This window comes from Talpa europaea (assembly GCF_964194135.1).
Source record: "Talpa europaea genome assembly, chromosome: 7".
NCBI classification, from domain to species: Eukaryota; Metazoa; Chordata; class Mammalia; order Eulipotyphla; family Talpidae; genus Talpa; species Talpa europaea.
Genome location: NC_140074.1, coordinates 20,066,020 through 20,138,108, shown reverse-complemented (window position 1 = coordinate 20,138,108; position 72,089 = coordinate 20,066,020). Strand labels below are relative to the sequence as shown.

At 42.2% G+C, this 72,089-nt stretch overlaps 2 protein-coding genes across 2 annotated transcripts; one reads left to right on the top strand and one right to left on the bottom strand.

The window, feature by feature from the left end:
• Window positions 1–27,137: 27,137 nt before the first annotated feature.
• Window positions 27,138–69,544, top strand: MTAP (methylthioadenosine phosphorylase; the record flags this gene model as incomplete). Its single annotated transcript, XM_084238464.1, has 8 exons — window positions 27,138–27,170; window positions 35,873–35,959; window positions 37,039–37,097; window positions 39,697–39,864; window positions 55,924–56,026; window positions 59,608–59,847; window positions 63,836–63,958; window positions 69,506–69,544. 8 exons carry the CDS (start codon window positions 27,138–27,140, stop codon window positions 69,542–69,544), a joined length of 852 nt encoding a protein of 283 aa, XP_084094590.1.
• On the bottom strand, window positions 68,503–69,153 carry LOC311172683 (FGFR1 oncogene partner 2 homolog; the record flags this gene model as incomplete). The annotated part of the gene is made up of 1 exon (XM_084236232.1): window positions 68,503–69,153. The coding sequence occupies one exon, from the start codon at window positions 69,151–69,153 to the stop codon at window positions 68,503–68,505; it is 651 nt and encodes a 216-aa protein (XP_084092358.1).
• Window positions 69,545–72,089: the final 2,545 nt, after the last annotated feature.

Below are 72,089 nucleotides of genomic sequence, written 5' to 3'. Positions count from 1 at the left end.
CCAGGGAGGCCCAACTTAGTCAGATCTTTAAAAGGAAATATTTAGTTTCCAACTTTTGCTTATTGTTATTAATATATCTCTTGATGATGCACATATAGCATTTTGGAAATGTATTCACAGGAAAAAAAAACTTCTAGAATAGGAATCTGGGTCAAAATGTAAAATATTTAAAATTTTGATATTGATAAAATGTCTTCCATAGAGATTGCACTACTTACTAGGGTAGTATGAAAATATTTATTTTTCGTTCCCTTTATGAAAGAAAACAACATAGCACAATCCAGAGTTTCTATACAGTGACTCTCATTATGTTCCATATGCCATTAAAAATTATTAATAGTGTCTAAAAAAAGAGGCAAATGCATGCCAAATTCAAGAGAAAATTCCAATAATAGAAATAGACCCACACTATTAGGCCATTAAAAAAAAGTTAAAATAATCATAATAAATATGTGAAATATGTTTTCCATAGGCTAAGGAGGAGAAATTCTAGGAGAGATTTGAAAATTAATTAGATGGCATTATCAGTAGGTCCAGACAACAGAAAAAAGGGGTAGTGAGCTTGAAGATTGCTTAATAAAAAACTGCTCAAATGTAAGCTCAAAACGAGAAAAAAGCTTCAGTGATCTAAAGGACAGTCAAGAAGTCTGGCATGTGTAATTTGAATTCCAGGAGGCAAAAGAGACAATTTGTCAAAAAAAAGAAATGTATGTCTATATGCATACAGGCTTATTAACTTTTCTAAATTTGATTAAAAAAATATAAGTCACAGATCCAAGAAGCTCAATGACTTCCAAACAGGATAAATATAAATGTTATATTTGAGAAAAGTGCAGGAAGCCCTCAAAGTTGGAGGCTCACCGCACAGAGCAGCTCTATATCTCTACAAAGAGTGTTCTTCTCTCCCTGAGGACAGCGGCCTTGGCTCCTGGTTACAGTAGTTGGGAAAGTTAAAAAAAGAACTTTATCTTCAGTTGCCATATGGGTATACATTTATCATTTTTCACGCTTCTGCCTTGTGCTAGGCCATTTGGGTGTTTTCATATGTCATGTCATTTAACCCACACCACCGACTGTGATTTTACAGATGAAGAATGTCAGGTTCGCAGAAGTTTGTAACTTGCTCCAGGTCATCATCCTTGTATCCTTTAGAAGCAGAATTTAAATATAATTTTGTCTGTAAATGAAACCTGTACTCTTCACCACTTTTTGCTCAGGCCTCCTTCAATATACACACATACAAGCATAGGCTTCAATAACTATTTGCTAATTGAATGGCTAAAGTTAAGCAATATATTATATGATTCTAGTGACATGTCGCTCACCACCATCCCCCAGGTTAGCTCAGCTATTTCCTGTAGCCAGTGAAGAAAGTCCTGCTCACACCCTGAACCAAACCAGACCAAAGCAGCTATTTATTTACAGCTTTAGACTCATCCAATGATTCAATCTAGAATTAGTCTTGTTTCTCTGAGTAGTTAGTGTACTAAGGTGATTCCAACAACCTTTTTTTCCCCCTCCATATCTAGCCTGTTAGATCTATGGTTGAGGACTGAACTTGTTCTTTAGTTTTCTATTCTGTATTCCATTTGCCCATTTTTGTCTGGGGCTACTCTTGACTGGAGCCTAGTCATGAATATACCTTTCAGTTTGAGTAGACCCTACCCTTTTTATCCACTGGCCAGGACCTTGCACCAAACAATATATGTGTAGCCGTACTAAAGACTTGAAAACATATTCTGTCTACCATGGTTATCAAACACAAACCCAGTTTACTTTTTGGTGTGAGGGGCACTGGAAAGTGTGCCTTTATTCACATCTATTATGATTGTTCTGTCATCGAAAGTCATGCCAGAAAATCATAACATTTCCGCAGAGCCTGATTCCACCCTTTGTACACTGGGCAGATATTGGAGCCCAAAAGCCTAATAATAGGGTCTGCTTAAGATTCAGGAATTTCCAAAATCCAATCCTCATAAGTATGTATATAAATATGAAGGCTGGTAGTAGTTGTGATTGGTTAGCATTCAATGTAAGGTAACACACTGTAAACTTTATTTTTACAAGATTACAGTATTAACTAACATTTATTGAGTAGTTGCTATGGGCCAGATTTACATACGTATTATTTCACTTAATCCTCACAACAACCACATAAAGAATGTGAATAATGGTCTCCAAAAGATATCCACATCTTAAACTCTGAAACCTGTGGATAGGTTATGTTACAATGCAAGAATGAAGTAAGATAGCCGATGCAATTCAGGCTGCTGACCTTAAAGTAGGAAGAATATAATGACTTATCGGAGTGGGTCCAAAGTAAACACAGGAGCTCTTCAATGTGGAAGAACAAGGCAGAAGGGTCAGTGTTAGAGTGATGTAATATGAGAAAAACTTAATGGCCAATGCTGCCTTTGAATGTGGAAGCAGATCATGGGCCAAAGAATGTGGTAAGCCCCTCGAGACTAGAAAAGGCAACAAATAGATTGTCTCCCTTAGGGTTTCCAGAAGGACGCAGCCCTGGGCCATATCCTGATTTTTTAGTCCAGTGAGACCCACATCAGACTTCAGACCTATAACCTGATAAAAGAGTGTTATTTCTAGCCTCTAATTTTGTGGTCATTTGTTACAGTAGCCACAGGAAAGTAATACAGGAGATACTATTATGCCTCTGAGTTCCAGATGAGAAATTTTATGTCGGTGACTAAGGAGCATTAGCTACCTCACTAAACAAACATTCTGTTATTTGACAGTCTCACAGTTTGGACTATGATGATGGTGAATTCTCTGTTTGTTCTGTCTAAGGACATTATTCATTCTGTCACCCCTTCTTTCAACATCAAGGTGAAGCACTGACTCCACTTATAGCCACATAGCATTTGACTTTAAAAGTTAGAAAACTCACCTACATAGAGTAAAGGTACTTTGGGGGGGAAAATTCTTCACCTTACAATCTTACAATTATGAAAATTTCACATAACTCAAGTGGCCAAGGATCCTCTCAGTTCTACTATGATTTTCCAGGTAAGACATTCAAGAACTAAAAAAAAAAAAAAAAAAAAAAAAAAAAAAAAATCAAAGAAGGAAGTTAGCCAAGCATAGAAATCTCTCAGAAAATGGTTTAAATCTATCACATAATGGCTTACAATTGGGACTGGCATGTGGATTTTTTAACTGAGCTAAAGTGCCATTTTCTACTATATAAATCAAATAGTTGTATCTCTTGAAGTAAACCACCTCATATTAGCGTCTTTGTCATCATCTAACAGCTTTAGTATTTGTGCCAAATTCTTTAGGGGTGTCAAACACATCACATGAGCCCATTTCATGGTAAGCTTCATATGTGTTTTTATTAATATTACAGTAAATCCTCACCTGCAAAACTCTGAATAATATATTTCTGTGGTAAATCCTTCACTGGGCAATGATCTACAGAGACTAAAATTGCCTCAGGCACCTTCATTTTTAGTACTTTGTTCCAGTGACTTTAATCTATAGCTCACTTCATGAGTAAAGTATACACCAATACTATCTAATGAGGCCTAAGCTCTTTTTGGCTTAAAATATCATTCTCTAGGGAAATGAAATGTGGTTACTATTATGAAGTCAGCTAGTAACATAAAAACTATGTTTAGCAATTTATTAATTTCACTTGTAAGGCTGCAGAGCAGAGAGCCAAGACAACAATGACTTTAATCCTTTGTTCCTTATCCTATTTCCACCCACTGACAGGCAGCATTTGGTTGGCTCCTAAGGCTAAGCTTAGGAGTCTGGCTGGAGAAGAACTCTCCTCCACCCCTCACCCTCAAGCTCTCCCTGGTCACGCAAATAAACTCTCAGGAACTGTTCTCACATGTGCTCAGGCCCTGTTCACATTTAAGTCTCAGCCGTGGCCCTTCATTTCTGGCTTTCTATCTTGGATGACTCAGAAAAACTAAAGATCAGGAAGAATATTTTTCTTCTTATGCATGTACAGTAATTTTATGTGAACATCATGATTTTATTAGTCACCTAGAGGCATAATATTGCTATGTAACAAATGATCCCTAAAACTCAGTAGCTTACATCACTCAAAATGTATTCTCACGCTTGTGGCTATACGTGATCTGGTTTGCTAATCCATGCTCTGGGTTGGCTAGCCTTGGTTGCTGGCTGCAAGTTCAGTTCAAGTCTGTTCCAGGTGTCTAAGTTTTGGGATGAGGCTGATAGGGAAGCAGCTACCCAGGCATGTGCTGTTCATGGAGCAGGAGAGCAGGACCAATCAGACATGTTTCTGATCTCTGCTTGCATTGCCCACATCCTGTTACCAAAGCAAGTTACATGGCCAAGTCAGAGTAGGAGGAAGTGCTTCACTCACATGAGAACAAGGCAAAGGAGAGAATGATTTAAATCTGTCATGGGAGAATGAAGAATTGAAATCCAAAATTCAATCTACCGCAATGGCCCATGTGCATATATACGTTGAGTTTCCTGGTAAACCAATTCCTGGCAGGAGCTGTGTAGAGGAGAGGTTTAAAAAAAAAAAAAGTAAGCTTACCATTCAAATAGCTATGAGTTCCTAGCAAAATATCAGATTAGGCAATTATAGGTTTTGTTTATTTTTTTATTTTTTTATTTTTTTTAGATTTATTTATTTATTTATACAAGCACTGGGTATAGTCAGAAGCACGGGAGGGTGAGAGAATTCACCAGAGCCAGAGGGGAGAGCAGAGCAGGCAGGCTGATGAAGTACACTGCTGAGGGGAGCAGTGGGCAGCAGGAGAGGTCTATCGCGCCATGTGGGACCCTCACCCGGTGGCCAGGGATCCAACCGGCGCTGCAGAGGCTGCGGGCAGCTTTGCAATCCAGCGCTCAACCACCGGGGAGGCCCTAGGCAATTATAGGTTTTGATAACACTAGATGGTTTTATTTGCTAACACCTTAATCCTTGCATTTTTAGCATAATAATAATATAGCCACACTTTATGCCACAATTCCTTTCCCATCTCCCCCACATACACACACATTCCATGCAGATATTCTGCTACCTGCACTGACGTATATAAAATAATACCAGCTCTGGAGTTTGAAAGACCTGAATTTGAATCACAGATCTTCTGAGTATTTGCAAATTGACCCTGAGTAAGTCCTCCCACACTTCTTCGTGTAAGTTTCCTCATGGGTAAATTGTGATAATTCCAAATTCCTGTAAGGATTACTCATGGGCTCTCTATCCTGTTGTTTGTACTTTACCCAACAACCCAGCACAGAAATTTGCACAGAAAGGTCCATGATCATTTGTACATTTTAGCCATTTGTTGGGGGACAAATAATAGGGCCGGGCATTGGGCGGTATCAGGAGCACATCGTCTGGAGCACTTTCTTTTTTTTTTTAATTTTATTTTTATATTCCCCATACAATTACAACCCCCTTATTTTGACCCCAAGCCCTCCTTTTCCCGCCCCTCAGCCCCCATAGAGTGTCTCTGGTTCATAGTTGTTTGTTGATTTTGATATTTTCTTTCTTATAGTTATTCTTTTTCCTGGTCCTTTATTTAAGTTTTCTAGATTCCTGCTATGAGTGAGACCATCCGGTATTTTTCTTTTTCTTTCTGGCTTATTTTGCTGAGCATGATCCCTTCCAGCGCCATCCATGTTGCTGCAAATTGCATGTGTTTATCTTTTTTGATTGCTGAGTAATATTCCATTGTAAATGCAGATCAAAACTACAATGAGATACCATCTCACACCAGTGAGAATGGCACATATTAAAAAAACTAGCAACAGCAAATGTTGGTGAGGACGTAGAGAAAAAGGAACTCTCCTGCACTGCTGGTGGGAGTGCAAACTTGTCCAATCACTATGGAAAGCTGTGTGGAGATTCCTCAACCTACTAAAGATAGAGCTTTCATATGATCCAGCAATTCCACTCCTAGGTATTTACCCAAAGGACACAGAAACATTAAATCCAAAGAGCACCTGCGCGCCTATGTTTATAGCAGCACTATTTACAATAGCTAAGCTTTGGAAACAACCCAAATGCCCAAAAATAGATGACTGGATCAAGAAGATGTGGTACATATATACAATGGAGCACTTTCTCATGGTCAGCAAGTCCCTGGCTCTGCTCTCATTCCTGGGGTATATCATAAGGAGGGAAAAGTATGGAATTTCAAGCATGTGAGCATCTAATTGTACAATCAATTTCTAACTAGACCACAGAGAAAAGCAGATTCCGCCCCTGCCAGGGTGCTTTAGGTCAGCAGGACTTAGAAGTTTCAAGCACTCCTTTATAGGACAGGATCCTTTGAGTCCCTATACTCCACCTCAAAGTTAATGTTTGACCCTATTTCAATTTCCTAAAAGGTAGCATATTTATAGTTCTTGTGAAAAGTTGTATCATCAATTACTAACATAGTCTATTTCAAGAAGGTAGGGTTCATCTCTCTTTTTTAACCACTGTATTCTTTTTTAACCACTTGACACAGCAGCTTCTCTCTAATTGTCAAATAAGTAAAAGAATTAATGACTAAACCTGGATTTTATACAAACTGAAGGACTTCTTAATTAAATACAAACTAAGCTCACTATTTCTTAACTCAAAAGGCATTTTTACTGTCTCATAAGCTACTGTTTCAAATAACTACCTGTCCTAGATCTAAAGATTTGAATTATAATAAATTACTTTGAAATGTATTATGTAATAGTTCAGTTTTATACTTTATACAATTTTATACTATGCATATAGCATTTAAGGGTTAAAGAGGAGATATTATAATCTAACAAGGGACATATCTGAATTTATAAAATGAATAATAGTGTTAAAATGAAGCTCTCATTTCACAGTTTGACCTTTTTTAAGATTCATGTATTTATGCATACAAGAACTGGAGTGTAAGCCAGAGTTGAGGGGGGTGAGAGGATTCACCAGAGAGAGTGGGTACAGACAGGCAGAGCCACTGAAATACATTGCTGAGGGAGCAGTGGGAAAGGCAGGAGAAGTCTGCTGTGCCATGTGGGTTACTCCCAGGCCAACTGGAAACAATTGATGTAATTACACTTCGACTTATTTATGTTTATTGTATTTTTTTAGCATAAAAAGTAAGTTTGGGGCAATCATTTAAAAGGATTATCAAAAAATCACACTTCAGAATTTGGACTGAAATAGTAGTTCAGGGTTTGCCAAGGAATTCACTAATCTATGAAGTTGTGTGCATGTCTGTGCACACAAGTGTGTGGGTATAGCTATAGTGTATCTATTATAATCTGTTACTTGATATAAATATATATGTAATACACAAGTGTATATAATATTTTATTCATGTAGTTTTGAATACAATGCACAAGTAATATAAAAGTATAAATATGTTTTCAAAAGTGCGTTAGATCATAGTGGGTCCTTGCCTTACGTTCATTGCAGCACTATTTATAACACCCAAGCATGGTAATAACCTAGGTACTCAATGACACATGAGTGGATTAAGAAGATAGGGTATATATGTACATATATATGCATAATGGAATACTACTCAGCTATTAAAAAATGGTGAATTCTTGCTATTTGTAACAATGTGAATGGAACTGGAAATAAGTCCAAAGGAGAAAAACAAATACTGGGTGATTTCATTCATGTGGAATGTAGTGAAACTAAACAAAGGAAATGATAAACTTAAACCAAAACAACCCTAGAAATATGACTATAAAATCGAGGCTTCTAGAGGGGGCGATGAAGCCTAAGGTTCTACAATGAAGGACTGTGTGTGCTTTGGTGGTAAGTGTGTGTGGTTAACATACATCTGAAATGGTGTCATCCTGTTTCCCTGAATCATATACAGTGTTGTAAACCAAAGTTACCTCAACAACAGCAACAAAAGTGGGTGAGAAACTGACCAGGGAATTCTCGCGAGAATTGTCCTCTAGTGCTGGAAACCCTCTTGGGATTTGTGGCCATACATGTGAAGCAGTTGTGCTTCCTTCCCACCCTGTTCAGCTGCTAGAAAGCAGATGTGGAGTAGGCAGAGTTGAATGTAAACAGGGTTTGGGTTTTGCCAGAGAAGCACAATGGAGATAAAGATGAAGAGATGAGGGTACATGCAAGGTGGAGGGAAAGGCAGTGGGCAAGTTGCTGAAATCCTGCTTAAAGTGTAGCAACTAGGAGAGGAAATGAAAGCAGTTTAATATGACCTCGAGGAAATGGGTTTCTGAAAGAGAAGCAATAATGAAAAATAAGAAGAATGCTTATTTTCCTATCCTCACCTCCAGGACCTGGAAATGTAGGCTATCAAAGCAAGAACCTTTAAAAGGCTGTTGGTCAGCAGGATGCAAGGGGAGAACCAGCAGAACAAGAAGAAGCTAATTTAAGAGTTTGAAGGCAGAAGAGATTAAGTTGTTCAAGCTCTGTGTTCCGCTAGCCACACTGAAAAGGACTACAGATTTGGAAGGGATGGTAGAGGGAGTCAGAGGAGGGATGCAGCAATGAGATGAGAGTCTGTATCCTGTGTTGCTATGAGAAGCTTGGACTTCCCATGGTGACTAAGACCAATGAGAGTAAAAACATGATTAACCCGAGGGACTCTTAGGGAAAAATTGGAAATTAATTTTTTAAAGATTTATTTATTTATGAATACAAGAACTGGGGTACAGGCCAGATGTGTGGGGGGTGAGAGGATGCACCAGAGACAGAGTGGGGAACAGAACAGGCAAATCAACTGAAATACACTGCTGAGGGGAGCAGTGGTAAGGCAGGAGAGGTCTGCTACACCATGTGGGCTGCTCCTTGGCTGGGGATCTAACTCATGCTGCAGCGGCTGGTCCTTCCCAGCAAATTCTTTTTCTTATTTATCTTTTTATCCCCAGCACTTAGCTTAGTCCCTGGTATATAGGAGGTGCTTAATTAATGATATACTGAAAGGAAATGCTGAAAATGTCAAAGGCATGGTTTTGTTGTGCTGGAGTGAAGTAATCAAGTGAGGCATAATATTTTGCTAGAATTTCTATATTGTAACCTTACCAAGCTGGGCCCATTACTAGGGCACTTCCATTTCTAACCACAAACAGCACTTTTATTTTTTACTCATTTAAAGAATTAAAATAGTTTCTGCCAGGAATTGAAACCATGATATATGTGTTTAAGAATTACATTAAGAAATCAATATTTCCAGCTTGCACTGAGTGCATAGGCATCCTTCAATTCAAGAGTGTGAACAGTGTATATGCTTAAAATTAATTTCATGAAAAGGAAAGATAAATTAGGTCAGCTGACACAAAGAAACAAGAGGCCTGCAAATTGTCTTTAGTACTAAATTTTTTGTTCTTCAGGAGTATAGGGTTTTCCCCTTTCTTTGGAGAGTGGTATTTGGAATAGGTACAATCTAGCACAAAGCAGACTCTAAGAATCTGCCATCTGCTGTCAGCCTCTGGTAGAATTCTGTCATATTTTCCCCTTATTGATAACTACATACCTCAAAAGGCTAAAAACTAAAGGAATGTGGTGGTTGCTAGAATATTTTGTTTAGTTTCTCTAATGCAGTAAATCAAAATAAACCCCAAAGTTAAGAATTTACTGATGAGTGAGAAAAAGAAGAAAAATAGAAGTACAGGCTAGTCCTATCTAGATACAATACAGAGGTAGTAAAAGAAAAGATTCAAAGGAAAAGATTCATATAAACAAAAATTTGTAAAAATAAATAAATAAATAAAAGCCTTTATAACGTTATTCAAAGTCTCTCAACTACAAACAGGCACAATCAGAATTGAAACCCCTGAAATCTGGCTTCATGATCATTGAATTATGAATTATTCTTCTTTGTGAAGTTTTCCTATACTGTTATTGAGATTTTTTTTTTCAGTGTTTTTGATTTCCCTTGAAGTGATCATGAAGTGAAATGGCCAAGTGAGCTGCCTGGGAAAAGGAATTTACTTCTTTAAAGCTCTAGAAGGTTTGCTGGTATATAGTTTCTGTGTGAATTGAATGGCTGGAATATATTCACCTCTAGCTGATACCACTTAGCTATAAGGTTCTATTATTGTCTCTTTTTCAGGATTTATTTCTAGAGCATTCTCACAGAAAATTTTGGGAAAAAAAATGCTCTCATTTCCTTCTTTCCAAAGACTGAGTTTGAAGCCATTCTGGCTTGTGATCACCCCACTCTGTCCCCTAAATTTACTCTTTTGTCACTGTGCTTTGAATTAGTTGTTTGATTGCAAGTTGATTTCCTCCACTATGTTATAAACTCCTTGACAGTAAAATCCTGTGTCTTATTCATTCAAGACTACCCTGTAGCTAGGGGGCCATGTAGTTTATTATCCAGTTCAGGACAATTTTAAAAGTGAAAAAGGTAAGTGAGGTTGCCAGAAGGGGAAGGTAGAAGTGGGTAGTAAAGGAGGGAGGGGACCCAATGGGCTATGGATGGAGGATGAAGGATGCTTTGGTGGTGGGCATGGTGTGGGAGCATATATCTGAAGTCCTGTGAACCTATATACTCTTCAAACATACATAATGTTGCAAATCAACATTACACTGCAATAAAAAATAATAGAATTTTTAAAAGTAAAAATAAATTAATACCCAAGACACTAAATATAAAGCTGGACTGGCTTTGGAGCACATGGTAAGTACAAGAATAAATTCTGGCATCACAGGCACTAGGTCCCAACCAGATTCTCACAGCAGCCCCCTTGTTGACCTCATGGACCTCAAGGTCGCTGCTTATCTTCTCTACAACATGGTTTGCTCATGGGCATGATAGGACTGTCCACTCATGCTACTTTGAGAATTAAATAAGAGAGTTTATGAGATGTATTTATCTTAGGATCATGTGAGTCTATCTAGGAAGGGTTCGGGAAAGAAGTTTATTAAATCCTTCGCTGAGACAAATCTGAATTTTCTCCCCATTTTTTACTTGTCTTTCGAATCTTCTTTCCTTTCCTATAGGATCTTTATGTGCAATTCTTAGCTTTTCTTTCTGCTTTGCTCTGGAATTGCTCATTAGGATCTGTGGATTTTATCATACTTTTTTTTTATCATGTGGATTTTATCATACATTCTTATGTAAGAAAAAATAAATTCATTTAAACCAAAAAAAATCAGGATTGTAGATAGTGGTGGGTATATAGTATGGCAATATACACCCGAAGAGCTGTGAGTCTGTACCTCTGAATCAGAGACAGTATTATAAAACAACATTACTTCAATGAAAAATAATACAAAGACAGGGCCTTCCTGATGGCACAAGGGATTAAGTCTCAGCACCATAAAGTTATCGCCAGTCACTGCAGCACGAGTTCCATCCCCGGCCAGGGAGCTACCCACATGGCGCAGCAGACCTCTCCTGTCTTGTAGGCTGCTCCCTCAGCAGTGTATTTCAGTCAATCCACCTGTTCTCCGGTGGATCCTCTCCCCACTCTGTCTCTGGTGAATCCTCTCACCCCTGCACCTCTGGCCTACACCCCAGCTCATGTATGCATAAATAAATAAATCTTTTTTTAAAAAGATGAACTCTTGTCATTTGTGGTAACATAGATGGAGCAGGAGAGGATTATGCTAAGTGAAATGAGTCAGAAGGAAAAAGACTAATATTGAATGGTGTCGCTTATATGTGGAATATAGGGAAACAAAACACAGGGTCAGATAAAAGCAAACTAATAACAAATCCTTAACATCTGACTGCAAAACTAAGGCAGCCAAAAGGGAAAAGTGGTGAGGAAGGAGGCCCAATGGAGCAAGGTAGAGGATTTGGGGGGCTTTGGTGGTGGGCATGTTTGAACCTATAATCCCTAAAATAAATACAGTGTTGTAAACCAACATTACCTTAATAAATATGATGGGATGGGGGTGGGGGGAGTCGTTTTTTAGCTTATCCCTAAATGCACCTCTCTCTTTACCTCTTTCTGGCTTTTCTAAATTCCTTCCCAGAGTAACTCATTGTGAAGTCTTTGTTTCCCTTGGATGCTAGCCAGGCACTTATGCAACCTTGGTCACCTTGAGCTGAATTCTTTTGGCCTGGTTTGAGACTGGCCCCCAGGTTGGCATGGCTCCAGTGAGACTGGGATGCACTATATTCGTTTGTGTGATCTGTACCCACAATTATGACAGCTGAGCTAATCGTATGCACACAGAATAATCCCTTTACTATTGTTTTCCAGTCGTGACTTGGGCCCGTTCAGTTTCATCACTGCTTTCTCTGCGGACAGGTGGAGCTCTGCTTCGAGGTAGGACCTGGTTTGAGTCACCCAACCTCCAACCAAGTTATAGAACTCTCAGCCTCAGACCTCCTATTGTTATCTACCACTAGGAATTTTTAGTGACAATATGTGCAGGTACTATTAGCTAGCAATTTATAGTCAACTTAAATAAATGAATGATCCATGTGAACTAGCTCATTGGGGAGAATACTAAATTCACCTTTCAAGGAGTCAGCTCACTTACGTGAACCCCTTTCTATCTCTCACCCACCATACTGAGCAGACTTCTGGGGGCCTTTTAAAATTTTTATAAGTCACCAACAAACCATAATCTTTTTCTTTTCATTGAGACACTTACAGACTTAATACAGGTATCCTGCAGAACACGTATGTGTTCTGAGACATGATGAGAGAAAAAATGATATGAAATCAGACCAACCCACAATTTGGTAATGGGCGGCTATTGACAAATAATAGCCTGTCACTTCCCGCATGTGAGCTAAGAGGAACTTCTGCTGTTTCAGTTTCCTGGTTTTGAACAACACAATTCAGAGAAGTTATCAAAGTATATACTGAAGTGCATGCATTTTTCACTTATCTAATATCAGAACCTGGTGACTATTTTACTGTAAACACCCTAAGCTGAACTTTGGAATTTAAGAATGTTGCTTAAAATTCATGACTCAAAACAATAAATGAAGAATATGGTATAAGAGAATGAAAGACTGAGGATTCATTCTCTAATTCTATATTGATTCTATAACTGTAGACTTCAGGTGGAGCACCTCTTTTTTACCAAATCATAGATATTTGAGGTACCATCTGCACTATAGACCTGCCTCCTACAGTCTGTTGGCCAGGCTGCCACTGGATGGGCAGAGCTCATGCCTGGCGCCACGTCCCTCTGAGAGCCATAGTGTCTGACATCCCACTTCACTTACAAGTGTGACAGGAAGAGTCTCCCTGGTGGTGCAAGGGGTTAAGTTTCAGCACTATGACGCTATCAGCAGCCACTGCAGCACAAGTTCAATTCCCTGCCAGGGAGCTAACCCAAATGTCGCAGCAGACCTCTCCTGACTTGCCAGCTGCTCCCCTCAGCAGTGTATTTCAGTGGATCTGACTGTTCTGCTCCCCACTCTGTCTCTGGTGAATCCTCTTACCCCCCACCTCTGCACCTCTGGCCTGCACCCCAGCTCTTGCATGCATAAATAAATAAAATAAATCTTTTTAAAAAAGGATTGTGATAGGGAGAACAGTAGTTATTGGTAATTTGTAATATAATAGAAAAGTTTACATGTTTTATTCCACTTAATTCTGGGGCAGTTATTATGCTGATTTTATAGGTAAACATAGTAAGATTCAGAGAATTATAGATCTTGATAAAATAGACCGAACAATGAGTGACGAACTTGTTGAAGGATGGAAATTTGCCCAAGGTCACACATCTGACACCAGACTCATTTCCCTCCCAGGGACGTGGCTATCACAGCGATTGCCTCCCCAGGTATCTGCTTATATCTGCATCCTTCCTCCAGGAATGTACAGTAGCAATGGAAAAGCAAAGAGAGCTTCCCTGGTGGCACCAGGGGCTGGGACGCAGCCTGTGAAGCTATCCTCAGCCACCACAGCATGAGTTTGATCCCCCGGCCCACCGGGGAGCAGCCCATATAGCACAGCAGACCTCTCCGGACTCGCCCGCTGCTCCCCTCAGCAGTGTACTTCCGTCAATCTGCCTGTTCTTTTCCCACAGTCTCTGGTGAATCCTCTCACCCTCCATATCTCTGGCCTGTACCCCAGCTCTTGTATGCATAAATAAATCAATCTTTAAGAGGAGTGAGAGCCAATTTTTTTTTAAAGATTGATTTATTTATGCATACAAGAGCTAGGGTGCAGGTCAGAGATGCGGGGGTGAGAGGATTCACCAGAGACAGAGTATGGAGCAGAACAGGCAGAAATACACTGCTGAGGGGAGCAGCAGGCAAGACAGGAGAGGTCTGCTGCACCACGTGGATCACCTCCCTGGCTGGGGATTGAACTCGTGCTGCAGCGGCTGCAGATAGCTTCATAGTGCTGTGTCTTAACCCCTTGAGCCACTAAGGAGGACCCTTTTTCTTTATTTTTTAAATTTATTAATTTATTTTTAACTGAGCTAACATTGAGGGATCCCCACCAGGTATTACCATCGCAGTGCGTCCACCACCAACTCACCCATACTCCACCACCACAGACCATGATGCCTCCTTCCCTCCCGGTGAGGGCAGATTATAGATAGCAAAGCCCACTCCACCAGAAGTACTTTGCTGCCCCTCAGCAACCACTGTTCCGTTCCCAGCCCCCTCCCCTGTTGAAATGTAAGCTTTTCCTTTAGCCCTTTCTAGATGTGTTAAGATCTGGTTTTATTTCTTCACTCTCAATTCCAAGGGGACCATCTATTGATCCTCAAAGTTGCTGCCAAACTAGATCGAGTTCTCCTCTTAAAACCATAGCTTGCATACCTTTAAAAATAAAAACAACGCAGAAGTGACTTGGAAGATTGATCACTCCTCTTTAAGAAGATTAAAGGGCACAATTTTCAAAGAATGGATTTATCTTCTAATAAAATCTAAATGTAAAAACCAATGATACTCCATTGCCCTCCCGTCGCTTCCTATGATAAAACTTCCATTAAAAAATGGAAAACAATCTAATATCTTGCTTTTCAATCCATCCTCCACACCAAATTACAAATTAAGTCACGATTGAATCTCCTACTTAAAGCACATCAGTGCTCCGTGTGCCCTATAGAATACAATCAGAATGCCTCCTTTCTGTGTTATTAAACCATTAGAGACTCAGATGCGCTGGAGGCAAGGTTAATGACTGAACCAGAGGGGAGAGAGCTGGGACAAGCTGTGTCATCCACTGGTGCTGCGCTCAAATTCCAACAGAATTGCCAGACCCTCTAAATAGTCTAGGAAGTCTGAAAATCCAGACTTTCCCATGTAAATGATCCTAAAATGTAAATGCTGACACTTTTTTTTTCCAAACACTGAATAAGCCAAACAACACCCATCTAATTTCTAAACACAACCCAAAGGTCCATTTGTAATATTGGGCTCTTGTGCACCCGCAAGACTTCAGCACTCCCTGCTGCTCACACAGTCTGTGCTCAGATCCTAGTCTGTCAGGGCGAGCTGTATAAAGGCACTGCTGGTTCTCATTTTGGTGCCTCTAGTCACAAGTCCTGCCCACACCCCCACCCTGCCTTCCGTTACATGTTCACAAACCCCTTCCTGGCCCCGTTTCTTTTTTCTTTTTTTAATTTTTATATTCCCCATACAATTGCAACCCCCTTATTTTGACCCCAATCCCTCCTTTCTCTGCCCCCCCCCATAGTGTGTCTCTGGTTCATAGTTGTTTGTTGATTTTGATTTTTTCTTTCTTGTAGTTATTCTTTTTCCTGGTCCCTTATTTAGGTTTTCTAGATTCCTGCTATGAGTGAGACCATCCGGTATTTTTCTTTTTCTTTCTGGCTTATTTCGCTGAGCATGATCCCTTCCAGCTCCATGCATGTTGCTGCAAATGGCATGTGTTTATCTTTTTTGAATGCTGAGTAATATTCCATGGTGTATCTGTACCACATCTTCTTGATCCAGTCATCTATTTTTGCTGCCCCCTTTTCTTACCTGCAAACACAAGGTCATATTTCATGAGTCAGCTCAAGGACCCTTCTTGGAGGCATCCCTCCCTCCTACCCACACCACCCCCTCCACTCTGCCCGGACCCCTCTCCCTGAATTCTAAATAACTTCCTATTACACCTGTAGTGTTTCCCTCTTTTTTTTAATTACCTGACCCTCTAGGAGATGCTAAGCTCCCCAAAGGCAAGGACAGTGTGTTATCAACCTCTGCCTTCCCAGCACCTAGTACAATGCCTAATTCAGCATCCTCATCATTAATGCCTGTAGTGCTTACCACAGTCTCTTTCCAAATATCTCAGTCTCTCACAACCCTGTTTTATCCTCCTCACTGTTGAGGGCAGGAAACTGAAGCACGAGATTCAACACCAAATTATCTGCAGCAGAGACCATGCCTCTAGACTGTTTTCCCTCCCAAGTCAAGCAATGTTCAGTGAAATCTACGGGTCATTTCCTAGTAGTTGGCCATCCTTCAGCACTTTTTTTTTTTTAAGATTTATTTACTTATGCATATACGAACAGGGACAGAGGTGCGTGTGGCGGTGTTGGTGGGGGGGGGGGGATTTGAGAGGATTTACCAGAGACAGAGCAGGGAACAGAACAGGAGGAATGACTGAAATACACTGCTGAGGGGAGCAGTGGGTGAGACAGGAGAGGTCTGCTGTGCCATATGGGTAGCTCCCTGGCTGGGGATCAAACTAGTGCAGCAGAGGCTTCAGATAGCTTCATAGTGCTGAGACTTAACCCCTTGCACCATCAGGGAAGCCTCCATCCTTCAGTACTTTAAATCCCATCCTTATATATGTCTCAGTTTCTAATCACATACAAGGGCTCAGAGATGGTTTTGCCAAAAAAGGCAAAACTTTACTAAAATAGTGGGCAAAAATCTAAACTCACTGAGCCTTCTGAATTCAACTGTCCCCTAGATTCAGCATCAGTGAAAAGTGAGTGCATTAGTTTTTCTGTGGAGTTTTTGGGGTTCTCTATGTATATTATCATATCATCTGCAAATAGTGATAGTTTGACTTCTTCTTTTCCTATTTGGAACTAATTCAACTTATCAATCAATTCAGTAAAGTGGCAGGATACAAAATCAACACGCAAAAGTCAGTAGCCTTCCTATACACAAACAATAAATCTGAAGAAGAAGAAATTAAAAAAAACATCCCTTTTATTATCGAAACAAAAAAAATCAAATATTTGGGAATAAATCTAACAAAAGAGGTAAAGGACCTATACAAAGAAAATTATAAAACACTGTTAAAAGAAATAGAAGAAGACACAAAGAAATGGAGAGACATCCCCTGCTCATGGATTGGAAGAATAAACATTATTAAAATGGCCATCCTACCAAAAGTAATATACCGATTCAATGCTATTCCAATCAAAATTTCAATGTCATTCTTCAAAGAAATAGAACAATTATTGATAAAATTCATATGGAATCACCAAAAACCCCGAATAGCCAAAGCTCTACTGAAAAAAAAAGAAGGAAATGGAGGCATCACACTCCCAGACTTCAAACTATACTACAAAGCCATAATCATCAAAACTGCATGGTATTGGAACAAGAACAGACATACAGACCAATGGAATCGAATAGAAAATCCAGAAATAAACCCACATATTTATGGTCAACTAATCTTTGACAAAGGAGCAAAGACTATGCATTGGAGCAAAGAAAGTTTGTTCAATAAATGGTGCTGGGAAAACTGGGTTGCTACATGCAAAAGAATGAAGCTTGACCACTACCTCACACCATACACAAAAATCAACTCAAAATGGATTAAAGAACTAGACATAAGACCTGAAACCATAAAATATATAGAAGGAAATATAGGCGAAACACTACGTGATTTGCACATCAAAGACATCTTTACAGACACATCACCCAAAGCAGTGATAGTGAAGGCAAAGATAAACAGCTGGGACTACATCAAATTAAAGAGCTTCTGCACAGCAAAAGAGACAATAACAAAAACAAAGAGAAACCCCACCAACTGGGAGAACATTTTTGCACACAACACTAATGATAAAGGACTGATCACAAAAATCTGCAAAGAGCTGATGAGACTCAACAACAACAAAGAAAATAACCCAGTCAAAAAATGGGCAGAAGAGCTAAAAAGAAACTTCTCTGAAGAAGAAATGCAAATGGCCAACAGACATATGAAAAAATGTTCAACATCACTTGTAATCAGGGAAATGCAAATCAAAACTACCATGAGATACCATGGTACACCAGTGAGAATGGCACATATTAAAAAAACTAGCAACAACAAATGTTGGCAAGGTTGTGGAGAAAAAGGAACTCTCCTGCACTGTTGGTGGGAATGCAAACTGGTCCAACCACTATGGAGAGCTGTGTGGAGATTTCTGGACCTACTAAACATAGAGCTTCCATATGATCCAGCAATTCCACTCCTAGGTATTTACCCAAAGGACACAGAAACATCAATTCCAAAGAGCACCTGCACCCCTATGTTTATAGCAGCACTATTTACAATAGCTAAGCTTTGGAAACAGCCCAAATGCCCAAAAATAGATGACTGGATCAAGAAGATGTGGTACATATATACCATGGAATATTACTCAACATTCAAAAAAGATAAACACATGCAATTTGCAGCAACATGGATGGCGCTGGAAGGGATCATGCTCAGCGAAATAAGCCAAAAAGAAAAAGAAAAATACCGGATGGTCTCACTCATAGCAGGAATCTAGAAAACTTAAATAAGGGACCAGGAAAATGAATAACTATAAGAAAGTGAAAATCAAAATCAACAAAAAACTATGAACCAGAGACACTTTTTGGGGGGTGGGGGCCGGGAGGGGAGGGATTGGGGTCAGAATGGGGCATGTGCAGTTGTATGGGGGAATATAAAAATAAAATTTATTATTTAATAAAAAAAAAAGGAAAGAAAAGAAAAGTGAGTGCAGCCTGACCCAGTGATAACCCCATTAGGGAGTTTCTTTTGGTGCAAGCAGCAATTTAAGCAAATATGCCCTTCTGTTTTTTCTGGTGCTCTTTGTTATTTTAGTAAAATCCAAGTTGGGCTTCATGTGGGAAATCAAAGAACTAAAGACAGAGGGACTTTTCATTCCATGCAGAAATGCAACAAAATGCTTTTTATTCCCATTCAAGCAGTTATTTATCTAAATGGCTAAGGAATGGAAGATCTCACAAGAAAGTAAGAGCTAGACCAGCTTCCGTGCCTTCATCCAAGTAAATGTTTCACAGGCCTGTTAAAAGTTTAGGGGCAAGCCTGTCACTCTCAAAAGCTAGTGGGAACCTATACCCCTATATTACATGGAGTGTTGGAAGCTAGTGTTACCTCGATTTTTTAAAAAATACAATTAAAAAACACAATTTTTAAAAATAAATTTTATTTTTATATTCCCCATACAATTGCAACCCCCTTATTTTGACCCCAATCCCTCCCCTCCCTACCCCCCACCCCCCCATGTAGTGTCTCTGGTTCATAGTTTTTTGTTGATTTTGATTTTCACTTTCTTATAGTTATTCATTTTCCTGGTCCCTTATTTAAGTTTTCTAGATTCCTGCTATGAGTGAGACCATCCGGTATTTTTCTTTTTCTTTCTGGCTTATTTCGCTGAGCATGATCCCTTCCAGCGCCATCCATGTTGCTGCAAATTGCATGTTAAAAAACACAATTTTTAAAAAATACAATTTCCTTTGCAGTTCAAGTACTCTAATTGTAGGCATCATTCTTATTTTTAAACTGACTATGAAATTCAACTCAAGTAATTAAATGTTTAGAAAAGGCGACAACCTGATAATAAGTAAGGGACTTTGAGGTACTCTGTTGACACTTAAATAATGTAGCCAAGGACAACGCAGGAAGTCACTTAGTCATTATTAATCAGTAATCTAAAAGCATTGTGTCTGTGCCCAAGTGTGTTTCTCTTGGCTTACATCTGTGAATTGATCATGGAAAAATCTGATAAAAGAACATTCTAAAAGTACGCAGTAAAATCCAAATGGTCGCCATCAATTACAGCTCACTTTTTGTGTGGCTCTAACTTGACATTTAAAACATTTTAGTTATCACCTTGCTTCAAAATGAACAATGTCCCTGTGGTTAAAATTCTACTTTCCTTTCATCAAGACATATAAGACCTACAAGGTTTAATTCTTTATTTCATGCTGGTTTTTAGTCTTTGAAATAAAGATTTCATGTCCCCCTATACGCTTTTATTTCTCCCCAAAGTCTTGTTTTGTGCTCAGCCCTGTGGAACACACTGCCATCTGCTGGTCATTGTTATATAACTCAGAACAGTTTGGGGAAAACCACGTAAATTGTCAGAAGCAGCTGAAATAAATTATAGTATACTTGCCAAGTTAGAATTGTTCTTTAAATTACTATGTTTCTCCATCTTCTGCTTTCTCTCTTTTTCTTTCCTTCTCATAAGAAGCAGTATGACTCAAGCACTAAACAATGTTGATCTGAGGTTTAAAAAAAAGCAAACTTTTGCTGCCCTCTGCTGCTTAAGTTTCTTAGCATGCCTGAGCTAACCTTCTTTCTTGCTAAACCTAAAACGTAATTAATGTGTTTGGTCTCCCACTCATTCATCTAATTGTTCACTCATTTATTCAATGAATGAATATAAACCATGCTACAAGTTCAAGAAGCATGCATTATACAAGATCCCTGGGACACAAAGCTGGCAATGTGACAAAGAAAGAAAACTGAAAAATTTGAAAATTCTCCAAATTTACATGAAAAATATATTTTAAAGTGTCCATAGAGGGCCTCCCAGGTGGCGCAAGGGGTTAAGTCTCAGCACTATGAAGCTACCCACAGCCACTGCAGCACAAGTTTGATCCCCAGCCAGGGAGCTACCCACATGGCTCAGCAGACCTCTCCTGGCTCTCCTGCTGCTCCCCTCAGCAGTGTATTCCAGTACATCTGGAATACAGTCCTGCTCCCCACTCTCTCTAGTGAATCCTCTCACCCCCCGCACCTCTGGCTTACACCCCAGTTCAAGTGGCACGTGGGAGAGGGAGGGAAAGAGACAGTGAGTGGGCACAGTGACCTGTGGGGACATAATCAGTCCAATAGCATGAAGAGGTAGCTTGTGGCTTCTTCTTTATTTGAAGTCCATTATAAGCCTAAAGAGCTAGGTGAGATCAACAGGACTATCTCCTTTGGAACAAATTTTGTGTCTAATGTTTCCATTAATTCTGGCAATTTTTGTTAGATGGGCTAGACTAAAACTGCATCTGCCACAAGATCTCTCAGGAGACCTATGAACGTTTTAGCAACACTATGCTGCCTTCTCCTTCCTTCTGCTCCACGTGACCAGCAAGAGAGATCCTCACAGTATGATGAGAAGCATATTCTTTAAAAATCAGCCACTTGGGGGGGCCTGCCCGGTGGCGCAGCGGTTAAGCGCTGGGTTGCAAAGCTGCCCACAGCCTCTACAGCGCCGGCTCGATCCCCGGCTCGATCCGCTGCCGGGCGAGGGTCCCACATGGCCATGGCGCGGTTAACCTCTCTTGCCACGCCCGCTGCTCCGCCCGCTGCTCCCCTCAGCAGTGTACTTCGTCATTCTGCCTATTCTGTTCCCCGCTCTGCTGAATTCTCTCACCCTCCCGTGCCTCTGACTGTACCCAGTGCTTGTATAAATAAATCTTAAAAAAAAAAAAATCAGCCACTTGGAACATATGGCAGTACCAAGAGAGGTGCCTTATCTCCATGAAATATTGTCACTTGAATCTAACCTCTCCCTTTCCTCCTTCCTCCCCCTTAAACGTGCTAAGTAGGAACTGTCCCCCAAGCTTCCTATCACATATCACCTCCTCTGGGAAGGCTCTTCCAATTCTTCCCACACTACCAAATCTCATTCCAGTTTCCTGATTTATTTATGCATACAAGAACTGTGGTTCAGGCAAGAGGTGCAGGGTGGGGGTGGGTGAGAGGATTCACCAGAGACAGAATAGGAACAGGACAGACTGCCTGAAATACACTGCTGAGGGGAGCACGGGCAAGAGAGGAGAGGTCTGCTGCGCCATGTGGGTGGTTCCCTGGCTAGCTGGGGATCGAACTCGTGCTGCAGTGGCTTCAGATAGCTTCACAGTGCTGTGCTCAACCCCTTGCACCAACAAGGAGGCCCAACCCTCAGCACTTTATAAATACACTTCTCACTGACACTGAAAATATTGCTCAATTGTTGATAAACTCCTCTGCGACCTCAACCTCCTTATGAATTGTCTTTTCCACATTTTTGCCTTTACTGAAACCTGATCGACCAACCACCTGACACCCCACACCCCCAACTCTCTCATTGGGGAAGCTGATATCCTCCTACTTCCCTTCTATGAGAGGAATGAGGACAGGTAGCCTTCTCCTGGTTCCTGGCTACTGGTTTGATTCATGTCCATGACCTCTATAAAATGAATACTATTGTATCTTTGTAGCATCCTGTGGCTTTGATTTGTCAACCCCTTGAGCAATTAGACACTGATTCATCATTTTCCTTTTATCCCAGGCCCATGGAGATGCAGTATTCAGACAACAGTATGAATTCAGACAACACTCACCAAAACACCTTCTATTTGGGCCTCCCCGGTGGTGCAGCAGGTTGAGCGCAGTGCTGTGAAGCTGTCTTCAGCCACTGCAGCACTGGTTCGATTCCCGGCCAGCCAGGGGATTGTCACATGGCACAGCAGACCTCTCCTGTCTCGCCCGCTGCTCCCCTCAGCAGTGTATTTCAGTCAGTCTGCCTGTTCTGTTCCTCTCATCCTCCCTCCCGCGCATCTCGCCTGTACCCCAGTTCTTATATGCGTGAATAAAATAAATCTTTTTTAAAAAACTTGAGTATTTTCTGAAACAGAATTAATTTTATACTTATTTTGAAGCTGTTGATATGACTCAGAAATATAGCAAATCAAGTATCTTATACAGTTTGATACTGTATAAAAACTTAGTCAAATTATTTTGTCTTTTAGCTTAAAATCAGACTTATAAATAATAGCATGTTACATTGAAATTACAAAGGATAACCTGTGAAATTCTATGTCTGTTTATATACTTCTAAAAATTTTAAATAAGAAATATAGGACTTTGTTTTCACTTAACTTGAAGGTATTTATACTCTCTGTATGACTTCATTTCTGTATTCAAAACTTTCCCAAGATTACAAGACATGTCCCTATGGTTGTCACACCTCCTAAACTTGGACAGTTTGGAGAGGGAAAGTGGAAACACTAACAATAATTAAAGTATCTTATTGGATTTATATAACATAAAGCAGGATTTTCCCAGGCAAACCAGGTCACCCCATACTTATTCAAGTACAGGGCGTACTTGGCTGAGCTGGACGTCCTGGGTCAGCTGGTAACAACCTCGATGTGGTTATATAAGTGAGATATGAGACCAGGTTACAGGCCAAGCGTCACCTGTTTTCTGAGAGGTTCTGTCTATACTGCAAGTGAACCTACAAGGTCCTTTTTCTACAATTGCTGCACAACTGAGAACTTCCAAATGCATGTCCCTCATAGTGATTTTGTGATTTTCACCTCCCAAGTTCTTAACCTAATTTTTTATTTCCTTTTATTGCCTGATTTAGGTAGACCGAATTCTCTACCATCACCATCATGGGTTCCTTTCCAAGTTTCCAACCAGTCGCAATTCTAAAGTCATTTTAGTATCGTCTCACTGGCTTTGGTATTTCCTTCATAGTTGTTTCTGGCTCTGCAATGACAACTTTTTGTCATGTTAAGGGTTAAGATCACCAACAACTTCCTTACAATAAAATCTAGTCAATCACACTTCTAATTTTTATGAACCATATGGTATTTAATGATCTAAACTCTCTACAACTTCAATTCCCTTCATATCCCTCTCTCTCTCTCTTTCTCTCTCTCTCTCTCTCTCACAAACACACACACGCACCACACACACACACACGCACACACACACCATCTCCCTAATTTCTTGGTTTAATCCCTTAACACTGAACTCAGATAATTCTTTCTCTAGGAAGACCAGGAAATGTATCCAGTGACAGTCTCCACCTCACCCTTAGCACACTTATACAAAATCTGACTTCTCTTTTTTTTTTTAAAGATTTATTCATTTATTTATGCAAGCACTGGGTACAGTCAGAGTGCAGGAGGGTGAGAGAATTCACCAGAGCCAGAGCGGAGATCAGAACAGGCAGACTGACAAAGTACACTGCTGAGGGGAGCAGCGGGTGCGGCAGGAGAGGTCTGCCGCACCATTGCCGGCCGCCGGGATCAAACCGGTGCTGCAGAGGCTGCTGACAGCTTCACAGCGTGGCGCTCAACCACCTGCGCCACCAGAGAAGGCCCTCAGCCTCCTCATTTATAAAATGGGGATTAAAGCAGCATCCAGGTCAAATCCTCAGTTATGAGGATAAAATTAAGATTGCATTTTTTAATAAATATTATCTCTTTTTATTGTTGCCCTTGAAGACGCTCAGAGGACTAACATAACCCCATTTATTTGTAGTACTTTATTTCAAAATAGCAATGGATATATTGGGGGGTGGAGGGGGATAAACAATCTTTCTGGAGCTATTTCTTATATCTTCATTTTTCTTCTCCTCTGCCCACAGGTGCACCTGAAGTTCTACAAGCAGAATGAAGAGTATTAGCCACACAAGGGCCATTTTTATGGACCACTCATTGTCTTAGTTCAGCTGGAACCAAATCCACAGCCTGGTGGTTTAAACAACAAACTTATTTCTCTTCTCATGTCGCCATTCAGTCCCTGCTCAGTTCCTGCTGAGAAGAGCTGATTATGCTGTGAAATTAAAATAAAACTCGGCATCTGTAATTTCTCAGTCCTTTTCTATATAGAGCAGAAATGAATGTCCCTTCTTCACCAGGGAGGTGCGTGGGATTCAGGTTTTCATCTTGCAGTTCACTTATCCTATAATAACTCTACTTCATATGAGATGAAGGGTCCAGGATTCCAGGATAAGTAGGCGTTTTGCTCAAGAGAATATATTCTTAATGTTCAGGCTTATTCTAGGGTCAGTGGAACACTGGATGTTTCTTCACTACATCCACATATGTAATTTGTCATCTTCAACAGGGTCTCCAGAAATGAAAGGATAGATACAATTTGAAGTGAATTTTGAAGACAAAATGACTTGGAATGGAAATATTTCTAGCCTCCTCTTCCTATTTCTAGGGTCATATGAACTTAGACTAAAATAAGGAGGGAGAAAACGACAGGAGAACTTGATTGGATTGCAATGATTGGATTAAACAGTCAGGGGGAATCTCCAACTATTTGAGATTATCATATGTCAAAACCACCCCTGCTTATCATATGTCAAAACTTGTGGCTCTCCCCTTGACAAAGAATACAGATGCCAAGTGATATGTCATCACTGGACACTACATTTTCATGAAAGGTTATTACAAGGGACTGCCACCTAAAACTTGCTATATTTTTAGAGAAAGGTAACTTCTAATTCTCTCTACAAAGTATGCCACAGTAAAATGTATTGTAAAGATTTGAATAAATTATATTATTTAAATAACATTTTCTTTCCTTGTGCCAATTTACTATGCTTTTTCACTCTGCTAATGGGGGAATGGAGGGTTTTTTTCCTTGTTTTCTTAAAATTTTAGTCTAAATAATAATCACTTAATAAATATAAGACAAGTAGAAGAAATTTAGAACGAGCCAATTAAATAGACCCAAGTTTCCAACTCCTCACTTGGGAAGGTGAGGAGTTGTGAGAGGGGGTGCGCTAATGCTTACAAGAAATAACTTGTTTAGGGATCTGTCTTCTGGAAGACATGCAGGACTAGGTGGAAATTGAACTTCGGTCACCTCAAAGTTCCTAAGTTGGTCAAGATTCCATAATTGGGTAGCAGCCATAAAACCTCAGGCTCCCCAGAGTAGTGGGGCTTCTGCCCCCACAAAGCAATTAGCAGAAAGGCTGTAAGAAAACCTCTAGAAATGTCTCCCCATTACCTGAGCACACCAGTCTTCTACTTCATTTCTCTTTTGCCATTTTACTTTATGATTTAAAATAAAGACGGTTTCATGACTTAAAACAAATAGAAGAAAACTCCACATTGTAAAAGTTAGACCAAGAGAGCAAATAAAGAGTGAAAGTTTAAATCGGTGATAAAAGCAGCGCGGGGACAGCGATATTTGACAGGAATTGTACTTGTGTCTGGCTCCGCGGTGCTATAGGGAAAAAGGTAAGTCTATCCTTCACAGCCATCCTGCCACGACCAGAGTGTCTTGGAACACTACTGCCACCTAGTATTTTGTTCAGGAGAGCTTAATTCATCGAGGCAGGTTAAATTGGATCATGCCAGTAAGAGAAAGGAGGGGGATTTTAAGAATAAGGGATTATCCTAGTGGAGATTGGGTGGGGGCGTGCATGGTGGGAGCTGGTTGGGTGAAGTCAGGGGCAACCAGCCGGTGCTAAATGGTGGAGATGTGAGTTCTGCATTTTGAATCCTGGGATACTGGACGTTGCTCCAGGGTGGAAAGGGTTAAAGAAGGCCCTGGCCAGGTAGAGCCAGGCTAGAAGTGGGGCAGTGTCTCCTCCCCATAAAACCCTCCCCTCAAATTGAAGAGGCGTAAACCACAGCCTGCAAATCAGAAAGGTTGTCCAGCAGCCTGTGACTGTTCATTTCCTCTTTGTCAACCCTGAGTTTGGGGTCCACCCCACCCCTCCACTGCCCTCCAGCAATCAAGAGAAAGGAACAAAGGCCGGGTTCGGTCAGGGAAGTGGGCGAGCACAGCGCGCCCGAACGGTGTTATCAGCTGGAGGGAATCTTCAAGAATAGCCAGCTTCCTCCGGGTGACCAGCCTCCCGCGAGAGCTTCTGGAATGCGCCCTGGTCAGATTTCCCACGGGGGCCCAGGGCGCAGCTGGTCCAGGGCGAGCATTTTTTTGTGAAAGTTAACGGAGCTGATTAAAGTCTGGCACAGCCAAGCGCTCAATGCACAGCCTCCATTCTGCACCACCACGATCACCAACCCATTAGTTATAAAGGGGGTTGGGGGTTGGGGTGGGGACGGAAAACCGGAAAGGTCCGCAGAAGGGGGCGGGACGCGGGAATCTCGATTTGGGGAGGGGCGTGGAGGGAGGGGAGCCCACACCAGCAGCCAATCCAGCTGCCCCGGGGAGGAAGAGGAGGAGCCAGGGCACCCCACGCTGCAGCTCTGCTCCGTCCCGCGCCGGGCTGGAACCTGCTCGCGCTTCCCCGCCAGCGCACCAGCCACCGCAGCCTCTTGCGCGCGCTTGGCGAGGCTCCGCGCCTTCCTCACGCTGACATGGCTTCAGGTGCCGCCACCACCCCGGTGAAGGTGAGATCAGCCGTCCCTGTGGCCACGGTCAGCCCTGCCCGGTGCGCTCTGGTTCGCGCCCCGGGGGACCGCGCCTCCGGGCCATGCGCTTGTGCGCGCCCCTGCGGCGGTGGTGCGGGTCTGGGGTACCCGGGCGCGAGCGAGCCAGCCCAGGCGCGGGAGGCGGGAGCAATTGCACACCAGCTCCCACTCCCACCTTGGAGCTCAGGGACACCCTCGCCACGCTGGGCTCGCAGAAGCTATTTGGTGAGGGGCGATGGGCTGGGGCTGCGCGCGCCCCAGGGCTTCCCGAGCTCCACTTTTTTCTGGGGAGATGGCGTGGGGCTGGGGTGTGTGTGCTCGGGGATTGGCCCCTGCAGCTGATGAGACCGGACCTTCTCGGGTTTTCTGCCTCTGCCAGACTCTCGCTTCCGTTCTGGCTGCTCATCGCCCGCGGCCCACGTGGGAAAACTGCGTGCTGGGTCTTCTTGCCAGCTTCCGGCTCTTTTTCTTCCAAAATGTAGACCTTTTTGTGTCCTGAAGTTTTCCCTCGCGACGCAATGCTGTGGGGATTCGGAGACTTTAAACAAAAACAGCAGAACACTGAGAGGGAGTCCTGGAGACCAGGCCCCTCCTCGTTGGAGAGCCCAGCCTTGCAACTGTTTTGTTTGCAACCTTGAAAGTGAAACCGTTTGCTTATTCCCGGGGTCTCCGAGCCCAGGTTTCAGGGTACGTGGTGTGATGGGAGCTTTGGCCAGAAGAGGGCATGAGTTTAGGGGTGCACGCCAGCTTCCCAGGGGCTTTTAAACACTTCTTTCCTGGTTGGTGTCTCGAAAGAGAAAGTGTAGAATTACAGTGCCGAGGAAAAAATTGATAATGAAACTTAAAACCTCTTCTGGGTTGCTGATGATTGGCTAAGAACTCAGTTAACTTGTTTGACTTGTAGAAATTCTTCTGGCATGGGCTGCCCTATCTTTTGAGTCCCCGCTGTGTGTTGTTTTCTCCTGGGAGAAGGCAAATCTCTGCGGATCTCTGTGTCTTTGCTCAGTGATTGGTTTATTGGGACCTTGCAGCTCTTGAGACATTTTTGTTGGTAGGGGTGAGGTCGGGTGGGGTGGGGCGGAGATTTAGATAAGAAATTACTTATGTCATTTTGAAGAGAATCTTGCATTCCACAAATAGCTGAAGACAGCCTCTTCCTTCCCAGTCACAGAGCAAGACAGTTCTCAGGAAGCTCATGGGCAAAGTATGGAAGCTCCTTGGTACCCCTCTATAAAGTGGGGGTTTAACTGCAGAGCTTGCTGGGAGGGTTGGAATTTTCTGTCTAGCACGTGGTTGACACTCAATAAATGATAGTGCATTTTAAGTGGAGGAGCTGGATTAAACTTGAGCACCTTTTTTCCAGCCACTAAATTATTAGGACAGATATCATTAACGCACAGCTTTTAGCAGGCAAGCAGGAATATATTTAAGGTGATATTAAAAACATAGAGAGATGGTATTTAAAATAGTCTCACTTTAATCGGATTTAATCTTCTGCCAACCACAGTTTCCCTGTAAAATTAGTGCAGCATTTAAGTGTGGAATGGCCTGTGATGAAAGCCCTGGTGTAAATATTGAATGATGTGTATTTTTCGTCTTGGCGAGCTGCTGAATATAAAACAGAGAGGTACAGAGAGTGCTAGACTGCCTGCTGATTTCTGTCTTTGTGGTTAGAACAGGTGACAGCTCTGCGGTGGGGAACCCATGATGTCAGCAACAAACCCTCTCACTGCCAAGGCAACATTCTATATAGAATACACAAGGTGCTGATGTCCGAAGCAGAATAGCTCCTCAAAACTATCTGATCCCCTGTTCTTAGAATGGCAGAACTGGAGGATTCCTTAAAAACTAGCCATACAACCCCCTTTTTTTTGCAGACGAAAAAGAGGCCCAAGAATGTCAGAATGACATGGGCCTAGGACCTGTCATACCACCAGCTCCATGGCAGACGTTTCTGAGCTCTGTGTGGTCTCTGCGCCCCGTGTTGTATGTGCACTCAGCTGTCACGCAGCCTGAGGAGCTGGTATAGGGGACTTGCGGCCCCACTCTCCACCCTGCCCCTACCCAGGGCTGCCACAAGGTGGGGTGGGGCGCTGCCTCTACTGACAGGTGGCGCATGAGCTCAGATTCCTGCAATGGTTCATTTGGTCTTTGACAGACCATCATTGCAGTCGGAGGCTGGGTCTCTCCCTCCCCTTCCAGCCGTCTAACTGGTGCCTCAGTCTCCAGCTGGGCATCGGGCAGGACCAGCCCACCGCGCAGGCCTCTTCCAAGCAGCACGTGAAAGCAGCCGCGTTTTCAAGTTCACAAGCATCACACAACCTGTGGCCAGCTTAAACCCAGGTATCTGATATACCGTTCAATCTAGCTGTCCTGGCAGAATCCTCTTCAAATATATTTATCTAGTACTAGCCAAACCCTGGGGATAAATTCTGGTAATGTTGCAAGCTCTCTTACCTTCTACAAGCTCCTAGGGGTAGGAGTGAAAGACCCACAAATAGTGGGAGATATTATTAGCACTTAAGCTAACCCTGGAAAATGAGCATCAAAAACCACGCAAAGACCTGGAAGACTGTGGCTGCCACCGCCGGAGCTCAGGTTTTGAAGGGATGTGAGCTCCTGTCCCCACCACAGTGGGTCTAGAACTTGGTGTCATCGTTGACCGAGCAGCAGCTGGAGCCATCATGAAGAATTTGGATCTCATTCTAGATGTTTTGGGAGCCATCGAAGGCTATGAGCAGAGGTGAAGCCTCTGAATTACCCTTTCAGACACACTCCCTCTGGCTGCAGCAGACAGGGGGATAGCCAGGAGATCAGGCCTGAGGCCTTGGTGAGGAAGCCAGGGTGGTGGTGGAGGTTGTGAGAAGTATGGAGGGAACCTTCTATTCAAGTAGAACAGAGAGCTGGGTGAGGTGTGGGGAGGGCAGGGAGAAGAACAGGAAGGTTCTGGATTTGACCTGGAAGCTGCAAACGAAGGCTTGCTCGTGAATCTTTACAAGCTGGGAGAGCAGGACCACCATGACACTCCTTGGAGCCAAGGAGTGTAGGATTCCTCCCTCTGCAGCAAAGGGCCTCTGCTGTAGAAACAGTGGGTGACAACTGGGTGGAGAAGAGGGGTGGGGGTGGGGATGTAACAGGGTGGTCCCCAGGAAAGGGGGAGGTTCGAGGTTCCCTGCCCCACCCAAAGGAGGTGGAGCTAAAGAGAAGAGAAGAAGCTGAGAGGAGACTGAAGGAAGGAAGGAAGCAGGATGGAGCCAGAAGGAGACCTGGAGGAGGCACATGGAGCAGAGAGACACATGAAGAAACTGCACTTGCCTTTTGGTCGTGGACTGGGTGACACAGATGTGGGTGAAACCCGTGGGGAGGTTCACATTGGCAGCTTTTATATTGGTTTGATTTTGCTCTTTTCCTCCCAGACTTCTCTGGTTGTTTCTGACCCTTTTCTGTGGGTCCCCACTGGAAGATACTTTAGACTTGTGGTAGGCTTTGGGGCCTTGCTCTGGGCCAATCCTGCATGGATGGACTTTTCCCCACGAGGGGATGAGTAACTTTGGGTGCTTGATTTAGAAACTATATTCTTTGCCTTTCCTGTGTTGTTTCCTAATTGTATTAAAGTTCCTTTTCATTAAAGTCTCATATGTTTTGTGTTGATGAGGCAGATGGTGGGTGGAACCTATTTAGAGCAGACAGGTTTGGGGGGGTCTGGCATGCCCCTCTCCCTGCCCTGTAACAGGGAGAGGATCCACATGGGCAGCCATGGTGTTAACAGTCACTGTCCCAGAGGACCGCAGATAAATGCTGGACCACACAGAGGATTAAAGAGGTCGTTCTGGAAGCTTGAGGGAGGGAGGGCTCCCCCAGGCAGCTGTCCAGTTTACCCTCTGGGGGAGGAAAAGGAGTTTTGCTACGCGTGGTTGCTGTGATGAGAATGGGGATGTGTTTCCAAGGTAAGTGGGTGGTGGGCAGTAAACAAAATGGCATGAGGGAGGAGGAGCATGTCCTGGAATCTAGACTTGGAGAATGGGCCTTATAAGCTCTCCTCTTGTCCTTTTTACCCCCAGTGATCAGATAGTGCATTTAATAAGTGCTGTAACTACTCAGGAACTTATGCAACCTTGTGAACAATACAGTAGAAAGTATTTGCTAATCAAAAATGTTCTCAGGTTTTTAAATCACATTTTAAAATGTGAGTATGGGGGGCTGGTGGAACCTGGGTGGTGGGTGTGGTGTGGGGACAGCCATCTGAAGAGGTGTGAACCTGTACCCCTAAAGCATGTATGGTGTTTTTTTTTTTAATTTTATTTTTATATTCCCCATACAATTACAACCCCCTTATTTTTACCCCAAGCCCTCCTTTCCCCGCCCCCACCCCCGTAGAGTGTCTCTTGTTCATAGTTATTTGTTGATTTTGATTTTTTCTTTCTTAAAGTTATTCTTTTTCCTGGTCCCTATTTAGGTTTTCTAGATTCCTGCTATGAGTGAGACCATCCGGTATTTTTCTTTTTCTTTCTGGCTTATTTCGCTGAGCGTGATCCCTTCCAGCTCCATCCATGTTGCTATAAATTGCATGAGTTTATCTTTTTTGAATGCTGAGTAATATTCCATGGTGTATATGGACCACATCTTCTTGATCCTGTCATCTATTTTTGGGCATTTGGGTTGTTTCCAAAGTTTAGCTATTGTAAACAGTGCTGCTATAAACATAGGGGTGCAGGTGCTCTTTTTTTTGTGGGACCGTCGCCGGTGGCCGGGGATCGAACCAGCACTACAGAGGCTGCGGGCAGCCTTGCAACCCAGCGCTCAACTGCTGCGCCACCAGGGGAGGCCCTAGTGTACGGTGTTTTGAACCAGTGTTACTGCAATTTTAAAAATCATGCAGTTAAAAATGAAGACATGTTAGTGTTGTATTCTCTGAAAACTGCACTGCTGATCACACTGTTTCCCTTGGCATTTTCCTTCTTTAATTATCAAAAGACTTCGTTGTCCGTACATAGCAGATAGCATATTTAACAGAGTGGTAACAAATGTTAATTCAGCAACTAAAATCCTTAATGTGAATTCTGTATAATAAAGATCACAGCCATCTATGTAATAGTCTCACAGCAGAGTCCTGGCTATGTTGATAAATTTTTAGAGAAGCTTTATCAGTTGGCAGTGCATCTTCCTGACATTCTCTCCTGTTGAAATCTCTGACTGAGCACACGGCTGTCAGAGTCCACGAACTGGGGGACTCAGAAAACTGGGGGACAACCCACAGACCCCAGTTGGAAACCAAATCACCAACAAGGCTACTTTTTTCCCTAGGGACACAGAGGCATGTGGAGCAGGATGATTCCTTCTGTGGGACATATAGCACATCTCTGATCTCCCCCCATCCATAACCTGACATACAAGGATGGTTTATAGAAGGGGGGTGGATGAAGAGATGGCCTCAGTATCATTTTGCACATTTTGAACAGGCATCCAACTGAGGTGCTTGGCCACCCAAATACAACTGGGCTTCCAGATGTTACAAGATCCAGGAAACCTGAAAGTCACATCGGCCTGATAAAGAGGCTTTTTAACCTGCTGTGTTTGCCAGACCTGCTGGTGGAACCAGGGCTGAAGGATGGAAATGCTCTTTTCCTCAGGCAGCCTATCTTCCTGATTGAAGCTAGTTTCAATGGCCTGGGGTTATGGGGTTTTAAGACTACTCTATTGAAATGCTATAGGTTCCTTAATGCAGTGTGGCCAGACCCTAAAGTGCTCTTCTTGAAACTGAGTGCATGGGGAAATAGACACAGAGTGGATGGGGGTTATATGAGCCCTTTTAGCCTTGCTAGAAGTCACTGTTCTGGCCCAATAAGCCACCATTTATAGTAAATGCTTATAAAGTCTTAGCAAACCTTACCTTGAAGAACTTTATCTTGAGTAAGGCAGACAGAATTCCATTTCTGTGCCCAAGTGCATTTGCCAGGCAGTCTAGGATGCCTGTGCTGTGGGCAGAGGGTGGAGGCTTCCTGTATGTAGATGAGGTCTTCAGTGAGGGCCCCTCTCCCCTGCCAGGTGGTTCACTCACATGTCCAGTGTCACTGTTTCTAAGTTGAAGTTTGATCTTGAAGTGTGTGACCTTGGTCAAGAACTTGAATTCTCTCTCCACATCAGTATCATGATGACATGGAGACTAACATTTTTCGTGATACCTTGTGATATTATGAGATGCAGGAAGTCGTACATCATAGTGGTTGAATTTGAAAGACCTGGGTTCCTACCTAAGCTTCACTACTTAGGATTTGCTCCTGGACAAGTTTTTTCATTTCGTTTCTCTTTCCTGTTGTAAAATGGGTGTACTGTAAGGTCTACCTTATAGGGTGGTTATGGAGATCAAACGAGATCAGGCTGCTGAAGCACTTAGCAACATGCCTGTGACATGCAGGGGCTCAGACAGTTACTTTATTTACCAAAGCAGCTAAGTTTACTTGAATTACTTCCAGGAGGAAGACAGGAGCAGACAATCTGTACTTGGGCATTTCATCCTAGTTGTACTTTGCTGTGGTACCAGTAGGCGGCGACATTGGCCACATCTTGACTCCACTGGCCTCTGTCTGCCAGAAAAATGGTTGGTTCCCTGGCATGGCAGTACTCAGTTACTACATTGTTCTGTATCCATTGCAAGATAAGGTTTCTGTTAATGACTAGAACATGTGGGTGACTGGCCAGATTCACCTGCAGATAATTCCAGTGCCAGAGGCCCCACGTTGACTCTCCGGTGAGCAACTCTGACTTCCATGCTCAGTACTGAATGTCCCCTGATGAGCGCTGAGTTGGCAGTGACTTAATGCAGGATCATCATATAGCCAAGATGGTGAGAACAGAAGCTTTGCTGCTGAGGATACATCTGAAGACACTGGACTTCAACCTACTATTTAGCATTTCTTAATCATCCCTGCCCTGCAATGCTGGACTAGCTTACCTGTGGCTAAGAGGGCACTTTGAAGACAGATTGATTTGTATATCCGAGTCTAAGAGTCCACTGTTGAATCTAGAGTATGAGATCCCATGGCCCAGGGAACATCCAGAAACTTCCAAGTCAAAGTGGTATTGTGTTATTTGGGTTTTTGTTGCTGTTTGTTTGTTTACTTTTTAGTTTGCTTGTTTTAAAAAGCCAAGGCTTTCATGAGTAGCTGAATCCCTGAAGAGTAGACAAATGGTAATCAGAATCAGCTAGTCACATCTGTGGTCTGGGATGATGTGTTGGACAGAAAATAAAACCCCCCATGACCATTGGTGCTTCCGAAGGATAGAGTAGGAAAGGCCAGCTAGAGGAAGGTTTAGGTTTGCATGAAACGATTTAAAAGCAAAAAATCCTATTGCACTGGCATGATTTAAATGTACTGACTTAAGTTAACACTTCTGTTGATTTGAAAATTAATAATGGTTAGTCTTTACGTTGTTAAATTGTAACAGGTAGAGAAATGTGGGCTGGTAGAGCATACGTAACCAACTGTGGTTTCAATAATGTACCACTAGGTGGCGCCAACTTCAAAGCATATTTTAGTCACTTGTGGAAGTTGTAGGGACCCCTTTCCAGTTCAGAATCCATGAACTGGTAATTTTTAAATAAAAGCTCACTAAATTATCTTATTTTCTTGTTTTTAAAGATTTTTTTTCCAGGAATCTCAGGGTCACAAAGGTGACAATTTTTCCGCTCATTAATGTAAGTCAGCTTCTGCGGTCAGATCTGAAAATTATTTAATAATAAATGAGATAAATCAGTTAATTCTTAACTCTGGAATTTTTTCTCAAGGGGCTGTTTTCTGGTAGTAGAAATGTAGTGGTAATAGATTTTAATTTTTCCTTACAAAGAAATGCTCTTGTCACTCCCATTAGGATTCTAGTAAAGTGTCATCTGTTAGCTTATTTGGTTTTTAATTAACAGTTAATATTTAGTTATCTTTGTAATTGTTTTAGTGTGTTTCTGTCACCAAGTTAGACTAGTGTAGTACAGGTTAACTTCAGAAGTTTGTGACGAGAAGTGCTGTTCTATAGTCTCTGGAAAATGCAAAAACACAAACTTTACCTATCTTTGTATGATTCATATTTACACACATATATATGTGTGTAAGTTATATGTATATGAACAATTTCAAAAATAAACATGAGGCTGATTTTTCATTCCTCTATCTGTAATCCTTACATCTCTATGATTTTAATGGCAAAGGAAAGAAAATCTTGCTTGTTTATCAAATGTGGTAATAAGGAAAAATCATTACCAAAGAGGTATCCTGGATATTCCCTTATCCTTACAGTCCTTTGGACATTCTCTGTTCCATAGCCCTAAATTTAGTAGAGAAAATGAAAATGGTTGGGAAGTACTGTCTACAATCATATTTGTCTATTTTTAGGATTGATTTTCTAGCTTTAAGCTAGTGAAGGCACCTGCCTATGCTAAGTTGTTTTCCAAATAGTCCACAGTATATGCGATACAGTCAAAAAGGTACCCAGTGCTTTAATTATTCCTGGCATGCAGGAGCTGTTCAAATGCTCATTGAATGACTTTTTCAGTAATGTTCAGCTTATCTTAAAAAAAAAAAAATTAAGACTTAACAGGAATGGAGTGAATAAATGAATTTGCTTAAAATAATGATTTTTGTCGTGAATGAAAAATGACAAATATGGTATCTCTTTATTGTTTCCTTTAGATTGGAATCATTGGTGGAACAGGCCTGGATGATCCAGAAATCTTAGAAGGAAGAACTGAAAAATATGTGGATACACCATTTGGCAAGGTTCATATCAGTTAGTGGAGATACTAGCTTTTTCCTCTGACCCTGTGCTAGCCTGATTTTTAAGATAAAAAATTTATTATAATTGCTTTTGTCCTGGGAGTCAAGCTGCCTGCCCACATCTGAGGGGAGCCAGATCCCTGTTGCTGCCGCCCATGATGGAACCAAGGATGCCTGGGACTCGACCATATTGAGAATATGGCTTCTGAATTTGCAAACGTACCGTCTCAGTTTTTACCCCTAGAGGCCACATACTCATTTCAGACACGCCAAATGACTTTTCAGATCTCTGCATTCGAATAAACTTCTTACTTCTTATTTGGGGTCATTATGTCACACCACACTAATTTAGGAGGTAGACTGATTACTAGGGGGAGGAAGTGTGACCTTTTTAGTGAGTCCTGGCCCTAAGGGAGATGTTATGGGAACCCAGAACACCATCGCACACCCAACTGCAAATAGAACGTGCTTTTCTAGTAGAAGGAGACTGTTTGTGCCCATCCCTGTGTATCCAGCCTGGGCCAGGGTAGGCACCTGCTTCCTAATCCCTTAGTACTACTGGGATTTACTGCATTTCCTCTCAGCTTCCTATGAAGGTACCTGCATCTGGCAGTCCCAGCCAGCTTCTCCGATGGACTTAATGTGCCCTCAGGTCTTCTGCAGCTTTGGCTGTCAGAGCCTTGTGAACACAGTGCTGAGTCCTTGCTTGTGACGGTGGCCTGATCTGATTTCTGCATTTTACTTTCACACCTGTTCTCCACACATCTATTTGACCAACCTCCCATCAGAGTCCCCAGGGGCACTTTTTACAAATACAGGGTACAAAATGGTACATGCCTACACCTCAAGGCATCAGCAGTTGTCAGTGAACTCTATCTAGGCTTACCGTGGACTCAGTAAATAGTTGTCAAGTGTGATTACATTGGTCCAGCAAATCTAGATTCTTGCTTTTTTAAAGTATATCTTTCAACTCCAAGCTCCATGAATCCTATGGTGGCTAAACAATTGAAATGACAGCTTTTTGTTGTTAGTATATATATTTTTTAATTCACTGATGTGTGACTATTTTTCATTATTTGCAGCCTTCTGATGCCTTAATTTTGGGGAAGATAAAGAATGTTGATTGTGTCCTCCTTGCAAGGTAAGACATCTTGAGTTTTTTGAATGTTACCTCCAAAGGAGAATTAAGTTCTGGAGAAAGAAATGTTGCCGGTGTGAGGTTTTTTTGTGTTGGTAGAACCAGAACCTCTTAGTCACCTCTGTTGACCACTAGTGTTTGGGGTAAATTATATTGATTTTGGAGATCGATGATCTACCCACCCCCCTCTGAGGTTGAGAGCGTGGTTCAACCAATTCACTGTGTGAGTTTGACTAAGATTTGTGCTCTGGCTTCATTTCTCACTGCAAAAGGGAATATTTTCTTCTTTTTTTTCTCATTAGAAATATGAAGAAAAATAATGCTTTATTCATGACCTCTTGTGAAGTAATAGCTCTAGGTTTATGGAGTGTTGGATATTGGGGTCCCGGAAGTGGGCCTTCCCTGTGGTGTCCACGCTCTTGAGTCCTTGACTGTTAGAAAATGAAATATATTCATTTTCTTTTGCTGAAGAACAAATGACATTCATCCCCTTATTCACAGTTTCCTTTTCTGCCATTTCAGTTACCCCTTGTCAACTGCAGTCTGAAAATATTACTTGATAATCAGATAACTTGAGGGGGGCCTACCTTCACATAGCTTTTATTGCAGCATATTGTTATCATCGCTTCTATTTTATTTTTTGTTAATTGTTAATCTCTTATTGTGCCTAATTTATAAGTCAGCTTTATCATAGGTTTCTTTGTAAGAAAAAACAGCTTAGCACGATTCCAAGTTTGAGGCATCCACTCAGGGCCTTGGAACAAGATTCCCTGAGCATGAAGGGGAACTATCAGACCACAAATTCAGCAGCTCAGAACCACACACATTCTCTCACAACTTCACACATTAGGAGTGTGTGTGCAGCTCTGCTGATTGTTCTGCTTGGTGTCAGGCGAGGTACATTCAAGGCCTTGTTTTCCCCGGGAGCTCCAGGTCCCTGTCCAAGCAAATGGTGGTTCTTGGCAGAATTCACTTCTTCTTGGTTATGAAACTGAGGTCTTTAGCTCCTAGGGGCTCTCCACAAATATCCCTGCCAAGTGGCCCTGGCCACATATAGTTCGGTGACACAGCTCTTCAGGGCCAGTGCCCAGCTGTCTGTAGGGCAGGCTGGCAGAGCCTAATCACTGGGGCAGCTCCCTACACCTTTGCTAATCCTGTGGGTTTGAAGCAAAAGTCTAGTGTCTACTCACCCTGGAGGAGAGAATGATACCGCATGAAAGCGGAGCCCCTCCTCCATACACACACACACACACACACACACACACAGTGCCAGCCTGCCACACTGCATGATTTGATATGGAAGAGCTTTGCTGAATCCATCAAAACCAGATTTTCATTTTAGCTGATTATATGAGGTAGAATTCAGGCAACTTTCATGGGTCTGTGATGATCACTTAATTGTTCCCAGGCTTTAAGAAAACTGGAAGTGGGGCCTTCCTGGTGGCACAGGGGGTTAAGACGCAGCCTATGTAGCTGTCCACAGCCACTGCAGCATGAGTTCGATCCCCGGCCAGGGAGCTACCCACATGGCCCAGCAGACCTCTCCTGTCTCACCCACTGCTCCCCTCAGCAGTGTATTTCAGTAGATCTACCTGTTTTGCTCCCCACTCTGTCTCTGGAGAATCCTCTCACACATACACCCCTCCCCCTTCCGTGCACCTCTGACCTGTACCCCTAGTTCTTATATGCATAAATTTAAAAAAAAAAAGAAAATTGGAAGTGGTGAAGGTTTTATACTCCTACCAGCTGAAGTGAACCGTCAGACTGAAATGCTTGACCCTCTAATGCATGGCTTTTGAGTTTTGAATGCCAAGATTGAGGTGTTAGCAGGTTGCTTCCTTCTGAAGGGAGAAGGAAGGAGTTATTCCAGACTTGTCGATGGTCATGGTCTCCCCGCTTTGCTTGGTCTTCCCTGTGTGCACGTCTGTCTTAATTTCTTCCTCTCATAGGGACATCTGCCATATTGGATTAGGGCCCACCTTGATGATCACTGTTAGTGAAAGACTGCAAGACTGTACTCTCCAAGTACAGTCACAGTTTGAGGTTCCAGAGGTTGAGAGTAAGTGTAAATGTGCGGGGAAGACCCAGTTCAGCCCATAACACTGGTCTTGCCTGAGATGATCAGTGACTGAGCAAAACCTGCTAATGTCAAAAAGCCTGGAAATTATAATATTTTCAGAGTTTTGTTACCTTTGGTGGGGGGAGGGGTGATCGGGCAGATGGGAATAGAGACATTTACTGGAAACCTGAGCTTCTATTTCTGCTTCGTGTCTTCATTGGCACCTCTTGTTCTCTGTGTCACGGCTCCTGTGAGATCTGGGGCCTGGTGTCTCTGAATCTGAGTGTTGGTGCCTCACAGGATAGACACATGCAGCTTCCTGGAGGACAAATTCCGTACAAGTTACTACCTATTCTGGGTAAGAAAACACAGAATGTAAAGCTGACCTTCCCTTCAGAATGTTATTACCTGACCTGTTCTCATTCATCCTCAGCTAGTGAAGGTACTTTGGTACAAGGGCTAGGAGCTCAGTTCTAAATTCATTTTCTAGCCATATAATGGTGCCTGTTACCTCACCTACACTATTGGCTGTGCTTTCCCTAGGCACGGGAGGCAGCATACCATCATGCCCTCAAAAGTCAACTACCAGGCCAACATCTGGGCTCTGAAGGAGGAGGGCTGCACGCACGTCATCGTGACCACAGCCTGTGGCTCCTTGAGGGAAGAGATTCAGCCTGGAGACATCGTCATCATCGACCAGTTCATCGACAGGTGAGCCCTCATCTAAACTACCTGGGCTCTCATGAGATCGCTCCCAGTTCCCATGGGATGTGTAGGAACTGGGGGAGTGGGAAGGGCAGCCTCCAAGTTTGATTTAAGCATATGCCAGATGAAAGGATAATCCTGAATTCCCCAGTTCAACCTTTTTGTTTTTTAAAAGATTTATTTATTTATGCATACAAGTACAGGGGTACAGGCCAGAGGTACGAGGAGGGGGTGAAAGGATTCACCAGAGACAGAATGGGGAGCAGAACAGGCGGATTGACTGAAGTACATTGCTGAGGGGAGCAGCGTGAGACTCAGAAGAGGTCTGCTGCGCCACGTGGGTAGCTCCCTGGCTGGCTGGGGATCAAACTCATGCCGAGCTGCAGTGGCTGCGGATAACTTCATGGTGCTGCAGGTTAACCCCTTGCGCCACCAGGGAGGCCCTCCCCAGTTCACTTTTAATTCTCAGTTTCAACTTTCTTCCATTCACTGCTCACTACAGGGACTTTTTAAAAAACAAACTGCTACTATTTCCTTAGTTGTAAGTGGCCAGGCAGCGCTTGCCTATCCCTCACCAGCTCAGTAACTTTGTTCTAGTAAGTGTCCAAGGGGAATTCTGCCCATACACTGGTGAGCTTTTCAATAAATGCCTTTTCATTCGAAGGGCCCAACCCCTTTTTCTTTTTCACCCTGAAAAGTCTCCCCATATTCTAAATTTTACTGATTCATCCTTAAGTGTCATTTAGTGTTTTCCCCTGTCCCCTGTGTTTGCTGTAACCCAGCAGTTCGCTCTGGAAGCTTGTTCAAAGCCAGGTTCAAATTCTAGACAAGAATACTCAACCTCATTATCAGGAGGCACCTTGTCTTTTCACCAAGTTAGGCTTGATCTGTTGGTTCAGTAGTTGGGGGATTTGGGGGGGGGGGTATGGTAGTGGGGGTTGTAATTTAATTACATAATAATGGGCTGCCAGACTCCTGGGCTTTTTCTACACTTGCTGATAGCCAGAGCAATCACTAGGCACCCCATTCCTGGTGGAGCGATCACCTCCCAGGATGCTCTGGAAGGGGATGGTGACTGCACCTGGTGGGCCTGAGCAGTGGGGAGCAGTTCACAGAAGGTGAGGCACATGGGCTCCTGCCAAGCCCCAGACCAGCCTGCTCTTCTGCACTCTGCTGTCTCTGAACTGACAACACACCTCTTACCTCTTCTGGTCTGGGAAGAAGGTTTATTCAGTCCAGTTCTTATGTCTTCTGCCATTCAAGGATTCATTACAGTTTTTAGTCCATCAGAAGCCTTATTGATTATTTTCTAATGAGATGAAGGCATTAGATTGAACCATATGAAATGGCCCATCCTGTAAGTCAGATATGGTTGAATATCAGCAATTACATGTGGTTTAATCTGATAGTGGAGGTAGTCTGAACTCATGACATGCCCCTCTTCTGTCATTTTTGCTTTCCTCTTGTAAGCAGTTGACACCATCTGTATATTAGCCCTCTTCCCCTCTGGTATGTAAGTCTCATGAGCCATTTGTCCTGTTTGCCACTTTTACCCTTATACCCACTGCTCTGCCTGGCCGGAGTTGCTCAGTCTGATATTTGAGGCATTGAATGATGTGATTGTTCGAAGAGAGAGGGAGACTGCTGTTTGTGTTTAGAGAAATATTTTTTTTTAAGATTTATTTATTTATTTATACAAGCACTGGGCACAGTCAGAAGCGCGGGAGGGTGAGAGAACTCACCAGAGCCCGAGCAGGGAGCAGAGCAGGCAGACTGACCAAATACACTGCTGAGGGGAGCAGCAGGTGGCAGGAGAGGTCTGCGCGCCATGTGGGGCCCTCACCCTGCGGCCAGGGATCGAATCGGCACTGCAGAGCCTGTGGGCAGCTTCGCAACCCAGCGCTCAACCGCTGCGCCACCGGGGAGGCCCTGTGTTTAGAGAAATCTTGATCAAAAGCTCTGTCTCTCAAAGTCTGTGTTAAGGTAATGGCTTAAGAAAACATTTGTAATACGGTGGTTTTATAAAGCAGAGTACCAAAACTATATATTCAGGATGATCTGGATTTATAAAGTATTATAGGTGACACTGAAAGAAAAGTCTGACTTGGGCACTAAGCCTGAGATTAGTTGGTGACTTAAATGGTATATCACTACACTGCTACACTAAACCATTGCATTTCCCACATCCTCTTTCTCATGAAGACATTCATGAGAATGTTTAACAGTCACAAAAATGTTTTCATGAGAAAACATTCACTGACTGACTATTGCTAGAAAACATTTGGGACAAAAAGATAGAACCAAAAGACAGTGGACAGGTGTTGCTACTTGTTTCGTTCTGTCTTAGCTTTTTTTTTTCTTTTTCTTTTTTTTTTTAAGATTGTTTATGCATCCAACAACTGGGGTGCAGGCCAGAGGTGTGGGGGATAAGAGGATTCAGCAGAGGCAGAGTGGGGAGCAGAACAGGCAGATCCACTGAAATACACTGCTGAGGGGAGTAGCGGGCGAGACAGGGGAGGTCTGCTGTGCCATGTGGGTAGCTCCCTGGCTGGCCAGGGATGGAACTTGTGCTGCAGTGGCTGGGGGTAGCTTCATAGGTTGCGTCTTAACCCCTTGTGCCACCAGGGAGGCCCCTTGGCATTTTAGATGTGTAATTCTGAGATCTAGTATCTTGGTGGTTTGTTGTTTTTTTGTTTTTGTTTTTTAATAATGTGCTTCCTTAGTCTTGCCTTGGAAGTTCAAAGTCTCCAGCAAGTGCCTTTCGTGGGCCCTAGCATATGTTGCCTCTCCACACAGTGTGGCCATGGGGTATTGACCACAGGGACCCATTCTTAACATTACTTGGTAACTGTAAATGGAAATCTGTCTAAAGATCTGTTCCTTGATCCCTGGGGAACTGTTATTTGGAAGATCTCAGATTTCATATTGATTCCATATTACAGTAGCAGTTTGGATAGGCAGGTCAGATGAGAGATGAAAGCTCATTTTACCTTTTAACACAGCCACTAGAAACTTTAACAGTATGTATGTGGCTGGCATTGTGTTGCTGTTGGACAACATCTTCAAAGTGATACTGTTGGGCCTGTGCCTCCCAGCTAACCAAGTTGTGACACGTACGTGAATCACCTTGATTGTGTTTGAATGTCTCGTAGAGGAGAATCAGAACTTTTCACCTTGTTGAGTAATGTTCTCGTTTGTTGAATGATAGCACATTTTTGAACAGAATAAATCTTGGTGTGTTGAGGCAAGTGCCTGTTGGCTGCCAGGGTGCTGTAGTCAGATGCAGATGCAGGTTAGAGGCTTACTGTTGCCACCTGAGGTTCCCACAGCTATACCCACTGCTTTTGACAGTGTTGCAATGTTCTACAAAGCCAGCTGGATTAAACCACTGGAGCTGAAGCATTGAACTGGGTGATTTTATCGTGGCTCCACTTAACATATCACTTTTACCCTGTGGGCCTCTTCATAACCAAAGCTTGAACTCTGCCACCTCTCAGTCTCCTCTCCTGCATGTCCACCACCATTCCGGGGACACACAGTTGTCTGTTGCCATAACTTTGCTTAGTATCTCCTTTTATCCTGAAGTGGCCCTCAGAGGCTAAAGGGATTATTCATCTCCCTAACGTAAATTCATAGTGGAAGTATTGGAGCGGAATAGTAGGGCTGTTCTCATTAAGTATAAGTAGATAGCAGAACTGAAGAATGTCCTTATCTGCGCTTAGTGCCCAACATAGGCGAAACCCCACCACCCGCATGACAGCTGGCACTAGCTTGGCAGCATTTTCACTCAAATTGGAACAATTCAGAGGTTAGCATGGTCTTGTGTGAGAGAAAAGCAGCTCTCGTTTTTATGTTGTCTTTAAAAACATTACATTTCCAAGAATGAAATATTTCTTTGAAGACCTTACAACTCACCATATTTATGATGCACATATTAACAGGAACAACTAGATCTGTAACTGGAAAGAAGTGCATGTAGTATTGGATTTATTTTTTTAAAGATACAGACTAGTACAAGCTCTTAAACTGCTGCTCATACTAAAATATCAATAGAGGAAGCAAAAATGGGGTTCTTACTCATTTTGTTTAGGATTCTTTTTAATAGAGGTTTTTATCAGGAGTGTTTTGCAGATAAGGGTTTGTTGGTTTTTGTACAATGAGAAAAAAAGTAAAAAAAAAAAAACCAAACAGGGGGCCTCCCTGGTGGGGCAAGGGTTTAAACACCACACTATGAAGCAATCTGCAGCCTCTGCAGCACGAGTTCGATCCCTGGCCCACCAGGGAGCAATCCACATGGTGAGGCAGACCTCTCCTTACTTGCCTGCTGCTCCCCTCACCAGTGTATTTCAGTCAGTCTGCCTGTTCTGTTCCCCACTATGTCTCTGAATCCTCTCACCCCCCACATAATCTGGCCTGTGCCCCAGCTCTTGTATGCATAAATAAATAAATCTTTTGGGGAAAAAAAAACAACAAAACAAAAACAGGGCATAATTCCTAATGCCAGGTGTTTTCTGCAAAAACACGTTGGTCTGTTATGCCTGGGGCCCTGGTTAGTTACTCCTGGAGGAATGCAGTGGAAGAAAGGCCCAGCTTGGAAGTGAGACATCCAAAATTGTGTCCTGGCCTGGCCCCCTAAATTCCTTTGTCACGTAGTGTCCTCATTTGCTGTGTGAGGGTGTTCAACTGATGTTCAACTCCTAAGATGATTGCTTTCTCCAGGCTGCTGATGCATCTTACTCATCAGGAAAGTCCCACGCTAAATATAATGCTAAGGGCTTATGTCACAAAGAGCCTGAACTGCCTGGGCTTTTTTCACCATGTCAATAGAGCTAAGTTTTCCCCTTTCTTGTATTCCACCAGGCTCTTGGACATGATAGGCCACAGGAAGCCTTTGCTTAATTCTCCCATTCCTGTCAGCAGCTATTTTAAAACCCTTACTGTTCTCTGTTTCCTGCCCATCTCTTTCACTCTTAGTTGGGAATGTGGCCTCTTTACAACAAAGCAGATGCCGTTGGGCATAAACTCACCATCTTCCCTCACCTTTCCTTTCACTACTTACTTCCGTTCCTGTCCTGTGTCATTTTCCTGCCCAGAGCTGGCCTTTAGGTGGGGCAGCTGATCCCACGGGAGCTTGTGTCTTTCTTATGTTCCTCTCCACGATCTGCTGTTTGGAACAGTAAGTTGTTACATCCTTATGGTCACTAAAAATGCTGATAAACCCTCCAACTTCGGAGTTCCTTCTAGGTGCCACACAAAACAGAGAGCCCCACTCACTACGCACAAGAATGGTTCTCCAGTTGAGTGTTGTAGAGACTTAGCTCAGAAATGTTGGTCATTTGCTGATATGTGGGATGTGTGGCGCTTGAACTTGGGTTAATCTCCAAAACCTGTGATGTCAGCTGCCCCTGATGTCATAAACTTCCAACATTGTCCGGCTTCTAATCCCACACCCTCCTTTGTGAGCTCTCCCTTCTCTACTTGGTAAATTGGTAGGTTGGTGATAGTGTGGCACTGCCGTCCCCTCCTTGGTCATTGCTGTGAATCAGTGTCTCTCCACCCAGTTAGTTTCCAGGTCAAGCCTTTTCATGCCTTGACTGCACCTTCCTTCTCGATCACTGGTCTCATCCCTGTTGGTTCTTAACACACTTCCCTCAAATATAGTTTCCATACTGCTCCCTGAAAATACAACAGTAACTAAGATACAGCTGTAGAAATGCTGGGAAGCAAGTGCCCACTATCCTTTGAGTGAGATTGCCCTAGATCTGGCCCTCGGGGTGCCACTGAGCAACACTGGTTAGCACCAGCTCAACCCAGATTTTTTTTTTTTTAAAGATTTATTTATTTATGCATACAAGTGCTGGGGTACAGGCCAGAGATGCGGGGGGTGAGAGGATTCACCAAAGACAAAGTGAGGAGCACAACAGGCAGATTGACTGAAATGCACTGCTGAGGGGAGCAGCAGGCGAGACAGGAGAGGTCTGCTGCGCCACATGGCTTTCCTTCTGGCCAGGCCGGGGATGGAACTCGTGCTGTAGAGGCTGCAGATTGCTTCATAGTGTGGTGCTTACCCCCTTGCACCACAAGGCAGGCCCTCAACCCAGACTTTTGAATTGACAGCATTTACCAGCACGGTCAAAGGGGTATCCTAAGATCTGTATATGAAGACCTCACTTCTTTCTGCATTTTAATGGAATCTGTTTTAGTTCCTTTTGTAAAGGAGGATGATCTTTGACATTCTTTTTATTTTTTAATGCATACAAGAGCTGGGGTACAGGCCAGAGGTGCAGGGGGTTGAGAGAATTCACCAGAGGCAGAGTGGGGAGCAGAATAGGCGGAACCGCAGCGGGCGAGACAGGAGAGGTCTGCACCCTGTGGGTCATCTCCCTGGCCGGAGAGTCAAATTCGCTGCAGTGGCTGTGGATAGCTTCCTAGTGCTGTGATTTAACCCCTAGCGCCACCAGGGAGGCCCCAATCTTTGACATTCGTAAAAATATCACATCACCTTTGTGGCGATTACTTCCATTGCTTTTGTGTTCATTTCCCTCTTCGGTGAAATATTGATGTTAATATTTATTATCTGGTCACATCTGGCCTCCTGAACATGAAGTGAAGTGATTTTGGATGATTCTGATATGAATGTTGAACTCTTAAGCACATGTCACCTGTTGTTAGACCTTGGATAGCTAACACACAGCTACCGCTAGTGGAGATGGCTAGACCCTTTATAAAGAACAATCTAGGGCCTCCCTGGTGGCACAGGGGTTAAAGACAGTGCTGTTAGGCTATCACCGGCCACTGCAGCGTGAGTTCAGTCCCCAGCCGGCCAGGGAGCTACCCTCATAGCCAGCGGACCTCTCCTGCCTCACCCATTGCTCCACTCAGCAGTGTATTTCAGTGGATCTGCCTGTTCTGTTCCCCATTCTAGTGACTCCTCTCACCCCCACACCTCTGGCTTACACTCCAGTTCTTGTATGCATAAATAAATAAATAAATCTTTTTTAAAAAAATATAACACATTCTGAAATGTTTAAAATATAATGTATGGCATCAAATTAAAGAGCTTCTGTACAGCAAAAGAGACAATAACAAAAACAAAGAGAAACCCCACCAACTGGGAGAACATTTTTGCACACAACACTAATGATAAAGGACTGATCACAAAAATCTGCAAAGAGCTGATGAGACTCAACAACAACAAAGAAAATAATCCCGTCAAAAAATGGGCAGAAGAGCTAAAAAGAAACTTCTCTGAAGAGGAAATGCAAATGGCCAACAGGCATATGAAAAAATGTTCAACATCACTTGTAATCAGGGAAATGCAAATCAAAACTACCATGAGATACCATCTTACACCAGTGAGAATGGCACATATTAAAAAAACTAGCAACAACAAGTGTTGGCGAGGGTGTGGAGAAAAAGGAACTCTTCTGCACTGTTGGTGGGAGTGCAAACTGGTCCAACCACTGTGGAGAGCTGTGTGGAGATTTCTGGACCTACTAAACATAGAGCTTCCATATGATCCAGCAATTCCACTCCTAGGTATTTTCCCAAAGGACACAGAAACATCAATTCCAAAGAACACCGGCACCCCTATGTTTATAGCAGCACTGTTTACAATAGCTAAGCTTTGGAAACAGCCCAAATGCCCAAAAATAGATGACTGGATCAAGAAGATGTGGTACATATACACCATGGAATATTACTCAGCATTCAAAAAAGATAAACATGCAATTTGCAGCAACATGGATGGCGCTGGAAGGGATCATGCTCAGCGAAATAAGCCAAAAAGAAAAAGAAAAATACCGGATGGTCTCACTCATAGCAGGAATCTAGAAAACTTAAATAAGGGACCAGAAAAATGAATAACTATAAGAAAGCGAAAATCAAAATCAACAAAAATACTATGAACCAGAGACACTTTTTGGGGGGTGAGGGACGGGAGGGGAGGGATTGGGGTCAGAATGGGGGGGGTTGCAATTGTATGGGGAATATAAAAATAAAATTTATTATTTTAAAAATAAATAAATAAATAAATAATAGTAAAAAAAATAAATAAAATAAAATATAATGTATGGGGCCCTCCCCAGTGGCGCAGCGGGTTGAGTGCAGCGCTGTGAAGCTGTCCGCGGCTTCTGCAGGGCCAGTTCGATTCCCAGCCAGCAGGGGAGATACCCACATGGCGTGGCAGACCTCTCCTGTCTCACCTGCTGCTCCTCTCAGCAGTGTTTTCAGTCCATCTGCCTGTTCTGTTCCCCGCTCTGTCTCTGGTGAATCCTTTCACCTTTCCATGCCTCTGACCGGTACCCCGGTTCTTACATAAATGAATAAGTCTTTTTAAAAAATAACATTTAAAAAAAAAATATATATATATATAATGTATATGCCTTGCCAACCATTTGCCCTTTGGAGAGCAGCCCAGAGCACTATTTGAGCAACCACACCATGGTATGTTGTGAAGCTGTGAGCAGGATTTGTTAAGAGTTACACAGGTCGAGTGATACCTGGCAGGGAAAACAAAGCTGTTCAGTTGCAGCACCAGTAAATGCTTGCATGATTCTTATTACGCTCCTGGTGCCACAAGCGGTCACACAGCACTGGGAGGCATCCCGTCCAGACCTTACTCTCCCCTTTTATAGGTGAGAAAACTGAGGCCCAAAGAGATTGTTCTTACCACCTGGTTGTCAAAACCCAGATTTTGACTCTGTTTAGGAGGACTTCATGAGAAATGTGAATGAGAAAAGGAAAACTGACCTGCTTATTGAGTAGTGTTGCCTCGTGCAACATAACAGCAGTTGGTTTTTCTCCTTTACAGGAACTCTCTGAGATAGAAGCAATGGCAAGATCTTAAAGATAATGGTTCAAATTCATAAACTTTCAGTACCTTGTGGTTAATAGAATACTCATTCCTCATTTGTTGCTATTGATGTCAAAACGTCTCTACTTCTCTTCACTGGGCAGTTAACCCTTGAATGACTCCAGGGGTAAGGGCATGGACCCACCTCTATTGCACACACAGAGGAAAATCCTAATATAAATTTAGCCCGCATCCCTCAAACTTACTAGCTACCATGAGCCTGAGCCTTCTCGCTAATGTAATGACTAACATTTTGTGCTCATTTTCTGTGCACTGGGTCATCATAACGGTCCTTGTTCTCACTTGTCTCGATGTTGGGCAGCTGTCTCAGGTTGGTGGAGGGAAAAGGAAAGACAGCCCATACATTTAATTCTATGGACTTCACATCACCATTTCCGTTTGACCTTTTTGTGCTTTTTCATTTCTCTAAAAATGTTTCTATATGATATCAATCCATCATCTACTATGGGCTTTATAGTTTTAGCACCCATATCACATGTCATAAAAGAAGTTAAAAAGTTAAAAAGCAGTGTTGAGTAATCTGGACCTTTCTGCAAAATTATCTAATGTCACTTTGTCTTCTGGGGCTTCTGCATCATCTTCCTCATCACTGGTCTGGAAGTGCCCTCTCCCTGAAGTTGGTTAATTCCTCTGTTGTCTCGCTACCCTCTCAGTTTAAACCTGTATTGTCAAGGTCAGCTGTAGCTTTAAACTGTCCCTTTCCTGACTCAGCAGTGCCTCGCCTTTGTTCTGTAGGTTAGAGAACTTTGTATGCAGATTCCACTACCTGGATCTTCTAGATCTGCTTTCAAGCGTGCTCATGGCAGCACTGTCCCTAAATGTGTGCGTACACCCCCACACAAGTATACACCCAGAAATTTAGATCATTCTTACTTAATCCTTTTAACTTTGTGACTCTGCACATTGCCACAGGCATGAATATCATTTTGAACTCACCAATTGGTGATTTGACCTTAAGCTTGTCTTGCCCCCCCACGCCCCCCCTTTGTATGCTTTGGGCTTGGGTTTTTTGGGTTTCATTTAGGTAGTGTTTGGAGTTCTGGTGCATGCTAAAACTAAAATGCTGTCCAACTGATTATTTGTATTTTAAAATGTTTATTATTTGTTAAAGGTTTTTTTTATTTATGCATGCAAGAACTGGGGTGCAGGCCAGAGGTGCGGGGGAGTGAGAGGATTCACCAGAAACAGAGTGGAACACAGAACAGGCAGATGTACTGAAATATACTGCTGAGGGGAGCAGCGGGCAAGACAGGAGAGGTCTGCTGTGCCATGTGGGTAACTCCCTGGCTGGGGATCTGAACTCATGCTGCAGTGGCTGGCAATAGCTTGAGAGCACTGAGATTTTAACCCCTTTGCCACCAGGGAGGCCCCTATTTTAAAGTGTTTAAATGGTAATATATGTCTGCAAATAGTTGGTGAGAAGCAAGCCTTCCTGTGAACGTATGCTTTGCTGCTGCCCTTTGAAGGGCAGTTTGGGGAAACATCATTAAATTTTAAAATGTCCTTGTCAATTGACACGAAGAGTCTCTTTGGTTTCTTGAGAAACTCCTGCCCAAGGGAGCTCATGCGAGGTACCAGTTGTAATATTTTTAAGGACCCATTCATTGAATATTAACAAAATACACCGAGAGATCCATGGCATTCTATGTAGCACCTTAATAACAAAATGAGTCAATTTTTATGGCTGATACAGAAAATTTCCAAGATGTGTCATCAGCCAATCATGAAACAGTCCATAAACATAGGCTTATATATTTTTCTTAACACAAAAAAAAACTGTGTTTGTGTTAATCTTAGAAAAAAAGAATGCCTTTTTTTACTCTATACTAGTTTATGACTTGTTCTCTTCTTTAGTCATTACTTTCAGCTTCCCACACATGTAACCAGATGCCTCCCTGTTCTTCCTCATGCTGATTGCTATTTTATTGTTGGGTGTGGCTTTTTTTTTTCCAACTTTTTCCATTGTTTTTTACATCATTGTTCATTTTTAAACAATATTTGCTTCCCCACCCCAGGTGTTGCCCCCATAGAATTTTCTTCACCAGTGCACCCGTGCACCATCACCTCAGTCCCCTGTTCTCCAACCACCCTCCCTCTGATCCCTCTCCCTCTTCTTCCCCTACAGGATGTCTCTGGTTTATAATTGTTTTGTTTTTGCTTTATTGTGCTTTGTACTGTTATTATTTTTTTGCACTGATGTCTTATTTGGTTCCCCTATATTCCTCCTATGAGTGAAACCATCCGATGTTTTTCTTTTTCCTTCTGGCTTATTTCACTGAGCATAATTTCTTCTAGCTCCATCCATGTTGCTGCTTATGGCATGAGTTTATCTTTTTTGATTGCTAAGTAATATTCCATTGTGTATATATACACCCCATCTTCTTGATCCAGTCATCTATTTTGGGGACATTTGGGTTGTTTCCAGGTTTTACCTATTGTAAATAGTGCTGCAATAAACATAGGGGTACAGGTGTTCTTTTGAATCAATGTTTTTGTGTCCTTTGGTTAGATCCTTAGATGTGGAATTGCAGGTTCATATGGTAGCTCCATTTTGAGTAGACTGAGGAACCTCCAAACAGCTTTCCATAGTGGTTGGACCAGTTTGGGCTCCCACTAGCAATGTAGGAGAGTTCCTTTTTTGCCACATCCTCACCAACACCTGTTGTTGCTAGTTTTTTTGATATTTGCCATTCTTACTGTGTGAGGTAGTATCTCAATGTGGTTTTGATTTGCATTTCCCTGATTATAAGGGACGTTGAACATTTTTCATATGCCTGTTGGCCATTTGCATTTCCTCTTTGGAGAAATATCTTTTAAGTTCTGCCCATTTCTTGACTGGATTGTTTACTTTGGTTTTTGTTGAGTCGTGTGAGTTCTTTGTAGATCTTTATGAACAGTCCCTTATCAGTTGTATGGAGTGCAAAATTTTTTTCCCAATCCGTGGGGTGTCTTTTTGTTTTGGTTAAAGTCTCTTTTGCTGTACAGAAGCTTTTCAGTTTGATGTAATCCCAGGTTTTTATCTTTTCCTTGACTTTCTTTGCTTTGGGTGATGAGTATTTAAAAATGTTACTAAAATGTATGTCTTGTAGTGTTTTACCTATATTTTCTTCTAGATATTTTATGATTTCAGGTCTTGTGTCCAGTTCTTTTATCCATTTTGATTTGATTTTTGAGAGGTAGTGGTCAAGTTTCATTCTTTTGCATGTGGATGTGTGATTTAAACAGCATTTTGAGGGCCTCCCCAGTGGCACAGCGGTTGAGCGTTGGGTTGTGAAGCCTCTCAGCCTCTGCAGCACCAGTTCGATTCCCGGCCATTGGGCGAGGGCCCCACATGGCACGCAGACCTCTCCTGCCACCCACTGCTCTCCTCAGCAGTGTTCTTCGTCATTCTGCCTGTTCTGCTCCCCACTCTGGCTCTGGTGAATTCTCTCACCTTCCCACACTGTACCCAGTGCTTGTATAAATAAATAAATCTTTAAGAAATAATTAAAAAATAAACAGCATTTTGAGGAGGAAGGGAAGGAGAGGTTGAATTGTTTTCAGTTCGCTGTTTGCATCAACAGAACTTCAGATAGCATTTATATTTCTCGTTATTGTCATGTATGTATAAATGCTTATGTGGAATTGTAGGATTAATTGCTAACAGTCACTGGGCATCCAGGAGACTAACAGACTTGGTATTGAAAGCACCTCTACTTTTTCATTCAAGTTCAGGCTTTAATGAAAAGAGGTGCTTGGAAGGCTTTTCTGTTTTAATCCAGTTCTTTTTTTTTAAAGATTTATTTGTCTGTTTGTTTGTTTGTTTGTTTATACAAGCACTGGGTACAGTCAGAAGCGCGGGAAGGTGAGAGAATTCACCAGAGCCAGAGCAGGGAACAGAACAGGCAGACTGACGAAGTACACTGCTGAGGGGAGCAGCGAGCGTGGCAGGAGAGGTCTGCTGCACCATGTGGGACCCTCGCCGGTGGCCGGGGATCGAACCAGCACTGCAGAGGCTGTGGGCAGCTTCGCAGCCCAGCGCTCAACTGCTGCACCACCAGGGGATGCACTTAATCTAGTTTCTTAATTGAATTTTTTTAAAGATTTATTTATTTATTCATAGAAGAGCTGGGATATAGGCCAGAGATGCAGGGGGTGAGAGAATTCACCAGAGCGGGGAACAGAACAGGCAGATTGACTGAAATACACTGCTGAGGGGAGCAGCGGGCGCCAGGAGAGGTCTGCGCGCCATGTGGGACCCTCCTCTGGTGGCCGGGGAGCAGCTGGGGATGGAATCAGCGCCGCAGAGGCCGTGGGCAGCTTCGCAACCCAGCGCTCAACCGCTGCGCCACCGGGGAGGCCCCTGCCAGTAAATTTTTTGACTCATGTTCCTGCATGCTGAGACTTGTAGTGGACACACCTATGCTGTGAAATCACCACAGAAGATGTATTGTTTGTTTCTCCTGGGTGACAAGTTTTTTCCCCTGACCTCATGCATCGCTCAGGACTTCCACAAAAGAAACAATGAGATGACCATCTTTGAGCCTACTCAAGAGTCATGATCCAGAAACAATCCTTCTCTGGCTCCTACCCCATCCATCCCCCATGCCTGAAAGTGCCCAGGGTCCTCTTCTTGACCATCAAACTCCTTTCTGTTATCAGTTTACATCATTTTGTTTCCTTCACCCTCCCACAGATATGGTATGTGTGTTTCTGCACCAACTTTTCTTCCCATGTATTCCTTTTTGACCATCTCAAGCAGTTTTGAGGTTGATACCCCTGACTTAGACTGATACCCCTGAATTCAGTTGTTTCATGCTCTCAGTTGGCAGATGGGGAAGTGAAATTGCCTGCTTAGTCATGTGAGCAAGAGTTGTACGTTACTGTATTAGTTTCCCGTGGCACCAAAAAAAAAGGTGGTGGCAAACAAGGCCCCATTCCCCACCAGATACCCACACCCTAACCCCCAGAACCTGTGAAAACATTCCCTTACGTGGTAAAGGCAAATCAAAGATGCTAATTGGTTGACCTCAAAATAGTCTAGCCTGGATTAACCTGCTGGGCTCAATGTCACAAATTTAGTGTCTTAGCATGGTTTTATTTAATTCTGTAGCTTAGAGATCTAACATGGGTCACACTGGACAAAAATTGAGCTGTCACAAGGCCGCATTCCTTCCTGAGGCTCAGGACCATTTCTTTCCTTCCTTTTTGCCTCCTGCCTTCCTTGGCTGTCATGATCCTCCTGCATCTTCAAGCCAGCAATGGCAGCGCAGAGTCCCCACATCTCCTGACTCACCCACGTGTAAGCACCCCAGTGAGGACATTGAGCCCAGCAGGTTAATCCAGGCTAGACTGTTTCAAGGTCAGCTGGTTATTAGCATCTTTAATTTCCCTTTGCCATATAGGGGTACGTTTTCACAGGTTCTGGGGGTTAGGATGTGGGTATCTTGGGGGAGAGTGGGGCATTCTGTTTGCCACCACAAACCTCTCATTACTGTATGAAACACAGCCACACATAGAAGGTGTGTATGATCCTTCTCATTCTTCTCAACCAGAAGCTGTAATACAGCTTCCTGTCAGGTCCAACCAATTTGACATGTCATGTGAGGCAAATTTTGTCCATGGGACAGGAATAGATTTTAGTTGTCTTTCTTAGTTCAAGGAAGAACAGACTCCAGGAAGGTACCCTTACCTCACTTGGGGGCTGTTGTAGCTTTAGTTTCTTCCCTCAAGCTCTCTGCAGGTGTCTTCCCTTGACCTACTCTACATGCTGTTCAACTACGTCTGCACTCGTGTCCCATGTGCTTTAAGTGACCAAATAGTGTGTGCTAGATGCTGGGCCTGTTACCTCATTGATCTTCAAGGCAGTAGTAGAAGTGCCTTGAAGATTTTATCTGATAGATTTTATCCCCAAAATTCACACATTTGATTTACAAAGAGATTCACTGCAGTGGGTAATCACATATTTTGGTCCACCTGATGTCGAGGTGAAATGACAGGTTTGGGATTTGCAACCATGGAAAAGCCAACTGCTGAAAGCAAGTGTTTCAAAATTTTGTGATTGTTGGATCTAGGCAAACACTAATTGGTGTTTGGTATGCAGTCCTTTCCATCTATGGTGATTGGAATGTTTCATACTAAGTGTTTTACCTGCGCTCCTGAGCCTACAGCGAGTGGCACCATGCCTACAATGCAGTGTGGTTAACCTGTCCCAGCCACTAGACCACAGATGTATTAATTCCTGTTGGAAAGCATGTTGCCGCCAACCCAGAGCCCGCAAAGCCAAATGCCATCATGGAGATGGTTGTGTAACCACTGAGCTTATGCAGAGCTGTTGATTCTGAAGTGGAGGCCAAGATATTGACCTAGATAATGGTTAGGTTCACCCATCTCCAGAGGATGGAAAGATGACTTTAAAAAAACCTTACAAGGGGGCCTCCCCAGTGACTCAGCGGTTGAGCGCTGGGTTGTGAAGCTGCCTGCAGCCTCTGCAGTGCTGGTTCGATCCCCGGCTGCTCCCTGGCCACGGGAGGAGAGTCCCACATTGTGCGCAGACCTCTTCTGCCTGCTCTGCTCCCCGCTCTGGCTCTGGTGAATTCTCTCACCCTCCCGCGCTTCTGACTGTACCCAGTGCTTGTATAAATAAACAAACAAACAAACAAACAAATAAATAAATAGATAAATAAATCTTTAAAAAAAAAACAAAACCTCACAGGGCCTCCCTTGTGGCGCAAGGAATTAAGACACAACCTGTGAAGCTATCTGCAGCCACTGCAGCACGAGTTTGATCCCCGGCCAGGGAGCTACCCACATGGTGCAGCAGACCTCTCCTGTCTCACCCGCTGCTCCCCTCAGCAGTGTATTTTAGTCAGTCTGCCTGTTCTATTCCCCACTCTGTCTCTGGTGGGTCCTCTCACCTCCCGCATCTCTGGCCTGTACCCCAGTTCTTATGTGCATGAAAAAATAAATCTTTAAAAAAATAAATAAAAATTTTAAAAACCTTGCAGCAGCTCTCCAGCCCATGTGTTACTATGCAGGTGTTTCTCTTCACCAATTTTCTCCCTTTGCAAAGCAGCAGAGGCAGCTCCTCCTAAGGCTGCGGGCTTGTGTCTGTGTGAGTGTCCTTTACTCTTCTCTCCCTTTTTATAATAAACCTGCCCTTTGTATATAAAAAATATAAATAAATAAAACCCTTTTACTTTCTTTTGCAGGACTGCCAAAAGGTCTCAGACCTTCTATGATGGGAGTCACCCCTGTGCCAGAGGCGTGTGTCACATCCCCATGGCCGAACCCTTCTGCCCCAAAACGAGAGAGGTTTGTCATCCTTCTGAAAAGCACACCAAAATAAATTGTAAGGACTTGGGGTGGTGTTGAGAGTTAGATAAATGGGCTAAGCACATAGTCCCTCTTCTCCTCTCCAGTTTGCTCCTTACACCAGTTTTTATGAAGAGTTGTTTCCCTTTGGTGATGAGGCCTCCTTGCTGTCAATTATTGGTGAGCGACTCACTCAGACTTTTTTTATAAGGTTAATTTTGCTGTCAGGAAACCTTTTAAATAATCTAGTAGAGGATAGCAAATTTGTGAAGAGTATAAAGCCTAGAACCAGGTTATTAGGATCAATTTCTGGTCTTCAGTTTAATGGCTGTGTGTCATTGGACAAATTACTTAACACTTCTGGGCTTCAATTTCCTCATTTGTAAAATGAATATAATGCTAGCATGTATTCATAGGCCCACATGAGGGATAGAGTTGCTACTGACAAAGTACTTTGAACAATGCCTGTCTGTTAGTAATATTCAGTGACTGATAACTGCCTTTATGAATTAAGTTACTATTAATAGATTGTAAATTCCCAGATTGTAACATTTGCCTTTGAATTGAAATTGGCCGTTACTGCCCATCTTCCCCTCTCGAGGATTGGAATGAAATCTCAGAACTGAAAGGGCAGCCCTACAAAGGCCAGTGATGGGAGAAGGTGAGGAATCACAATCTGAGCTATCAGAGAAGAGAAGTTTCTTACACAACTCCAAAGTTCATTGCTTGATTCATACCTGATACTTTTGATCCCAGTTTTGAAAATCAAGGTGACTGAAAAGATCAGAAGTGTTATCTGAAGCAAACACCCTCAAAAAATCTACTTTTATAAATTAGCTTAGTATCAATACCTAAACATGTTAATCAGGTAATTTTAACACCTGGAAAAGGAAAACAGATTTATTTTGCCTTTTTATATTCAACCCTGCATGACCTTATGAAGCTGGTTCCCTTAACAGCAAGTATACCTTAACCTCACCCTGGTCTCAAACAAAAATCTAGAAACCAGAACCAGGGATAATAGGGAGCCAGTTCAGATCTACCAAGTCAGATGTTGATGCTCTGATTTTTTTCTGTGAAAGAATTTTTTTACTTATTAAAAAACCAGAAGGTTCAGTTTGTATATATTTATTCATATGTGTATGTCTGGATAGTTACAAAAATCTGTCAGAATGCTGCAAGTCTTGCCTCTGAAACAGACTTGTCCACATAATAAATTTGCTCTCCAGCAGAAATTAGCTAGGTATAAAATTCTTGTCCACTTTAAAATGGAGCCATCTTGGGGAGAAATAGACTTAGGAACAGAATATTCCAGTCAGTGTGAAATCCGCAATCTTGTTCCAGGTAGAAAGCAGTGATTTACAGTGCTATGAGTAGAATAGAGGTGGTAAGGGAAGTGCTAATGTGTTTATGTGTGTGCATGTGTAAATGTGGTGACTGGGTGATAGTCAATATTAACACCGTTTGGCCTGACTTAAAACCAAATTAGTTTTGTTATTATTTAACAAAACCATTGAGTATTTCAATGACTAAGAGTGCTGGGGGTGGGGGTAGTTAAAGAAATGGGAAAGTAAGTCTTCAGAATATTTCTTTATTATTAAACATTGTCCAAAATGTAAAGAGTAAATGGTGCTTCCCCTCAGCAACTATCACTTTAACTTTCAACATTCACATGATTGTTCGCGGACTGAGGAAGGTGAATTGTCAGGTGACTAAGACAAACTTGAAAGTCCTGGCAGGTTAAATACATTTAGTCTGGTGATCTAATATTGCTATTAAGTTGGTGAGGACGGTGGTGAATTCCGAGTTCATTTTGATTACTCAGGACAAGGAAATGAGGTCATCTAAGCCTCAGATCTTGAGATCTCAGCCTGTAGTTTTTATTTCTGGTACTTTATCATGGTGTTACCTCATCCCTGGGGAGAGCAAACTTCTGGTTGAATTGACGCCCTGTGTCTGTCACTATGGCATGTCCAAATCCATGTGTCTCTGCTTCCTCTCCCCACCCTTCCCCATCATGGCACCCACCACCCAGGGTGATGGTGAGGACTGACATGCATGTTTAATTAACTACATGTAGTTACATGTAGTATATATAGTTCACACATCTCTAGAAGTACTGATGGAAGACATGAGACTTGCAACTTGTTTGTTCAGAATGATTAAAGACATCTAAAAGATAGGACTGCCTGTATCATATCGTACTTTTAAAAAAGAGTGATTGTTCAGGCCCTTGCATTTATAGCTCATACTCTTTAGGGGAAAGTTCTAATTAAGTGTGATCTTATTTTCAGCATGTAAGCTTGATGATATATCAGCTATTCATTGACTGACATCTTATGGTTCTAAATTTGGAGTTGCCAAGGCTCTTGTTAACTTTTTCCCTTTGCCACAGATAAGTAGTAGTTTAAGGAAATAGGTTGATTTGCTTATGTGATAAGATGTGTACAGGGCAAACTTTGGTCTAGACTGGAGCCTTCTATTGACTTTGAGTCAATCCATTTTATGGTATCAACAGGAAACTTTGCCAATTATTTGACAAACATGTGTAGAAGCTGCCAGGATTAATAATCCTTAGAAGACAGGTTTGATATTTATATAGTGTTTACTCTGTGCCTGACACAATTCTGTGCTGTATATACCTTAGTTCATTTTGTCTTCACAATATATTTGTTATACATTGTTATTATTTCCATTTTACAAAACTAAAATCTACAAAGAGAAAACTAAGACATAGAAAGGTTAAGTGAATTTTCAGCAGTGCTTAAGTAGGTTGACAGCTAAGTTTTAAAGACTTATTTTGATTAAAAAGGAACATTGAAGCACCAGCTAAGGCGAAAAAATGAAATGAATTAACCTGAATATGAGGGGTGTGTTATTAATTAAACACTGGACAAAGTGAGATCAAACTTTAATTAATAATCCGTTTCTAAAATGTATTTGTGACCTTGCACTAAAGGTGTGCCTTGGTAAGATTATCCCTGGGGAGAAAAAAAATCAGCACAGCCCCTCTGCTTTTGCACTGTATCCTGGCCTTGAAGAAGCTACAGGCAAAAGAGATTATTGAAGGAATCATTTTTCTGACCCAAAAAAGCTTTTACAGAAGTCTTCAGATTCCATATTAAGAGCAATGAGAATGAATTTCTCAGGACCTGGAAACAGTTTTCAGCACATTTCATTCAACTATGAATGACAAGTGGCATTTCAGCTGAGCCTTGCAGGTTAAGAGCTGAGACTCAAGCCCATTTCACAGCCCAACTTAGTGTCTGAAAGCTGTTAAGAAATAAAAAAGAATAAGGTCTCTAAACAAATGCCTCCTGCTTAGAGAAGGCTCGCTGTTTGCTCTTACAGCTCCGAGCTGTATGTGCACCCAATTGGGGGAGCAGAGGATTTTGCGAGTGAGTGAGGGTCTCCGAAACACCCTTCTGTGGTCTCCAGGTTCTCCCTCCAGACCTGCAGTGTACTAGGCACTTATAATAGAAATTTGCTTTAAACAGCCAACTTGTGAAACACCGGGCGGGGGGGAAGAATAAAATATACGTAAGTTTGTATGTTCTTTGAGTTGAGTGGTTCTTTTCCAGGTCCTCATAGAGACCACTAAGAAGCTGGGACTCCGGTGCCATCCACGAGGGACAATGGTCACAATTGAGGGACCTCGTTTTAGCTCCCGGGCAGAAAGCTTCATGTTCCGCACCTGGGGCGCCGATGTTATCAACATGACCACAGTTCCAGAGGTGGTTCTTGCCAAGGAGGCTGGAATTTGCTATGCGAGTATCGCCATGGCAACAGATTACGATTGCTGGAAGGAGCATGAGGAAGCGGTGGGTAGAATCCTTTTCTGAGCATGTATGGCCTGGGTTTGCAGATGCCATGAGAGCCATTAAGAGGATGTCTTGACTATTGGTTTCTATGGTGCTAGTTCCAGAAGGTACCTTTTTACTAGGTCTGAAGTCAGTTCTTTTGTACACTAAGCTTAGGTATTAACTTTATTATTTCTTTCATTATAATTTTCTTGTGCTCTGCTGTTTACTATGTTATCTGTTTAACCTACTAGGCTGTGTACTAAGCTTGATGTAGGAATATGACAAATAGACAAGACATAAGTAGTCAATTTTTCAGTTTTTGAGGGGGGTGGGGCAAAGGTTAAGCAAACCAATGTGAGGAAAGCCCAAGGCTATAAAGAAATGATGTGGTGAGATGTAGGAGTACATATCCGATTGACCCAACCCGATATCTGAAGGCTGGGAAGTCTCCCTGGTGTAAGTACCATGGGAAGGATGAGCCTAATTGAGTGGAGGGGAGAGCAGACGGGAGGGAGGCTGGGCCTTGTAGACGGTGTAAGGATTTCAGATGGGAGATCACTGAGGGGCATTTGACAGGAAAGATAGCAAGGCCCAGCTGGTGTTTGAGGACATATGACTAATAAGGTCAAACTTCCGAAACAAATATTTCATTATGGAAAACTTCAAGCATCAAAGCAGAGTCTATTATAATAACCCCCCCAATTCCACATCCCCTTCACCCAGCTTTTGTGTTGTCATCAAAGTCAGTCTTATGTCACATATTTTCCATACCCATTTCTCTCTTCCCTGGCCCTCATTGTTTTGATATAAATATTTTTCTAAAAGTTCCTTTAAAAATAAAATAATAGGGCCTCCTTGGTGGCACAAGGGTTAAGATGCAACCCTATGAAGCTATCCACAGCCACTGCAGCACGAGTTCGATTCCCGGACAGCCAGGAAGCAACCCACATGGCGCAGCAGACCTCTCCTGACTCACCCCACTGCTCCCCTCAGCGGTGTGCTTTGGTCCGTCTGCCTGTTCTGTTCCCCACTCTGTCTCTGGTAAATCCTCTCACCCCCACCCCGCACTTCTGGCCTGTACCCCAGCTTTTGTATGCATAAATAATCAAATCTTTAAAAATAATAATAATAAAATAATTTTTAAAACCACGGTACCATTACATAATCAGCTATCTGTTTGCGTTTTCTCTCTTACATAATTTTGAACCATTCAAATCGGGGTCCCTTAAAAGCTCCACATGGTATTTGAATGCTGGGCTCTTTGGTGTCTTTTGATCTAATATTCATCTCCCTCCTTTTCATTTCTTGCATTTGACAAGATCATTTGTTGTTCATTTCATTTTGAAATAGAGAAAAGGACAAAACTAGGACCAAGGAATTTTGAAGTAAGGTACAAATGTAGAGGTGACTATTCTGAGCACATTTAAGAAGTGCCAGCTTTAAGGAGACTTTGACTATTTTCTCAGGAAGCTGCTTGTTTCACTATCCAATTTCATGGAAAGCAGAGGAAGACAGGGTTGTTATCCATCTGTGCAGATATTTTGAGTTTGTGTCCTAGATGAACACAGGTTCTTTGTTTTGCATGAATGACTTATCCTGACTCCTAGTATGATAAACTGATGACAACTAGTAGGAGACTTTTTATGCAAAAGATTTGCAAGTCCTGACACAATATAATCTCTGACTTGGCGGTTAACCGTTACTTAAGGGAGAACTCTAGACTCATGGTGTTTGGAAATGGTTCCAATCAATTGGAAATTCCAGCCCTCACCACTCCCAGCAATCAATGGCTGTACCTTTTCTGCCCAGTCTGGGAACACATCTCTACAGAGTCCCGGTGCTTTCCTTTATTGGGTCATGTCAGGTTGGGAACACAGTCACTTGGGACTACTTCAGTTAAAAGTACAGTAAACTCTAAGACAGGAAGACAGACCAAGATGGCATCATCCCAACCAGCTGTCATGTCCTTGTGCTTTAAGCCTGACGTGCAGCCTGACATGGCGAAGTAATTTTAGAGTTATCTAAATCCACCTTCCTGTTCCTGTTGCTCCATTTACTTGTGACACCAAGCATGTTGTTGAATCCATTTACTCTTTCTTTTTTAACATCTTAATTTTATTTTTTTTTTTAGATTTATTTATTTATTTATATATGCACTAGGTACAGTCAGAAGTGCGGGAGGGTGAGAGAATTCACCAGAGTCAGAGTGGAGAGCAGAGTAGGCAGACTGTCGAAGTACACTGCTGAGGGGAGCAGCGGGCGTCAGGAGAGGTCTGCACACCATGTGGGACCCTCACCCAAGCGGCCGGGGATCGAACCGGCGCTGCAGAGGCTGCGGGCAGCTTCGCAACCCAGCACTCAACCACTGTGCCACCGGGGAGGCCCTCCATTTACTCTTTCTGTAGGGTGCAGCTAGAGCTTTGGGTGAAGGATGTGAATTGTTTGGTTACCATTCTGACCTTGTAGGGTTACTGGGACAATTAACCCAAATGATATATGTAGAACAATAAGTTTGGTGCTGGCCCTTGGAGGGGTAGTCATCATTTGATAACTGATAAATACGGGGAGACCAGATAAAAAGGTTATGAGAAAAGAAACTTGAGATTTGAGCTGGACTTTAACAGAGCACTAGATTTGATTATAAAGAGTTAGTAGAAAGAGCATTTGGGTGGAAATAACAGCAGGAACAAAGAAGAGAAAAAAGGGTCTATACAGAAATATCAGTAACAAGAAAAATGTAAGGAAAGGAGTTAATATATGATAGGGTCTCTTAGATGCTTCGTGATCCTGTATCCCTGCTCATGAACTGGCAGGCACTCAGCTGGTCACTTAAGGGAGCGCGTCACTTTCTTGTGTTCCCACTGTATTGGGTCTATTGGGTCTCCCTTCTGCTATCGTGTGCATCTTTAAAAAAAAACAAACTTTTTTTTGGTATGGGAGAAGTTTGGACTTTTCTACTCCAGGAAATAAAAAGGTGTGATCATTGAACCCCCTAAATCATGCACTTCTTCTAAGTATACTGAAGAGTGACAAGTACTGGACCTCTGATCATCTATTTTATATTAATAACTTTTCAATTTCCTTATGAAGCAATTTCAGTCATACACAAAAGTAGACAGAAGTATACACTTCTTTGAATCCAGCATCCAGTTTGAACCATGATAGCCAATTACAACCAATCATATTTCATCTCTATTCTCATCTATAATTTTGTGCATAAGCATGTCAGGAGAGATGTAACATAAACACATTTTATTGATACATGCCATGATAATTCCTTCACATATCCAGACAAGGTTCAAGTTTCTAGTTAACAGCATCAGTAAAAACCTTTTTTTCCTTCTGAGTTTCTAGAAAGAAACTACACAGCAATTGTCCTATGGAGCTTCCCACAATATGATTGCTGAAGGCAGTTCCTTAGGGTTGTTTGACAGGTCTCTCTGTCCCCTGAATTTTCTGAAAATTAGTAGTTGGATCTATAGACTTGGTCAGATTCAGGTGTCATAATGGTGTTTTGTTTTTCCATCAAGAAGCACATTTAAGTTATTTTGGCTTTAAGGTTTTTTGTTTTGTGGTATTAGCAGCCTATCTATTAATTTATTAGGAACTATAAAAATGGTGATACTTTGGTTTCTTTATCAGCTGGAAGACTTCGCAATAGACAGATGCACTTGTTTTCCAGTTGGCTAGCCAGGGTAGCCACAGTTTAAAGAACAGTGACCCATTCTCAAGGACATGAGTGAATAGTCACACCCTTTAGAACGCACCAGCATGTTAGTCATCTCAGAGTTTCTCAAATACCATATTGAAAACCAGTGGTGCTTTTCAGAGGTCATTGAGACCTCACCCTTGGGACCACTGCCATCTTGATAAATGCAGAACTTGGGCTCAAAGGTTCAAACTGGAATAAACTGATTTCACAGATAAGATAAGAACTCAGGAAAATGTTCCACCAAAAAGCAGTGGGATTTTTAATTGCTGACATCCTGTGCTACTGTTTCTCTAGGTTTCAGTGGACCGGGTCTTAAAGACCCTGAAGGAAAATGCCAACAAAGCCAAAAGTTTACTCCTCACGACCATACCTCAGATAGGGTCCATGGAATGGTCAGAGACACTCCATAACCTAAAGGTAAGCCTATGCCATCTGTAAGCCAACACTTCCAGAAACGCTTAGCTACTTTTTCCCTCTTATTTGCCTTTCACCCTGGGTCCATATCCTCATGTTTTTTATGCTAGCCTAGATACTTTCTACACGTTTTTGTGCATTCTACCATACTAGCCATCGGTGAGATTGGATGCAAGACCGTTGGAAGTTAAGATTGGGGGAGAGTGGGGCCTCCCTGGTGGTGCAGGGGGTTAAGACGCAACCTATGAAGCTATCTGCAGCCACTGCAGCAGGAGTTCAAGCCCTGGACAGGGAGCTACCCACATGGCGCAGCAGACCTCTCCTGCCTTGCCCACTCCTCCCCTCAACAGTGTATTTCAGTCAGTCTGCCTGTTCTGTTCCCCACTCTGTGTCTGGTGAATCCTCTCACCCCCACCCCCCACACCTCTGGCCTATACCCCAGTTCTTGTATACATAAATAAATCTTTAAAAAAAAAAAATAAGGTGGGGGAGAGTTTAGTGGCTTAGTCTACCAGGGTCTTAATATTGTCCTGCTCTGCAGTGTTTGCCTAAGTCTTAAGATTATTAGTGCTTGCTCTACGTGGCTTGCATTGTTGACCAAGCTGTTTTCCCTTTGGTAGATCTGTGCTAAGGATTAGCAGCCTTTAAACTCCAAACACTGACATACAATGTCTACTTAATTAACGTTGCAACAAACTAATATAGTTATTAATGACAAATACGAGCTGGGATTGCATTTTGGTAACTTCTTCTCTAGTCCTATTACCCAGAATATAATTTAGGCTGATTGCGGATTTTTGCAGACATTTTGTGATTCTCAGTTAACCACCTTAGATAAGGAATCCCCCAAAGTGACTGGATCCTATAGTCACCTAGTATCCAAAGAGAGAAGTCAGCATATGCTAAGGTCTCCTAGAACACACTGATTCTTAATATAGGTAGCTGAGAGAGGGTCTGAGCTGTTTGGATAGAGACTCTCCTTGAGAGTCTTTAGGGAGACGAAACCCTAGAGTGAGAGCCACTGTATTTTAGGGTGGTAGCACATGATAGACAAAACTGCTGGGAGTGGAGGGGCTATGATTTGTGTTTTTTGCCAATTTATGCAGCGTAAATGTTCTTAGCATGGGCGATTTCAAACTACCATCATGAAGCCACTGCTAAGTCTGTTCTTGTAAGCTGGTATATCACACCGCATACATGCTAGCTAAGGTTTCTGTTGGCCTTAAGGACTGGCAGTCAGGAAGACTGAAAGCTGTCATTTAGCTTCTCTCAGTCCACATGGAGCAGGAATTGGGTCTGTGGGCTTCAGCCTGCATATTTAGGAAACAAATGCGCTTTCCAAATTCTCCAGATGTAGGTGAATCGTAGCCTCTTAACCCCTTGAAGCATTTCATCATCTTTGAAAAACAGGAAACTCTTTATAATGCTGAAGAAAAGGGCAGCAGAGAGAAAAAGGGGGGGGCAGCAGAAGCAGAAAGTAAATTCTAAGAATTGAAACGTTAAACTACAAGTGGTTACAGTGAGTAATAACTTGAATATAATGCAGTTGAGCATGACTTTTAATTTATCTAAATAAGCATGCTATTGATTTGTGGGAAATGTGACTCATCTTTTTGCTGCAGCTAATGATACCTGCCAGATGGGATGGGTTGTGTTTTTTTGGTTTTATTTTAGGTTTCTTCACTTCACTACATCTTGACCACAGTCTTTTGAATTTGAAGATGATTTCTCAAGCAAAGAATTTATTATTTCAGTTTTATTTTTTAAGTGAAAATGCTTAGATGTTAGGAATCAGTGTTCTCCTTTCCTTCTCCAGATCTTCTGGAAAGGTGTGTGTCAATAGTATGATTTTGGGGTGTGCGTTTTTATTTTATTTTAATTTTTTATCAATATATATTCAGCTTTCAAGTCTTTTTTTTTTTTTTTAAGATTTATTTATTTATTTATACAAGTACTGGGTACAGTCAGAAGCGCGGGAGGGTGAGAGAATTCACCAGAGCCAGAGCCGGGAGCAGAGCAGGCAGAAGGACCGAAGTACACTGCTGAGGGGAGCAGCTAGTGGCAGGAGAGGTCTGCGCGCCATGTGGGATCCTCCTCTGGTAGCCAGGGAGCAGCTGGGGATCGAACTGGTGCTGCAGAGGCTGTGGGCAGCTTCACAACCCAGCGCTCAACCGCTGCGCCACCAGGGAGGCCCTGCATTTTTAAAGGGGGTTAGTATATATGGCTTTCCTCTGGAAAATATAACCTAAAAAAACACCCAGTCTATGTTAAGCTGAGGTTTGAAAGAGACATGACTTGCTGTGATGACCAAGACTGTCTTCTGTGTGAAGATACAAACATTAAAATTTTCGTGAATGGGTAAAAGAAGATGGATGTTTCTTAAACGATAATCTGGGAGGAGGTGATATATATAAATGTGTCCTAATAGATTACTTCTCTGGGGAGGTTGGGGAGAGGGATGGTTTGGAAATAGTGAGATTTAGAACAGTCTGCCAAGGTAAACATCATAAAACTCTACAGAAAGAAGTGTGAGGACCTCAAAAGTTCGAGATAAGGTAAAAGCCTCATCTGGTTAATGATGGTTCGTCTTTTATGGACATGAGAATTTTCTAGAGTTTATGAAAAGCTTATTTCCTATGAGTCCTCACTCTGTAAAATCAAAATCTGTTTGTTTGTTTGTTTGTTTTTCAATTTTAACCACTCATCTTTATTGATAAAATAGGCTCCTTTGCAGTTCATATTATCTGACACAAATTTAAGGAAGGTTCTGCTAAAAAAAAAAAAAAAAGTATGGGATGGAAAACTTACACAACAGTGTCTTTAAATACCAAGACCTTAAAATCATAGCGAAGCAAGAAGACCAACAATAAATTAACTGGTTACAAAAATAATTATTTATCAAGTAATGTTTTTATAATAAAGCTGCCTAAATGACTTGCCTCACACTTAAATCTCAATTGGTGTGGCTTATGTTTTTTAATTCTGACTTGGGATAGAAACTATATGAATGAATATGCCATCAAACTAAGGGATACATCTCCTAACACCAATAGAAAAGCAAGAACTGTCATTTACTTATAAAATATCAATTAAGGCCTCTGAATGAGAAAAGAAATGTAATGTTTGGGCCTTTAGCCCTTTCTATTCAGTCAGCCCCATCAACCCCACTTACCCCAAACCTTAGAAAAATTCCTTAAGTGAAAAGTAGTTTTGAATTTTACCAATATATGAAATTATACATAAAAGTTACCATATGAAGTAAGTTATTTAACAAATTACATACTCAAAAGTAAAGATTTCTATTGTGCTGATTTTTCTATGTATTTAATATAAGTGAATAAATTTTATTGTATTTGATATTCCTTTTATACTTTTCTTCTATACTCACCAGAAAATAAGAAAAATTTTAGGTTTCAATTGATGTTAAAAGCATATTTCTGTTATGGTGACTTTAAAAAATTGACATACAAGATGTGATATTTTACAAAAAACACAAATACTTCTAAATTCATATATTTTTTGCCCTATTGACTTAAAGGCCGAGAAAATCCTACAGGTTATGAGGATCGGCTGGAGTGTAAGAATAGATCAAGAAAAATTTTTTTGAAATTTTAATTTACCTTTCCTGTATCTCCTAAGAGTAACTACTTTTTTTAAAAAGGGGGCCTATAAGCCAGAGGAATTACCAATTTACTTCAAAATTACCACACCTAACTTTCTATTTCAAACATTTCAACTCTGTTAGCTTAACTACATACTGTCCTGACAGATCAACCAAAGAGATAAAACCTCATTTTCATTATTAGAACTGAAACCTTTTCTTTCAAAGGAGTAGTTTAACCTACTACATGTCTGTTAAAAGATCTTTCTTAGAAATTAGTCCTTCTCTTTCATTCCTGAAATCATATTTCATATATTTAAACAAGTTATGGACAATTGTTAACTGAGATATTTATGGCAAGTTAGCTCAAATTACTTTTGTTTATGGTACATACAAAACATCCCTGCAGTCTTTAAAATTGAATTTTCTTTGACAAAAATTTAACAGGAAAGTAGACAGGCAATCATTAAAGCTTGAAGCCTCATGTATATCATGCTATTTGTTAACCTTGACACCAGACAGGGAGGGTAAAATTTAGTGAGCACCCTCCATCTACAAAATTGTAGCTAAACTTGTATTCTTTAACAGGAATAATCTTATGAATTCTCATATGTTTACTAGGAATAGTCATTTATCCAAGTATTATCCAGGAAGCCAACAATACTGCTAAAAGTGCTTGATAGGTTCAGCAACCACCCACTGCAAAAACCTCAAATTGTTCGCCAGTTAACGAAGTAAGGCTTAGTTTTAACTTTTCAGTATGTTTAGGAATAAAGCCTGTGACCATTAACTATGCAGTTTTTTGTTGCTATCTCTTAAAAATGTGATTGCCAGTACACTACATAATACAAAAAACTAAAAAGGGTAGCATGAGACGGAGTTTTCTGCTCATTCATTCAATTGGTCGGCCAGTCCCAGTGAAGTCTGTAGTCTTCCAGGAAGCTCTTCAGTTCTTCCTCAGGCTCAGATCACTGCTGCTCACTAATGCTGACAAAGAAGTACTTTCTGACACGTCATCTTTTTTCAGATTCAAAAATGATTCTCGAGTTATTTGAAGGATCTCTCTCAAGCCTTTGTTTTCTTGCTCAAGTTGAAATATGCGCTCCTGTTCCTTGCAGCCCTGTTGTTCATCAGTTTCAATGGCCTTCCTCATCACTGCTGCCATTTCTGTTATCTGGTCGACGTGAGCTTGCAGTTCCTTTGAGTGCTGCTCTTTTAACTTCAATATTATACCCGGATCATCTTTTTTGCTAGCCATTAGCAATCTAAACATTTGCTCTCGATATTTGCTCATTATAATTTCCAAGGCAGATTGGTGTTCTTCTAGAGATGTACGTAATTCTTTGTTCTCCTGCTGGAATTCTCTGATTTGTCTGTTTTCTTGCTGGATTCCCATAACTAATGTGGATCGTGGTCGATGTCTTGCAACTTCATTAATAAGTTCTTGAATTTCTTCCTGATACTGCTTCATGGCTTCTACCCGTTTGTTCAGAGCTGTGGTTTGCTCGATCAGAGACTCTGCTGCCTCGTCATGGTCTTTCAATCTTTCCACAAGAGCTTTGGCATCAGCAAGTGCCTTTTCAATTGTGCAACTCATTTCTAAAGGAATACTCTGGCCTCCGTCCCTCGCAGCCGTCAGCCGTGGCCTCCGCGAAGGGGACCTCGCTACGCAAGGGAGGAGACGCCCCTCAGCTCTTCAGCGGGCAGAAGCAGAGACCGGCAGCGGCAGCTGCAGCAGCAGCGACACGGCTGGGGGAACCAGCGCAGGGCAACCCCATCCCGGGCCCGGGGAGCGCCTCCTCTACAGCCTCCGAGCCGACCGCCCCTAGCGCCAAATCAAAATCTGTTTTTAACAAGCACATCAGATGATTATCTTGCTCACACAGGTTTGCGAATCATATTTCTATGAGTGCTTAGTAATTGAACTCTGTCTATCTTCTCTCTTACAGAATACGGCCCAGTTTTCTGTTTTACTACCAAGACATTAAAAAAGCATGGTTGCCCAGAAGGCAAGAAGACTTTTAATTCTGGTCATTTGGGGAATTTCTACTTGCCTTGGAAAAACAGGAAAAAGACCTGCAATTTTCCTGTCAGAAGAACATGAGATAAAACGGTGCACATGTCAGCTCTGGCTTCGAAGAGACTTTGATTGGAAAAGAGGGAAAATGCATTTGATGACTTAGGAAAAACACAAGACCCCATCATTCACCCTTCCCTCATTAATTTGTAACAATAAAGAGTGCAAAGTAGCATTTAATTTTTGTGTTGCTAAGGCCTCTGAATAAGAAATAGGGCTCATAGGCCAGATATTGATGTGACTGTTACAATGGGATAAATTTTTTGGAGGGCAGTTTGGGAAAATGTATTCAAAGACTTAAAAAAACTTAGATCCTTTGTGCTATTTACTCCTAGAATTTATCATGAAAAATTATCAATGTTACCAGAGAATTATATATGAGAAAAAATGTTTAATATAGTGTTAGTTACAATAGCAAATAATCAAAACAATCTGAATATCCAAAAATGGGAGATAAATTATGGTTTAGCCCTAATTTTAAAGCAGCCAACTGAAGATCATGTTTTAATAGAATATTTAATGGACTGGTTGCTCTCTAATACAAAATAAGGACATGCAAGCATTTATGGTACTAAATTCAATTTAAAATTCTACATAAATGTACAAAAAGACTAAAGAGACATATGTAATCATGTTATATTTTGAGGACAGAACTAAATTATTTTAATTTTCTTTATACTCTGCCTTCATGTTTTCTACAGTGCATATAAAGAAGTAGTAAAATTGTTTTGAAAATAAAAATGGACTTAGAAAGATCTTGTTCTTGAAAGCACTGTTTTTGGTAATGAAGCAAAATTTAAGATGGTGATATTAAGGAGTTCTGTTGGAGTTCCATCTTAATTTTGTTGAAGAGGCTCATTCATGACATGCAGTCAAAACAATACGTGGGTTTTAAAACTTAAGAAAAGCTGGATGTTGGGCCTCCCTGGTGGCACAAGGGTTTAAGATGCAATCTGTGAAGCTGTCAGCAGCCACTGCAGCACAAGTTTGAACCCCAGCCAGGGAGCTACCCACATGGTGCAGCAGACCTCTCCAGACTCACCCGCTGCTCCCCTCAGCAGTGTGTTTCAGTCAATTTGCCTGTTCTGTTCCCCACTCTGTCTCTGGTGAATCCTCTCCCCCCACCACACACCTCTGGCCTGTACCCCAATTCTTGTATGCATAAATAAATAAATCTTTAAAAAAAAAAACAAAAAGGAAAAGCTGGATGTTTAAAATCGAGATCGCCGTGAAGTTGAACTATTTAAGAGACTACACACATTTTAGTGTGTCCGATATTTTTAAAGTTCCTAATTGACTCTCATTCTCCTTTTTATGAGTTGATATTTTATGTGAGTTAATGATTTTTGTTTTTTAATAAAGAAAATGGAAGCCTGCTTCTTAACTGCTTTTTATTTTTCTAGGAATATATTTTGTTTTCTATCACAGTGATGCCCTTTTTCCTCAAAATTACTACTTTTTACCATGGTCAATAACAAGGTCCTTCTGTGATGTACTTATGCCTGTTTAAGAATCTGTAAAGTCGATGTAAAGTTTCTGTCTATGAGTTTGCCTTCAAATAATAAGCTGTTAATTATAAATGGTGAAATAAACGAGTTACCCTCCAGCATTATCCTGAGCTATTTGGATTTACATGTGATAATGACTCTCAGATTCTCTGATGCAGTGTGACCACTCTGGTTGTACATTAGAGAACCAGGAGAACCAAATGGATCTGAACCGAGGTTCTCTGGCTGTAGCACCTGACTACTCGGTACCCTGAATTTACATTACACCCTATATTCCCTCATTCTCAATGTCTAAGGATGTCAAGGCAAAAACATGGACATTTTTCCTGCTGCCTTTAGAAAGTACAGATCTGGGCCTCCCTGGTGGCGCAAGGGGTTAAGCACAGCACTGTGAAGCTGTCCGCAGCCTCAGTGGCACAAGATCAATCCCCTGCCGGCCAGGGAGCTACCCACATGGCACAGCAGACCTCTCCTGTCTCGCCTGCTGCTCCCCTCAGCAGTGTGTTTCAGTAGATCTGCCTGTTCTGATCCCCACATTGTCTCTGGTGGGTCCTCTCACCCCTTCCACCTCTGGCCTTCACCCCAGCTCTTGTATGCATAAATCTTTTTTTTTTTTTTTAAAGGAAATATTCGAGGAAATGCACTAGAACTTAACCGTGAGAGTTTAGTGTTTGAACTAAGATCTCTTCTTTCTCTCATCTCAGCAAGATGGGCACTGGGCTTGGTAGTGAAGAACACAGGGCTCCATCTTGCCCAGTTTCCAGCTGGTGGGCTGGTATTCCTCAGGGGCAGAATTCCAGTATTTCTCATCCTGCCTCTACTTGTCTGTTACTGAGGCTAAAATTATGGGCAAGTGTAAGTGAGGAGGGGGCTCTCTTCTACCAAGCTTTCATGGAGATTTTTCTGGTTGATTTATTTTTTTTTTAATTTTTCTAAATTTTTAAAAAA